Raw genomic sequence first — 70,695 nt, forward strand, 5'->3', positions numbered from 1 at the left:
AGCGCGTGAACGAGGGCGCCACCTCCACCCATGTGCCTCACTCTCTCCTCATATACTGAGCCCAACATTTGAATTTACAGGGAAATCCAAAGTGTTATGTGGGGAGGATGGGAGCTTACCTCATGAGTCAGGATAAGTATAAAATATCAATTTTACTCTAAAAATTACATATTTTCCTTATCCTGACTCATGCTCTTTTTGCTTGTAGCATCCCACGGAAAGGAGGTGGGAAATATATAATACTTTTGATTTTAATAATTAGTGATTTGAACTGTGATGATTGTAATAACCCTATGGGAACTTCATAAAGGTACTGAACTGATGAATTCCTGCTGCTAACTTATCAGCTGCCATATAAAGGTTATTACAATGTACTTATTATGATAAAGTATATATAACATTAATACAATGCTTAAGACTAATAGACTTAAGCTTGTTAATATGCTAGTATAAACTCCTTAGAGTTTGTTAGCTAAAAAACTTTAAGATATAAACATAGTACTAAGCTTAAGATATGATTAAACTTAAGCTAATTATATAATAGCAAAACTCTTTAGAGTTTGTTAGTTAATATACTTATATGATAAAGATATAATGCTGAGCTTTAGATATGAATAAGCTTTAGCTACATATATAATAGCAAAACTCTGTAGAGTTTGTTAGCTAATATATTTTTACAATATGAGTATAGTACTGTGCTTAAGATATAATTAACTTAAGCTACATATATAATAGCCAAAACTCTGTAGAGTTTATTAGCTTATAGATTAATAATGTAACCATAGTACTAAGCTTAAGATAAGATTAGACTTAAGCTAAATGTATATATAAAAAAAAAACTCCTTAGAGTTTATTAACTAATATACTTTTATGTTATAACCATAGTACTGAACTTAAGATATAATTAAACTTAAGCTATATATATAATAGCAAAACCCGTGGAGTTTTGTTAGCTAATACATTTTATAATGTAACCATACTGCTTAAGATATGATGAAACTTAAGCTAATTGTATAATAGCAAAAACCCTTTAGAGTTTGTTAGCTAAAATACTTATATGATATAAACCTAGTATTGAGTTTATGAAGGAAACCTTAAGCTACATATATAATAGCAAAACTCCAGAGAGTTTGTTAGCTAATATACTTATATGATATAAACATAGTATTGAGCTTAAGATTTGAAGGAAACTTAAGCTACATATATAATAGCAAAACTCCTCCAGAGTTTGTTAGCTAATGCAAGTTATAATGTAACCATAAAGCTTAAATTATGATGAAACTTAAGCCAAATATATAATAGCAAAAACTCTTTTAGAGTTTTGATAGCTAAAATACCTATATGATATAAACATAGTACTGGCATGCTTTAAGATATGAATAAGCTTAAGTTACATATAGCAAAAACTCTGTAGAGTTTGTTAGCTAATACATGTTATAATGTAAACCATATTGCTTAAGATATGATGAGACTTAAGCAAAACTCTTTTAAATAGCAAAAACTCTTTAGAGTTTGTTAGCTAATATACTTATATGATATAAACATAGTACTGAGCTTAAGATATGAATAAGCTTAAGCTACCTATATAATAGCCCAAACTCTGTAGAGTTTGTTAGCTTTATATATTTTTACAATCTGAGTATAGTACTATGCTTAAGATATACTTAAGTTAAGGTAAATATATAATAACCAACTCTGTAGATTTGTTAACTTATATATTGTATGATGTAATAATCATAGTACTGTGATGATAAAAAGAACTTAAGCAAATTATATATAGCATGTAGCTATTTAGTACTGTTATAAGATAAGTAGAAATCTGTAAGATTGACTTATCTTCTCCGAGGAACTGTCAACTGTTGTGCGAGGACCATGGGATCGAATTGGTGGATACCTGAGACGTCCTCGGTGATGATATCTCTCAGATAATGGTTGGCAACCACCATATCGGATCTCCAGAAAATAAACCCTCCATTATTTCAAATAACATTGTGTAGATCAATGCAGAAGTTAGCGCTCTAATATCATGAGTATTAAAAGCTCATGGAGGGTCGGATTGGGTCCATCCGTCTTGTATGCACGTAGTATGACAGTTCTGATCCAAACGGAGATATAGTACGTGAGATTTCATTCTGCGTAAGTTGATGATAGAGGAAATAATCTGTTGTATTATTCCCTTCTGTTTGGTTCGGTGGAGATAAATTTACAGTGCTCTTGCTGGCCATCGTGATAGAATCATCGTATCATGAAGTCCAAGTATGTCATCCAGGCGTATTCATAAACCTCACTTGTGAGGTGTTGGAGCACTATATTCAGATCCCCAAGTTGGAGGGTGAAACTTCCGTTTTAATTCTCCAATCAGAAAGTTTAAGTAGGTTTACTAACCATCTAGTTGTGTTAGTAGCTTGATTATGAAATTCAGCTGTAGTTCGAGACGCTGTGGATTTAGATCCACTTGTATCCCGTCGTCTCAGCTTATTCGCTGCGAAGTCCTTGACGATGTAGGTGCACAACCAGGTGTGTCTGTCCTCGTTGAAGTTTATGTAAAATTGCCTGACTGCCGTGCCCTCGTCCTAACTTGACAGGGGAGGTCTCTAACCTGAAGAAAACAGCCCGATCATGAAGGTTCAGATTAACTGGACTGTAAGGAGGCTTGCTCGTTCACTGATATATAGTTGTCACTTGTAACGTAAGTGTTGACCTGTGAACTAAGATCGACCTCTGCGTAGGTCGTTGTCCAACGCGGTCCAATCAGAACAAGGCATTTTGATTCTGTAGAATACCCGCGCTGTGATGTCACCGGTGTAGCAGGAAAAAACCTTGTATAAAATCTTGCCTTCGTTGATATTAGCATAATCGTCGGTCTTCACCGTAGCTTCCCGAAGTTACCCGAGTGACCACGTGTTTCGAGGGTTAAAGGTAAACGCGCGAAACCTCCGGCGCGAAATACCTCGCTCTGTAATATTAATGCTGGGTAGGTTATTTTCCTGGCTGTCGTGAAAGTAAGTTCAGTTTTGAATATAATTCCGACTTCCTTATATAAAGGTACAATAAACTTGCAAGTTGTCAGCTTGTAGACTGTATACATGAATGTATCGTCATAATTGTAGAATTAAAGCTGAACTTGTTGTACATATTTCTTCTCAGAAACTTTGACGATTATGAGTTATACTCGCTGTAACAAGGCTGCTGTTCAATTTCGATATTGAATTGTCTGCAGATCTGCGTAATGGTCACGCATGTAGATAATCGTATCGTAGTCCGGGATTGCATATTCTAGCAATCTATACGGAAAGGTTGATTTCTGTGAAGATCTATGCAACGTCGTTGATTAATTAATATAGCGACGTTCTGTGTTGTAAATAGCCTGTGCAATTGTCTTCGCGTAGGCTTATAGACGGCATATGGCATACAGTTGATAGACAACTTATGCGATGTCTTGAACGGACTGACGAGTAGCTATATATGACGAGTGGCTAATATATGGAGACCTTGGAGGAGAATTCCTCGGTGGACGCCGGAGATTTCGCGAAGCTCTCGAAGTATCCAATCTAGATTTCTGTGTGAGGTAGACTTGAGTTAACTTAGCCTTCGCGACCTTCGCGAAAGGTATTGAGTCAGAGCCCGATCAGTATATATATTATATATGAGCGCTTGCTTCGCGAACGACCTCTGTGTTCAACAGGAGTGAGTGAGTGAGTGTATTGTTTTACGCCGCACTCAGCAATATGTGGGGTCGGTGAAGCGCTACTCCTCCGTGACGTCCCTTGTAACTGGTGAGGCTGTAGCTCCTTCGCGGAGGTGGCCTGGGACTTCCTTAGCGAAGTGTCTAGAAACCGATCAATATATGAGCGTTAGCTTCATACAGGGTGTGGTTCTTGCTGGTTCTGCATAAGTAGAGCCGAGTAGATCATCCTATCATCTTCAGAAGTCGTGTCACGAAATCTGGTGATAAGAATCTCATTGATCGTTCTAGATCTATTAATGCCAATAACATACGCCTCTGGCGTTTGAACTGTTATGGCTTTATGGTAGGCTGTGTCCACATACTGTGGCACCGCAGCAATCGAGTCGATTGGAGGTAAGGTGATGGCGTCTGCCTCGTCTTCCTTTATCAGGTATGTCTGCGCCGAGTTGCCACTCTTGGAAGGTGAAGAGAGATCTAGGTTGTTTACCATCCAATATCGTATCTCAGCGTCTGAGAAAATGATGCCTCCATCATTTTCTATCCCAGCATCACTGATGAGAGGTTGATGCTCTTCTGATGGTGGACTGTGTATTTCTATCTCTATGTCGGGTGACGCTCGGGGAGACCTGACTGTAGACTTGTGTGCAGACTTGTGTGGTGATGTACGAGGAGATCGGCGCGGTTAACGGCGCGGAGATCGTGTTGGTGAACTGCGTCTATGGGTTGACCTTCTCGGAGACCTGTGAGGAGAATGTTGATAGCTTCGCGAAGCTCTCGTGTAGTCAGGTGTCCTTCGCAAAGGCCTTCGCGAAGGCCTTCGCGAAGCTTCCTCTGCGTCCGGTCCTGGGGAACGGCGATTTGACCTTCGCGAAGGCTTTCGTGAGGTCTGACGGTCTGAGTCCGCATCTAGGGATGAAGCCGAGGAAGGTGATGATCTATCCCGCCTTCGCGAAGGCCTTCGCGAAGGCTGTACATCTGGGTCCTTCGTGGAGGTGGTCTGCGACTTCCTTCGCGAAGGTGGCTTCGTCGTGGCTGCTACGCTGATGGGGGTGCCTCTGGGGTGTCGTCTGCGTTGGAACCTTCGCGAAGGCTCGGGCCTTGGGCTGGCTGCTTCCCAGTCTGTGGTGGCCCTCCATCATGATCATGATTTGCCGCAACAGTTCATCTGGGATGGTCTGCGACGAATTAGTCGGTGCCCTCTCTGCGATGTTAGCGGCGGGACCCTCAGGGAAGTCGTCTGACGTCAGTGTAGAGACATCAGGCTGCATGGCGATCTCTGCTGATGTCACTGTAGATGTCTCCGGTCGCTTCTTGTGGCGTACGTCGGGGATGATGATCAGCTGATCATCGTAGAGGCCCAGTTCAGCGGCTGGAACAATCTCGGTTGAGAAAGTCCTAGTAGACTTCGTTGATTTCCCCTCAGAGGTCGACGCTGCCCTGGGGGTGCGAAGTCTGCGTTGAGTGTTGGTAGCGACGGGACCCTCAGGAAGATCATAGAATATCATCGTTGGTACATCAGGCTGCATGTTGATCTGCGCTGACATCACTGTTGCCGACATCGGTCATTCTTTTGATGTACATCAGGTATGATGATCGGCTGATCATCATACAGGCCCAAATCTGCGACGGGAACAATCTCGGCTGCGCGTTGAGATGCAGTAGAAAAACTCTAGTCTTCGGCTGCGGCGATGGGATGTCTGGGGAAGCAGGACGCTTCTTGGAGGCGGCGGACTACGTCCCACGCCTCTCCACCACTCTAGCGGAACACCAGACGGGAGCGGGGTCGACCAACAGCAGTAGACTGGCGAGGGGTTCAGGTGTATCAGTCATGGCTAGACTCTGCATACGCGACCTATCTGCTGCGCGTCTCAAACGCAAAGTAATTATTTATTAAAGGCAGAAATGGATAAATTAGTACCGCAACTGCAACGTGAATAAAATGAACATGGCGCAGTACAACTAGGGCATATTAAATGCGGATCAGCAGCAGAATAAAAAACGTAATCTGCAACAGAACAGAATTTTTATCAACGTAATCCACTGAAACAAACACGGCGTCCCGTGAATAAACAGTAGAAACATGACTAAATATCAATATATAATTGTTGAAGGATACTAGCTAAACCTCTATAGATGTCTATACGAGGTAACTAACTAAATATAATCAAAGGATATAGTGTGTCGGGAGACACAGGCGCTCTCACGTCCAGCTCACTGGGCGAAGAAGGAGAGAGTGAGGCACATGGGTGGAGGTGGCGCCCTCGTTCCCGCGCTTGTGGAAGGGAGGTAACTCGTGCTGAGTACTAATTAGTGATTTTACATTGAAGGGAGCTTCAATTAGGGAGATACAAGTGTTCCACTATGTTCGCAAGAAGAAGAAGACAAGCAAAAAGAGCATGAGTCAGGATAAGGAAAAATATATGTACTTCCCCTTTAATGATGTTGACTTTCCATCTCTGCCACATGTACATAAGTTTTTGCTCAATTCCAATAATAATGAGATATGGGTTTTGATGCAAGTGACCTTGACCCTTAGCTTCAACCAATCACAGGCAAACACAGCCATGTTCTGTTTATGTTTGTCGAAATGCCTTTAATGATCTACAGTTATAACAAACTAAAATTAGTGCTCCTGTTAGGTTTGTAATAACTGTAGTTTACTGTCCACACAATTTTGCCGTACAGTTCACACACATTATCCTTCAGAGTGGTACTATCAGAAATATTGTCCAAGGCAATTTATTCAATTTTCTGAAAAGACAAGTGATAACAGCACCAACAACTGGACATCCTGGCCAGCCGGTCAGCCAACGGGTTGCTTCAACAAGTGGACTACAAAATACGACAAAATATCAGTTCTTACTCTTAAAGGCTTTATTGCAGAAAAATGTCAACAATTGTTTTGGTCCCTTAAATACAGGTGGATCTAACATTAACTCCAGCCTGATGCTATTCAACACTGACATACCTATACCATGTGTAACTGGGTTTACAGGATGTCATAATAAACAGTGGACTGCTTGAAATATCTGGAAAAAAATGAACACAGAAATGAGAAAGACTGACTGACTGAGTTTGGTTTTATGCCGCTTTTAGCAATATTCCAGCAACATCATGGCAGGGGACACCAGAAATGGGCTTCACACAATGTACCCATGTGGGGATTCGAACCTGGGTCTTCGGCATGACGAGCCAACGCTTTAACCACTAAGCTACCCCACAGCCCCGAAATGAGTAAGAAACACATTCGACTATTTTAAATTGTTGTCATGCAAAAATCCCATTGTAACTGGAAATGTAGAATTGAGCAAGGAGAACTGAGATGTCTGCACAATGACATATGAATTCTAGAACACAAATTCATTTACTCAAGCTGCAGGCATTTGCCCTTAATGTCCCGAACTATTTACTACAAAGTGTGCTCCATGGAAATAAACCCTGTTCTAGTCACTAGAAAAGCATTTCTCCTGAAGCATAAAAAGATATAGATTGAGAAATTTGTTCAAGGACATCACATGGCTGAAGCAGTAATTATCACATAACCTTTTAGGAAATAAAAACAAATAACCACTTCTTTTCAGATATTATTTGACAAAGTCGTCTTCTCTTGTTTGTTTGTTCACGGGAGCGATACCCCCTTACCCCTGAAAAAAGGTTTGACAAAAAGTGTAACCCATAGATAAGCCGACCCCTTCTACAAAATTCGGCTTATCTACGGTAATAAACGGTAATTCTAATGGTGGCGCCATCCTGCTAACCTAGCCAATATCAAATCAAGGCATTTTCAGAAGGGAGGGTAATACAGTAACATGCAAAACACAACAGTCCATATCACCTTTAGCTTTGACCGATAAGTTAGAGTAATTACATGTCAAATGTTGCGGAAGCCTACAAATTTTGAAAGTAAGTGAGTGAATGAGTGAGTTTAGTTTTACGCCGCACTCTGCAATATTCCAGCTATATGGCAGCGGAATTTGAAAGTAAGGAAAACTTATACTGTCAAGGCATCTTTCTGTATTAGGAAAATGCTGTTTTGCCGTTTTAACCCAAATCACACTTCCATCATTTACATAGCAGAGGAATGTTTTCTTCACGTTTTTTGCAATCCCTCGGACTACAGACACATCCATACTTGGCCTGCAGAGATTTTGATTACTGAATCTTACACCATCAAACAGTCCAATCTTTGTTAAAGTGGAATGCACAGAGAAGGGTTGTGTCCACATATAATCCAAGAAGTGGGTGTCACAGGTATGTGGAAGGCTGAGAAAGTCTTGTATGTACACCCACACTTCTGCGTATTAGCCTTTACAGGTCAAGAGGCCACAGCATCAAAATACAAGCCATCACCACTGTAGGGATATTTACAACTGCACCAAGGAAGTTAGACTTAAACATTAATTTCTATAAAAAAAATATATAACAGACTGGGGTCCTTAGATTGTCCGCTTCTCTAGACTTGCCTCTTTAAAGGATGAAATTACTGTACATCCATGGGCTCAGCATTCGGTACAGCCTTGGAGCAAGGCTACAAGGATAAGTATCACTGAATTACAGCCCACTTTCGGCCAATATCAACTGATTTATTTGGGGCGCCGACATGTTCAGGCACTGTCACCTTGCAAGGTTGTTTTCCCCAGTCTGTGAATTGTAAACTTGCTAAGTTGTATGCAATGCAAGTGTGTTGCACTTGCTGGATAACAAGAATATTGATTCATATTTGGGGCTGTTCTTGGCAACAGTTGTGCCCTAATGTGGGATCAGTTCCTGGTCCAGCTGTCTTTTAGAGACGACACCAGAAGTTGGGTACAGCACGAGATTCACCATATTTCGGTGACCAGACCTGCTTGCAAGGTAGCCTCCATGCTAGATCGATTCCAACTGGGACCATTATATGTGTAGACAAAGATGAACTGAGCTTGCCTTCAGAATGAATGTATGCATAACTACAATGCCTGCTGGAACACCACATTGATCAAGCCACTATGCCCTTATCATGTAAACCAGCCTGCTGGGAAACCACATTGATCAAGCCACTATGCAGATATCGTGTAAACCAACCTGCCAGGACATCACATTGGTCAAGCCACTATGCAGATATCGTGTAAACCAACCTGTGGGCATCACATTGGTCAAGCCACTATGCAGTTATCATGTAAACCAACCTGCTGGGACATCACATTGGTCAAGCCACTATGCAGATATCGTGTAAACCAACCTGTGGGCATCACATTGGTCAAGCCACTATGCAGATATCGTGTAAACCAACCTGCTGGGACATCACATTGGTCAAGCCACTATGCAGTTATCATGTAAACCAACCTGCTGGGACATCACATTGGTCAAGCCACTATGCAGATATCGTGTAAACCAACCTGTGGGCATCACATTGGTCAAGCCACTATGCAGATATCGTGTAAACCAACCTGCTGGGACATCACATTGGTCAAGCCACTATGCAGATATCGTGTAAACCAACCTGTGGGCATCACATTGGTCAAGCCACTATGCATTTATCATGTAAACCAACCTGCTGGGACATCACATTGGTCAAGCCACTATGCAGATATCGTGTAAACCAACCTGCTGGGACATCACATTGGTCAAGCCACTATGCAGATATCGTGTAAACCAACCTGCTGGGACATCACATTGATCAAGCCACTATGCAGATATCGTGAAAACCAACCTGTGGGCATCACATTGGTCAAGCCACTATGCAGATATCATGTAAACCAACCTGCTGGGACATCACATTGATCAAGCCACTATGCAGTTATCATGTAAACCAACCTGCTGGGAAACCACATTGATCAAGCCACTATGCAGTTATCATGTAAACCAACCTGTGGGACATCACATTGATCAAGCCACTATGCAGTTATCATGTAAACATGCTAAAACCAATAATAAAAACACAGATGGGTAAAATATACAGAATGGCACATCACCAACACATGACTGCATCAATCACATGTAGATAGGACTAGAGAAGGAACAGGCTTGAAGACATAGGCATAAAATCTGAGCACCATGATCTGAGCATTAACAGAAAACTGCCATTCTGTAACAGGTCATGTAATGTGGCTAAGGGGTTCATGAATATAAAGCAACATTGTTAGTCAGGGTGTGGACCTGAAGCTACATCGGAGTCACAACTATTTTAAGTCAGTGTTGATATATGAGTGCAAGGATCGCCTTGCCACTAACATCGCTTTGTGGAACTGGGTCTCTACTACAGTGTTCACCTTACAACTACCCCAGTTACAACAGTTGTAGCACTAGTTGTAGAGCTACTCGGTGAGGGGACTACTTGCCTCAATGCCAGTACAAGCCTTGGTTTCCAACACACATTTGTCATCTGAAACCTCGGATGCAGTTAAATGCTTAAGTTAACTTTAAAGCAAACCTACTGTAGTTGATAACCTAGTTGTGGTGGTGTGTGGTCCTGTGCACTGAGCTCAGGTCACGAATCAGTTGAAGCTTAGCAACGTCAAGCTCGGAGAGTCCTTGGATGGGTACCTGGTTGGGTGACTGTGTTGGGAAGCCTGACTCCTGAGAGTTTCTAGGACTTCAGTCCTGCCCCACAATGTGATACATGTGGTCTCACCTTAGGCAAGTGAGTTTGTTCAAAATTTCCTCTGTTTACCCAGCAGAAAATGGGTACCCGGTTGGATAAAGTCATGTGACTATAACCCTCTAGCGCCTTACAGGCAGCTTGGGTTATCCGGGGTTATAATAATCAGATTCTGATTACAGCATCCAGTGAGCAACTAGTCAGGTGGATCCTTGCGCTGTATAAATGAACTATTAGTATTATCATTATCATACTATGTTAAAACTCCTTCTGATACCAAGACAAAGGTGTGGACTAGTTGTAGCACCAGCTGTATCAACAAGCTGTGTTTGCCTACCTGATGATGAGTATATTGTATAGCAAAAGCTTAATGGTAGATAATAATTTGTAAAAAAAATTCTGTAATTTGTGACACTATTTAGGACAGCCTTAAGCCATTCCTTACAAGGTAAAACTTTATACATCAAACAGTTATAAATTATCTATGAAAAACGACAACATACAAGGCATGTACAACATTGTCATGCGTGACATGACACAAAATGAAAGACAAAGCATTCACAATATCATCACAAACAATCACATATCTACAGCATATAACAAAAATCACAACTACAATGACGGACAGGGATGCTATTTAGGTCAGTATTTCATTTATTCTATACTAAACAATTGCATTAAACTTAAAACTTAGACAAGGAGTTCCAGTCATTTCCCACCTACCATTTCTCCACCCAGACAATACCGGGGGTGCTTGTATGACAACTTCCCATCATAGATCCTTGATCCCTTTCTACACTGACATGAAATACTGTTTTTAACACACGAAACATGAGAACCTACAAAACGGAAGCTGTAAATGGTGAAATTGTCATCTCATTGTCAGGTTGAGAAATACTTACTTACAATACAAATACACAACAGCTGCTCATGCTTCATGTAATATAGCAAAATAGTTACCACCTGCAAGCAAGGCCACAAGTCAGGATTTGGGGAATTTAGTAGTTAAGGTATTTACGATTCCATCAATGTAAAAGGTATGTCATAAATATGTTAATACAATATGGAAAAATTTCCTTAAACTGAAGTTTTCTTGCTTTCTTTCTAAAAACACTTTAACCACTAGGCTACCCCAACGCCCCACTATGTGCTGGAACTAAGATGGGTAGGCGTAGTGTAGTCTCCAGCTGCCTCTATAACAACAGTTCTCCACAGAGGGTACCATGTAACACAGCCAGTGTGCTAAATAACCACTGGCCCGTGGCTAGTAAAAATCCAGTCGGACCATTAAATCTCCACAGTCACTGGCCTGACTGGCTAGTGAATTTTCATGTGGTCATTTTGTAAATATATCACTCTCTCTGACTTGGTAAGGTTTTATACACTATAACATCATGCAAGATTATGACCTGATAAAAATGTTCATATTAGCAGCTTAATGATGAAACCCATGTCATGCTGACAATATCTTATTTTCATCTATTTCTGTAATCTTTTGTTTGGTTTCTACATTCAAATTTCGGTCTAGTGAATCATCTTGTTTGTTAGTAACTTTCAGGCATAGCTGGCTTGACTGGGTAGCAAAATTTGGAAACTATTTCGCACACTCAACACAGCTAAGAAAAACACAGACAGAACTTTCACTTGAACAGTGACGAAATCTATCACAATTTGAAACAAACATTGGAAAAAAAAGTAACAATATTACATCAAAATGGCTATCACATCGGCAAGTGTGTAAATATAAAACAATGGCACAAAGTAGTTTACAAGGCTCACGAACACCATGATGTAGAAAACACAACTCTGCTGATACACTATGATATTAAATATACCTGCACCACACACAGAGGCTGATGTCTTAACCCTGTACACAGTACCTAGCTGCTGATGTAGTACATAAAAGACTGACTGTGAAAGTAAATATTTTTTCCCGCAAGCTGTAATCTTATCACCACCCTGGTAGGAGTGAGTGAGTGAGTGAGTTTAGTTTTACGTCGCTTTTAGCAATATTCCATAAATATCACGGCGGGGGACACCAGAAATGGGCTTCACATATTGTACCCATGTAGGGAATCGAACCCGGGTCTTCGGCGTGACGAGACCGAACGCTTTAACCACTAGGTTACCCCACCACCCCTCAACCTGGTAGGACAAGGTACTACTAAAAACACTACCTTACTTTCTGACAAAATGGCAAAAATACATTTCAACTAAATCATGTTGATATACAGCATAAAATTATCATAGTAAACAAAATTTACTGTCTATATAGGTTTATGCAAAGAGTCAAGAAAGTGACATTCTTCACATTTGTACATGTTGAAGGGAGTGAGTTAACAGTTTACTATCGACATGCAATACCATGTAATACTGTAGAATAGATTCCATGTGTAATTCAACATCACAAATTGCACTTGGTCATCCCCTGGTCAAGAAGCACCAGATGTCTCCCAAAAGTTGTACATGCCCAAACTTACACTAATTAAAACAACAAAGAGATTGTCCCTGCTGATGTATTGGTACAGCCTAAGAGAAGGGATAACAATTTGTACACATTGTTACATATCCAAAAGGGAATCTTCCCTACAACCCAAGAGAAAGCCTAGTGGTTGAAGCCTTTGCTTGTCACACTGAAGGCCAAAGTTTGATTCCTCACACGGGTACAATGTGTGAAGCCCATTTCTGGGTCCCCCACCATGTATTGGTACAGCCCAGAGAAAGACTTTTACCTGCTGATGTATTGGTACAGCCCCAGAGAAGGGATTTTCCCTACTGATGTATTGGTACAGCCCCAGAGAAAGACTTTTACCTACTGATGTATTGGTACAGCCCAGAGAAAGACTTTTACCTACTGATGTATTGGTACAGCCCAGAGAAGGAATATTACCTACTGATGTATTGGTACAGCCCAGAGAAAGACTTTTACCTACTGATGTATTGGTACAGCCCCAGAGAAGGGATTTTACCTACTGATGTATTGGTACAGCCCCAGAGAAGGGATTTCCCCTACTGATGTATGATTTTCCCTACTGATGTAATTGGTACAGCCCAGAGAAGGGATTTTACCTACTGATGTATTGGTACAGCCCAGAGAAGGAATTTTACCCACTGATGTATTGGTACAGCCCCAGAGAAGGAATTTTACCTACTGATGTAATGGTACAGCCCAGAGAAGACTTTTCCCTACTGATGTATTGGTACAGCCCAGAGAAGGAGACTATTACCTACTGATGTATTGGTACAGCCCAGAGAAAGACATTTCCCCTACTGATGTATTGGTACAGCCCAGAGAAGGGATTTCCCCTACTGATGTATTGGTACAGCCCAGAGAAGGAATTTACCTACTGATGTATTGGTACAGCCCAGAGAAAGACTTTTACCTACTGATGTATTGGTACAGCCCAGAGAAGGAATATTACCTACTGATGTATTGGTACAGCCCAGAGAAGGAATATTACCTACTGATGTATTGGTACAGCCCAGAGAAGGAATTTTACCTACTGATGTATTGGTACAGCCCCAGAGAAGGAATTTTACCTACTGATGTATTGGTACAGCCCCAGAGAAGGAATTTTACCTACTGATGTATTGGTACAGCCCCAGAGAAGGAATTTACCTACTGATGTATTGGTACAGCCCAGAGAAGGAATTTTACCTACTGATGTATTGGTACAGCCCAGAGAAGGAATTTTACCTACTGATGTAATGGTACAGCCCAGAGAAGGAATTTACCTACTGATGTATTGGTACAGCCCAGAGAAGGAATTTACCTACTGATGTATTGGTACAGCCCCAGAGAAGGAATTTCCCCTACTGATGTATTGGTACAGCCCAAGAGAAGGATTTCCCCTACTGATGTAATGGTACAGCCCCAGAGAAGGAATTTCCCCTACTGATGTATTGGTACAGCCCAGAGAAGGAATTTTCCCTACTGATGTATTGGTACAGCCCAGAGAAGGAATTTTACCTACTGATGTAATGGTACAGCCCAGAGAAGGGATTTCCCCTACTGATGTATTGGTACAGCCCCAGAGAAGGGATTTTCCCTACTGATGTATTGGTACAGCCCAGAGAAGATTTCCCCACTGATGTAATGGTACAGCCCAGAGAAGGAATTTTACCTACTGATGTATTGGTACAGCCCAGAGAAGGAATTTTACCCACTGATGTATTGGTTACAGCCCAAGAGAAGGAATTTTACCTACTGATGTATTGGTACAGCCCAGAGAAGAATTTTACCTACTGATGTAATGGTACAGCCCAGAGAAGGAATTTTACCTACTGATGTATTGGTACAGCCCAGAGAAGGAATTTTACCTACTGATGTAATGGTACAGCCCAGAGAAGGAATTTTACCTACTGATGTATTGGTACAGCCCAGAGAAGGAATTTTACCTACTGATGTATTGGTACAGCCCAGAGAAGGAATTTTACCTACTGATGTATTGGTACAGCCCAGAGAAGGAATTTTACCTACTGATGTAATGGTACAGCCCAGAGAAGGAATTTTACCTACTGATGTATTGGTACAGCCCAGAGAAGGAATTTTACCCACTGATGTAATGGTACAGCCCAGAGAAGGAATTTTACCTACTGATATAATAGAACAACCATGAAATGGGATTTTGCTGACTGATGTAATGGAACAGCCCAAGAGATGGGATTTCCCCTACTGATGTAATGGAACAGCCCAAGAGATGGGATTTTGCTGACTGATGTATTGGTACAGCCCAGAGAAGGAATTTTACCCTACTGATGTAATGGAACAGCCCAAGAGATGGGATTTTGCTGACTGATGTAATGGAACAGCCCAAGAGATGGGATTTCCCCTACTGATGTAATGGAACAGCCCAAGAGATGGGATTCAAGCAGGGAAGGTAACTTACATGAAAAGACATTCAGAGGTCGGAACAGTGTTGTGACATTGGATATGTGTCTTATATATATCTAGTAAAAACAAACCATGGTTACGATTCTAAGATTTAGAAAAATACAACAAAAACATTAATCACTGAAGTAACAAATCAATAGTGAGGGTTTTGGCATGTTGAGGTTTTGGGAGGATACCCCGAAGACAGAACACCTTATGACAATGGGTTGAGATCAGCCCCTTCACCATCTCCCGACACCTTTGGCGAACGCACACACGCACGCACGCCACGCACGCACACGCACGCGACGCACACACGCACACACACACACACACTCATATATCAAAAGCATAACATTTTATAACCAATATTATCATAAATGTAATACAATATACAATATCACATCATGGAAAAAAGCCATCAGTACTTGTAAATATGTTAAAAGTTTCTACACATGAGAGGAATATACTAGCAAGTATGTGATCTGGAACCGTGAGTTGTACTGTGGTCCTTGGCGTGCTGCCAGACTAGGTCTAGACAAGGTACATACAATGTGTGCAACCTTGTTCAGTGTGTAACACAGTCATTTATTTACTGCCATGTCAATATACAGGGTAACCTGTCGTGTCAAGTGGTGGGGATGAAACGATACAGCAATGACACAATACACATATTTACATCAAATCACAATGAACTTTTTGACCATAAATATTACAATGTTAATGTTCAACATTTCAAAGAGAATAGCTACAGTCTGTTTGAGTCAGAAACGGACCGATGAATTGCAAATTTTATCATTGTACAAAATTGCCACATAAATGTAAATAGTACACATGTTGATCATTTACTAATACCCAACAGCTTTCTTATATTTGAAAATTTTCCGGACTCCACCTAAAAAGTTCTTTAAGTAACTATCATTAAAATTTTGACACAGTTCACTATTTGTTACGAGGGAGGAGTGCAGAAAAAAGGGACAGCCAGGTGTTAGAGAAGCACGTGCACAAGTGCCCACCAAGTTTTTTATTCATTAGCCTGTGCTGTGCCGTCTCCATCCTTTCTCGCACACCTGGCTGTCCCTTTCTCTGCACTCGCATAAAATGAGGGATGGAAAATGTCATTAAAGTAAATGAGTAGTAAATAGTTAAAAAACTGTATCATCTTGAATTGATATAGTGAGTGAGTTTAGTTTTATGCCGCACTCAGCAATATGCCAGCTATATGGCGGTGGTCTGTAAATAATCGAGTCTGGACCAGACAATCCAGTGATCAACAGCATGAGCATCGATCTGCGCAATTTGGTGAATTGATATAGAAACAAAAGTATCATGTATTGTGCTGTTGCATGAAATCCCTCTGGTGTATTTGTTTCACCCCTAACCACCAGGCAATACATGAAGCGCCGAGTACCTGACCAGCCAGACTGTCATTCCTCACAAAGGTGATTCAGACGAGAAGAGTTGAAATGACGTGACCATGTTCATACGAGGTTGGTACTATTGACTGTACATAATGTGCATCTAAAATACAATGACAGAGCAAGAATATTTTTCAATTTAAAAACAATTATACAATCCATGTGGTATTTTATATGGTGTTAATCTCCTACATGTAGGCACATTGAGGATTTCCTGATAAGAAAAAGAACTGCATCCATACTGAATATTGAAAACTTCCTGCACAATAAAGAGAGTTTGTATAAATGCATGAAAACACATGTGATCAAGGTTTGCATAATACATGCATATGTGTTCTCGTGGCTAAAATTGTAAAATATCAAGCAAATATAACCTTTGCTGTGTCCAAATGTAGCAAATGCCGAAATTCTCACAGGATTTGTTTCTAACTAAAGTCAATCATATATCATATGAAGTTGGCTTTCTACTTCTCTATATCGGATATATCTGGCATGGTGAAAGCTGTCTCCAGTATTGGTACCAATGTGTCGAGACTGGCCATGGAGTATTCACGGCGTCTAAGTCCCCACGCATCAAAGTCAAGGTTATTGGTTGATACACTTCGCTGGCTGTCCCTCAAGTCACATGATCGGTTGAGACTACCTGTGCTTCGAGCAGGGCGTAGTGACGGCATGACCCGCTGTGGTAAACGTGACCTTGATGATTCTCCTCTTGGGCCTGGAGAGGGAGACAAACTTAGCCTACTTCTCGGCTGCATCATTCTGGGGCTGTAGCTTGACATTTGTTGGAGCCTTGATGATGTCGGTGGGGGTCGGGATGGGGTGGCCTGTTTAGGGGGTGGTGATTCACGTGACATCTGTTGGAGCCTTGACGATGTCGGTTGGGGTCGGGATGGGGTGGCCTGTTTAGGGGGTGGTGATTCCCGTGACATCGGTTGGAGCCTTGATGATGTCGGTGGGGGTCGGGATGGGGTGGCCTGTTTACTGGGTGGTGATTCACGTGACATCTGTTGGAGTCTTGACGATGTCGGTAGGAGTTGGGATGGGATGGCCTGTTTAGCAGGTGGTGATTCACGTGACATCTGTTGGAGCCTTGACGATGTCGGTGGGGGTCGGGATGGGGTGGCTTGTTTAGGCGGTTGGTGTTCATGTGACCTTGAACTATAATGAGCAGACTGTGGTTTGGAGTCATTGTCTCTCTTCCCAGACATTTTTGGAGGTGACCTTTGTGCTCTTGGCATACTGTCCTTGGCTGACTGTGGCCGTGAACCAGTTGATCCGAAAGGTGAGCTGGGTCGAAGTGGTGATCTCCTTGATGGATCAGATGACCTTCCTAGTGATGGTTGGGCTCGACCTGGTCTGTCTGGTGTCTTTCTTACTTGAGTTGATTTCCTAGACTGGGAGTTGTCCGAGGTTTGATCATTCCTAGCTGACCTGCTGCTGTTTGGCCTGCTTCTTGTTTTGTGACCATCTCTGTTTAACTGATCAGAAACAATGGAATGCAGTGAAAACATAGTGTAATGTCAGTGTAGGAAAGATAACCCGTCCCAACGTCCGAGACGGGTACATTTTGTGGAGGACGGGTTAAACAAATATCTAGTCCATCCTCATGTCGGGTCAATTTTAGCAAACCAATGACATATATATAATGATTATAAACTTTTTGAATATTTACTGCCGAAGGTGTTTTATCTATATTTGGAGGACAGGCTAGATTTTGGCAGGACTGGTAAAAAATTTGACCTGCCAGTCCTGTGGACAGGCTAGATTTTCTACATCTTTCCTACACTGGTAATGTACGGATCTTTGGTACATTTCAGTCAGCAAGCCAGTGTTTGTGAGATTCATAATAATGTACATGTTCTATTCAGTACAGAATACTGTGAACTTCTATAATATGTTCCAAATAATCTGTTTCGATTGGCCAAGTTATAGTTCGTGTTATGTCACCTTAAATCTGCAAAGGCCTATTTTGGGTGATTCAAATATCTTGAACTGTGTATTTGGTGGTATTTTGAGTGATTCAAATATCTTGAACTGTGTGTATTTGGTGGTATTTTGAGTGATTCAAATATCTTGAACTGTGTATTTGGTGGTATTTTGGGTGATTCAAATATCTTGAACTGTGTATTTGGTGGTATTTTGAGTGAATCAGATATCATGAACTGTGTATTTGGTGGTATTTTGAGTGATTCAAATATCTTGAACTTTGTATTTGGTGGTATTTTGAGTGATTCAAATATCTTGAACTGTGTATTTGGTGGTATTTTGAGTGATTCAAATATCTTGAACTGTGTATTTGGTGGTATTTTGAGTGATTCAGATATCATGAACTGTGTATTTGGTGGTATTTTGAGTGATTCAAATATCTTGAACTGTGTATTTGGTATTTTGAGTGATTCAAATACCTTGAACTGTGTATTTGGGGGTATTTTGGGTGATTCAAATATCTTGAACTGTGTATTTGGTGGTATTTTGGGTGATTCAAATACCTTGAACTGTGTATTTGGTGGTATTTTGGGTGATTCAAATATCCTGAACTGTGTATTTGGTGTCATTTTGAGTGATTCAAATATCTTGAACTGTGTATTTGGTGGTATTTTGAGTGATTAAAATATCTTGAACTATGTATTTGGTGAGGTATTTTGGGTGATTCAAATACCTTGAACTGTGTATTTGGTGGTATTTTGGGTGATTCAAATATCTTGAACTGTGTATTTGGTGGTATTTTGGGTGATTCAAATATCCTGAACTGTGTATTTGGTGTCATTTTGAGTGATTCAAATATCTTGAACTGTGTATTTGGTGGTATTTTGAGTGATTAAAATATCTTGAACTATGTATTTGGTGGTATTTTGGGTGATTCAAATATGTTGAACTGTGTATTTGGTGGTATTTTGGGTAATTCAAATATCTTGAACTTTGTATTTGGTGGTATTTTGGGTGATTCAAATATCTTGAACTGTGTATTTGGTGGTATTTTGAGTGATTCAAATATCTTGAACTTTGTATTTGGTGGTATTTTGAGTGATTCAAATATCTTGAACTATGTATTTGGTGGTATTTTGGGTGATTCAAATATGTTGAACTGTGTATTTGGTGGTATTTTGGGTAATTCAAATATCTTGAACTATGTATTTGGTGGTATTTTGGGTGATTCAAATATCTTGAACTGTGTATTTGGTGGTATTTTGAGTGATTCAAATATCTTGAACTTTGTATTTGGTGGTATTTTGAGTGATTCAAATATCTTGAACTGTGTATTTGGTGGTATTTTGAGTGATTCAAATATGTTGAACTGTGTATTTGGTGGTATTTTGAGTGATTCAAATATCTTGAACTGTGTATTTGGTGGTATTTTGAGTGATTAGTAATGTTGTAAGTCTACAGAATGTAACAAATTATTTTGAAACACAAATCTTGCACAACTGCTGATTGTGAGAAACCCACCTTCTTGTTAGAGAGCAGTGGTGGTTGTGTCATGGCTGTTAGATCCTGCTCTATACAAACATATGAGGCACCTATAACACAAGATTAAACATACAGTGTACCATGAGAAAACACTGCAGCATATCAGTATCATGTATAAACAACAAATTCGAATGAAAGTTTGGATACAACAAAATCTGATTCACTGCTGGCCATCCATGATCTCAAATAACTGGAAAGCAAATAATATGAAGGCTGTCCCATGCAAGAAGGAAGAAAACTTTGTCCACAAACATTAATTGCTGTTAGATGACACTGGTTGTGACTAGATCAGGCACATCATATTGCTGCCAGCTGACAGTTGGTTGTGACTAGATCAGGCACATCATATTGCTGCCAGCTGAGAGTCGGTTGTGACCTAATCAGGCACATCATATTGCTGCCAGCTGACAGTTGGTTGTGACTAGAACAGGCACATCATATTGCTGCCAGCTGACAGATGGTTGTGACTAGATCAGGCACATCATATTGCTGCCAGCTGACAGATGGTTGTGACTAGATCAGGCACATCATATTGCTGCCAGCTGACAGTTGGTTGTGACTAGATCAGGCACATCATATTGCTGCCAGCTGACAGTTGGTTGTGACAAGATCAGGCACATCATATTGCTGCCAGCTGACAGTTGGTTGTGACTAGATCAGGCACATCATATTGCTGCCAGCTGACAGTTGGTTGTGACTAGATCAGGCACATCATATTGCTGCCAGCTGAGAGTCGGTTGTGACCTAATCAGGCACATCATATTGCTGCCAGCTGACAGTTGGTTGTGACTAGAACAGGCACATCATATTGCTGCCAGCTGACAGATGGTTGTGACTAGATCAGGCACATCATATTGCTGCCAGCTGACAGTTGGTTGTGACTAGATCAGGCACATCATATTGCTGCCAGCTGACAGTTGGTTGTGACTAGATCAGGCACATCATATTTGTGCTGCTAGCTGACAGATGGTTGTGACTAGATCAGGCACATCATATTGCTGCAAGCTGACAGTTGGTTGTGACTAGATCAGGCACATCATATGCTGCTAGGTGACAGTTGGTTGTCACCAGATCAGGCACATCATATGCTGCTAACTGACAGTTGGTTGTCACCTGATCAGGCACATCATATGCTGCTAGCTGACAGTTGGTTGTCATCTGATCAGGCACATCATATGCTGTTAGCTGACAGATGGTTGTCATCTGATCAGGCACATCATATGCTGCTAGCTGACAGTTGGTTGTCATCTGATCAGGCACATCATATGCTGTTAGCTGACAGTTGGTTGTCATCTGATCAGGCACATCATATGCTGCTAGCTGACAGTTGGTTGTCACCTGATCAGGCACATCATATGCTGCTAGCTGACAGTTGGTTGTCACCAGATCAGGCACATCACATGCTGCTAGCTGACAGTTGGTTGTCATCTGATCAGGCACATCATATGCTGCTAGCTGACAGTTGGTTGTCACCTGGTCAGGCACATCATATGCTGTTAGCTGACAGTTGGTTGTGACCTAGTCAGGCACATCATATGCTGTTAGCTGACAGTTGGTTGTCACCTGATCAGGCACATCATATGCTGCTAGCTGACAGTTGGTTGTCACCTGATCAGGCACATCATATGCTGTTAGCTGACAGTTGGTTGTGACCTGGTCAGGCACATCATATGCTGTTAGCTGACAGTTGGTTGTCACCTGATCAGGCACATCATATGCTGTTAGCTGACAGTTGGTTGTGACCTAGTCAGGCACATCATATGCTGTTAGCTGACAGTTGGTTGTGACCTGGTCAGGCACATCATATGCTGTTAGCTGACAGTTGGTTGTGACCTAGTCAGGCACATCATATGCTGTTAGCTGACAGTTGGTTGTGACCTGGTCAGGCACATCATATGCTGTTAGCTGACAGTTGGTTGTGACCTAGTCAGGCACATCATATGCTGTTAGCTGATGGTTGTGACCTGGTCAGGGACATCATATGCTGTTAGCTGACAGTTGGTTGTGACCTGGTCAGGCACATCATATGCTGTTAGCTGACAGTTGGTTGTGACCTAGTCAGGCACATCATATGCTGTTAGCTGACAGTTGGTTGTGACCTGGTCAGGGACATCATATGCTGTTAGCTGACAGTTGGTTGTGACCTGGTCAGGCACATCATATGCTGTTAGCTGACAGTTGGTTGTGACCTGGTCAGGCACATCATATGCTGTTAGCTGATGGTTGTGACCTGGTCAGGCACATCATATGCTGTTAGCTGACGGTTGTGACCTGGTCAGGCACATCATATGCTGCTAGCTGAGAGTTGGTTGTGACCTGGTCAGGCACATCATATGCTGTTAGCTGATGGTTGTGACCTGGTCAGGCACATCATATGCTGTTAGCTGATGGTTGGTTGTCACCTGGTCAGGCACATCATTTGCTGATAGCTGAGATCCAGTCTCGTAAACTGCTACATGATCAAATGGTTTTCATATCAGGAAGCCACTTATCCAGCCCTCTGTTCCTCACTCACCTTTCACACAGAAAACTATCTAGTCACAACTGGAATCTTTTTGGGAATAAAAACATATGATTGCCAGAAAGTGTGCAACATACTTTTGAGAATCCTTTCCCTGATGTCAGCTGGCAGGTTCCTCCAGTCTGGGGACAGCGTCACCTGGTGGATGTAGTGCTTCATGTACGTCTCACTGTACGAGATGAGCGTACTCAGCAAGGCCTCCATGTCCTGCACACACAACAGTAGACTACAGAGGTAGCTCCACACTGGCAGCACCCACTTCATTATTACTTTGCTCTTGTATTCTCTACAAACCAGCACTATTCATAAATTCTCATTTTTTTTCATGTACACATGCATTTGTGACAAGAGTTCATACAGGGTGGGGGGCGGTGGGGTAGCCTAATGGTTAAAGCGTTGGCTCGTCATGCCAAAGACCCCGGTTCGAATCCCCACATGGGCACAATGTGTGAAGCCCATTTCTGGTGTCCCCTGCCATGATGTTGCTGGAATATTGCTAAAAGCGGCGTAAAACCAAACTCAGTCAGTCATACTGGGTGGCCTTGACCTTCAAGGTCAGCAAATTGTTTTTCACAGATTTCCTCATGTGTATATGTGGTAACTTAGGTATGGAGTCTTTAACAATTGTCATAGCCATTAAGTTGAGGGGGAAAGAATTTGCTAAAATGAAAGGTAGGCTTGAGCATATGTGCTAGTCAGTATAGGAAGAACAGACATGGGTGTTGGGACAATTGTCATTGGACTGAAGAACAGTTCACGGAATGTTAGAAACACTTTTAACGCAGATAATTACCAGATGCACGTGGTCTTAGTGGATGTTATATAATAGATGTGTTTTGGGACACATGTTCAGTTTGTTATAGATGTTTATGTTCTTGGACAATGTGTTATGCACCTGAACACACTACGCTTCGTGGTTAGGACATCTGCAAGAGATTTTCATGCATGTTTCTGTTAGATAAACATGTGATCCTACAGTAGTTGTTGGGAGTTGAGTGAGAGTGAGTGAGTGATTATGGTTTCACGCTGCTTTTAGCAATATTCCAGCAATATCACGGTGGGGGACACCAGAAATGGGCTTCACACATTGTGCCCATGTGGGGATTCGAACCCGGGTCTTCGGTGTGACGAGCCAACGCTTTAACCACTAGGCTGCCCCACCGCCCTTGTTGGGAGTTGAGTGCTTAGTTAGTTAGCTGGTTAGAATCGAATGAACATCTGTTTTTGAGATGTCAGAGATGTAGACATTTGTTAGATAATTCGGTCATAATCAGCCCCTAGTAAGATATTGCAGATTTCGTGCAGTGTCTTGCATTCATTAGCATGTATATAAATCGAAAATTGTGGGAAAATAAAAAGTTAATTAAAAATTCTGATTTTGTTTTCATTCCACTGCAAAACAGTCATGCTGCATATTTAACAGGCTAGCTATTCTCGAACATATTGGCTACGATCAAAGTTAAGAATTCTTAGGGCTACGAACGTTTAGAGAATAAGTGCCCAGTTTAGTCAGTCTTGTACTTAATTTGTGTTACGGTATGATACCACGTCTACCTGACAGGGCAACAGGATCACTATAACAACAACAGCATCATCAGTACAGTGAGTGAGTGAGTGAGTGAGTGAGTGTGTGAGTTAATATTTAACGTCACATCGGCAATATTGCAGCCATATCGTGAGGAAAACAAGCCATACAATAAAAAGTAGAAACATTTTGAAGATTAAAACCCGTCGACGATGGACAGTAAAAAGACTAGAAAATCACAGTTATAAATATAAAACTAGCGCAAAGTTAAAATATTCCAATTAAAGAAGACAATACAATATAAAATACGGGCTATAGATCGCCAACAACCGAAGGTAGATCACCATACTAAGGCCCATTCATCAGTACAGTACAGTACAGTACAGTACACAGTGATGAGGAACAGGGACGACCTGTAATCAGCAGTACACACCTCTCCCCATGGACACTCGTGCTCTATAGAGTGTTGGTGAAAGCGGAGCAGGGCGCAGTAGGCTTCACACGCTTTCGGTGGCGGCAAGGCATCAATCACGTTGCTGAAAATGTCCTCCAACACACTCACGCTCCAGGCAGCATTCTGACGCAAGAAAATGTTTTATTTAACACAATCAACATTTTTTAAAATGCATATGATTATTTTCTTTGAAACTTAAGGGAGCTACCATATGGAACCAATGTCTAGGTATGCAGCGGGGAGGTGGGGTAGCCTAGTGGTTAAAGCGTTCACTAGTCACACCGAAGACCCGGTGAGTGAGTGAGTGAGTTAAGTTTTACGCCGCACTCAGCAATATTCCAGCTATATGGCGGCGGTAAATAATCGAGTCTGGACCAGACAGTTCAGTAATCAACAGCATGAGCATCGATTTGCGTAATTGTGAACCGATGATATGTGTCAACCACGCCAGCGAGCCTGATCACCTGATCCCGTTAGTCACCTCTTACAACAAGATCGCCTCCGTGGTGTAGTGGTTAGAGCGTCCGCCCGGAGAGCGGAAGGTCGCAGGTTCGATCCCCGGCCGCGTGTTACCAAAAGACGTTAAAATATGGTACTTGTTGGTCCCTGCCTGGCGCTCGGCATTAATGGGTACAACAAGTACTGGTCGGCTCGGAGTCAGTATAATGTGTCTGAGTGGGGTATTCATGCTTCAATGTGGCATGGTATTTCAGTGGGTTAGCACTATAAAACCAGCTTCAGTCTGGGCTAGTACAAGCAGCCGCATATACACATAAACACACATGGAAGTCGTCATATGAGCGAATTATTCTCAAGCATGACATTAAACCCAATTTCACGTCACCTCTTACGACAAGCATGGGTTACTGAAGGTTCATTCTAACCCTGCACCTTCACGGGTGCTGAAGATCCAGGTTTGATTTCCCACATGGGTACAATGTGTGAAGCCCATTTCTGGAGTTCCTTGACGTGATATTGCTGGAATTTTGCTAAAAGCAGCGTAAAACCATACTCACTCACTAGGTATGCAGCAATGAGATGATGAACATGTGTACCTGGTCATAATGTCAGCTCACTCCTGGACGGTATCACACTAAACAGTCATACCAGGGACACTCTACAACAGGGATAGGTCACTCGCTTGCTTTCTTTACCATTTGTACTAATTAGCGTGTGCCTCATCATGCTCCAACGCACACAGTGACTTGGTTCGTTCCCAGCACAACTTCGGCTGCGTTTAACAGTACTTCAGCCATTTTTTTGTATCAGTCAGAATTTTATAACGTATGAATGAATGAATGAATGAATGAATGAATGAATGAATGAATGAATGAATGAATGAATGAATAAGAGCAATGGCATGGACATTGACAGAATGTTAACTGACACTGTCACACACCTCAAAAACAGAAACTATCACAAAGTGTTGTAAACATCTTTCCAGTTTTGTCAAATACTAACATCAACAAGAAAGAAAGAAGTTTTAGAGTGAGTGAGTGAGTTAATAATTAACGTCACATCGGCAACATTTCAGCCATATTGTGACGAGAACATGTTTGACATTGAAATGGAATATGTGTATATTACAAAAAAACAGTCATCAAGGGACAGTAACACAACTAGCATATCACAATTACAGTTAAAACTAGTGTGGAAAGTTAAAAGTAATAGAACTATGTAGATAATACAATATAAAAACAGGCTATAGATCGCCAACAACTGAAGGTAGATCACCATACTAGGGATAAAGAAGTTTTAGAACCATAACACTCAAGCATCACAAGCATCAATGGCGGATCAGAACAGATCGGCGATATGTCATATTTTTCACTCACATCAAATACACCCTAACAATTTTCTCTAAAATTATAAAACTATCACTATTACTTGCAAACACCTTTCAGCTAAAGGTATATTTCCCTTCTAAAAATTACACGAATAAATGAAAGAAGTGTTAAGCGATATAATTTAGTCTTTCTTCGCTGTGTACTGAGAATTGAAGCCAGTGAGCTACAACATGCCGACTTGAAACTTTACTACAAATCTACTGTACTAATACTGACACTATAGTACTGTCGGAAATAGAAAAAAACTGTTTTTAGGCTGTTACTCTATATCCCTAAAATTTACACAATTGCAAATAGCATATGTCGAAATAGTTTCGGCATAAAAGTTATTATATTTTACGTCAGCTATCGTTTATAATGAATCTATGTCTAATTTCAAATTGGGCATTTAAAAAGTGTCCCTTGTAATACAATATCGTCGCACATTAATTTGCATAAAGCCATGGTCTGTTCCAAATAAGTCTTTTGGGACTTTGGGCATTGCTCATTTCTGCACTAATTTCCCCTCAGTAAAGTCCCTTTTCTCCGTTTCCTATCTCTCTACCACTGAGACTGTAGTTAGGCTGAACTTAGATTAACAGATATTTCACACTTTCACATATCAACTATATAAATCGTAGAGATAAATGAGAAAATACAGTTCTATTTCCTAAAATGAATCGACAGTACTATTATAACAATTATTTGACTTAAAATGAATTGACAGAATAGGTAACTTATCTTCTATATGTAGGTTTTCAGTTGTCACAACACTCAGCGTATGTAATCAGCTGTTGAACATAAACCGGTCTCAATCTTAAAAACTAAGTTTCCACCATATTGGCTTCTCTCCGGGCAGAAGCTCTAATCACTACATCACAGAAGCGGTCCACATGTGACATAATTTGAAATAAATATTTTATCCATCATCTGGGATAGGTACCTTCCCGGAAGACAGGAACCTCTGAGATCGCACCACTGTCACAAAGTGTTGACTTGTGAAGTCAATGGCACAGTCCATCAGTTTCGAGGTGAGCTCCAGCACAGGTTCTGCCCACTTCACTCTGGGCAGCTTGCTGGTGAGTTTGTGGCACTCGAGGATTGTGTCTATCACAGTTTGATCTGACTGCAAGAAAAATGTCAGGAGCTAAGTATTTTGCATACATCTACACATGATAATGTATCGTAAACACACACATACATCTACACATGATAATGTATCGTAAACACACACATACATCTACACATGATAATGTATCGTAAACACACACATACATCTACACATGATAATGTATCGTAAACATACACATTCATCTACACATGATAATGTATCGTAAACACACACATTCATCTACACATGATAATGTATCGTAAACACACGCGGTTCTATCATGATGTGAGTACACCTACCTGCTGTTCTATCATGATGTGAGTACACCTACCAGCTGTTCTATCATGAAGTCACTACACCTACCAGCTGTTCTAACATGAAGTCGCTACACCTACCAGCTGTTCTATCATGAAGTCACTACACCTACCTGCTGTTCTATCATGAAGTCACTACACCTACCAGCTGTTCTAACATGAAGTCACTACACCTACCAGCTGTTCTATCATGAAGTGAGTACACCTACCAGCTGTTCTATCATGAAGTCACTAAACCTACCTGCTGTTCTATCATGAAGTCACTACACCTACCAGCTGTTCTATCATGAAGTGAGTACACCTACCAGCTGTTCTATCATGAAGTCACTACACCTACCAGCTGTTCTATAATGTCACTACCCTTACCAGCTGTTCTATCATGGAGTGAGTACACCTACCAGCTGCTCTATCATGAAGTGAGTACACCTACCAGCTGTTCTATCATGAAGTGAGTACACCTACCAGCTGTTCTATCATGAAGTGAGTACACCTACCAGCTGTTCTATCATGAAGTGAGTACACCTACCAGCTGTTCTATCATGAAGTCACTGCACATCTCCAGTACTGGATCAGGCATTCCCGCAAACTGCTTGGTAGCTACAATCTTGGTGAAGAACTTGTTCATCCACTTGAAGGTGCGATCTTTCACTTCCTCCAGTCTGTAGGTGACAGACAAAGTCAGGGCGTGGGCTGCCGTGGCTGCACAAGCTGGACATGGCTGAAGGAACAAGCCAGTCAACTCTCAACATGCTAACTCAGAGAAACCCTTCTGTCCTGTCCTAAGTCAATGTTACACTATAGGAGGTAGGAATGCTATGAGGAAAGTTACGAGATCTTAGGCTTGCGAGAGCTTTGTGAAACGGGGTCCTGGACCTATCGCTATAGGATCAAATAAGAATCCAACCTGAGAAGTCCTTTCAAAATCATCGTGAAATAAAAACATATACCATTCTTCTTGTGTGTATTCATTATGCATGGTGAAATTCCGGGCTGAAGAACATGTACAACAATGAGATTCTCAATTTAAACTTCCTTTAAACTCATGACTATACCCTATGGCATCGGTATGTATAAAATTGACATTTATTACAAATGATTTAATTCCAGTGATGCCTGCAAAAACAAAATACAGCCAAGTATCAAGTCTCAATGTTTGGTGACAAAGACAAATCCACTGTGTTAGTGGTGTTCCGATTAATTGAAATAATCAAACATTGGTCGCAGTGACCAAACGACCAAGCAATCGATCACATTTTCTCATAATGGAACATAAATGATTTTGGTACTACTGTTTTAGTCTTTGAAATACTTCACAATGGAACATATCTTGGAAGTTGTCAGGGCCTGAAAACGTGTTTAATCTCACTTCACTAACTGAAAAGTCATGACTGAATATTTCTCCAGGAAGTTTATGTTCATGATATATTAGTCATCACTTTAAAGTAATAAGTTGCATCATGTTATACGTATCTACAATAACAACCTGAATAGGAAAATCTGAAAAATGACGCTAACCAATTGTTTTCGATGATTGTTCCTTGGTAATGAAGCAATCATCAGTTGTGACATTTCAACCAATTCCCAACACTACACTGTGTAATATCAGTAACAACTGTCAAACAAGGCAAAAAACTTAAGCATCTACATTTTTTCCAAGAAACACTTCAGCTTGCATATTTCATTTAGTTAGTCTCTCAAGCCCATCGATATAATTGCGGGATCGATCGATTGACTGATTGTTCTATCAATCGCTCCAGCACTAATGATTATTATCATTATTGATGGAAGCAGGCGTGTTAAGTTTCAGCATCATCCATTCTGGTGAGACTCAGTGGACAAAGGACAACAATGATGTCTGACAGCAGAGAGGAAATACAACAAGCCACACACATCATTTAGGACAACAAACTTGCTTGGTGTGCCCCGGCAATAGGGGTGAAACGGTGCGCTCTTACCACGGTACGGTAAGTATTGTGGTACAAAGCCTTTCAATTTGGTTCGTTTCAGTTCGGTATACGACATATGATCATATTCCAGAAAAATGACAAAAATGCAAAGATAATGATAAAATGAGTCGACTTCTAGACAGTTTAGAAAAGGTTTAAAAAGGTTAATAAAATGACGGTACAAAAAACGAAAATACAGAATTTTTGAATTGCATTACGGTATACCGAATCAAAAGCAAAATACAGCGGTTCTACTAATACCGCGGTATACCGTTTCGCCCCTAACCAACAAAGGTGGGTTCTTTGTATTTCACAGGCTGACCTGCTGTTTCTAAACCTGACTGGTACAAACACAACACCCACCTTATGGTAGAAGTGACAGCTGTCCTTCTTCACATGGTAGCACACAACATCCTTGAGTCCGTCCAGGCCGTACATGTCAGCCACCTGGATGAGTTCTGTCAGCTCACACGGCTCAATGATGTCAATGACACCTCCATATAAGTACAGGAGGGCCTGCTCCACAGCAAGGGGCGACACACTGGAGCACAAACACACGAGCTGATCACACAGGAAATATTTAAAATAATTACACTGAGCATTTTGAACATCCCACATTTCTGTTCAAGAAATCTCAAGATATATGACATCAGAAAAACAGGACACAAATTCAACCAATCTCAAATTTACAGACATTTAGAGTTAGTGAGTGATCTGGTTTTATGCCGCTTTTAGCAATATTCCAGCAACATCACGGCGGTGGACACCAGAAATAGGCTTCACACATTGTACCCATCTGGGGAATCGAACCTGGGTCTTCAGCGTGACGAGTGAACGCTTTAACCACTAGGCTACCCCACTGCCCGAGAAATTTACAGAAAGTATTCTGGAAAAGTATATGTGGAAAAATCTATTAGCCTTTATTCCTCCATGCCACATACAGTAACAGAAATACATATACAGCTTACCCCTCAAGAATCACTTTATTGGCACCACTCTCTGACCATAGTCCCCCGAACATGGCGTCGAAGTACCTGCTCCCGGGCAGCCAGCAAGTATCTACAGCAATACATAACAGATCACTCTCAGTCTACCTGCATACTGCATGCCGAATAATGTACCTGATATAAATGTCTTATTTATCTCTTTACAAAACTACTTAACTAAAGATGAAATTAGAAAATTATAATACTTCTTACACATGTTTTGTGAGTTAACTCCACTGTTATGAACCGTGAAGGTCCGGGTTAGCATTGGTCTTCAGTAACCCATGCTTGTCATATGACTATGAGGCCACTAACGGGATCGGGTGGCCAGGCACGCTGACTTGGTAGACACATGTCATCGGTTCCCAATTGCATAGATCGCTGTTCATGCTGTTGATCCCTGGATTGTCTGGTCCAGACTCGATTATTTACAGACCTGCCATATAGCTTGCATATTGCTAAGTGTGGCGTAAAACTAAACTCACTCACTCCAATGTTATGCGTTAAACCATCAAGCAGCATGACTAATAACTGGAGCATGTAGTCAGTACTCTGTGAAAACTGATTGCTCCTGATACTATACTCTTTACTGGATAGACACACCAGTTGATGCTTACTGGTGTAAGCAAAGTCGGGGAATCTACTGAAACTTGTTTCCAAATTTAAACCTATTTTTTTTTGTTCATTAAATTTTCATAATCATAACTTTGCATTCAAATTAACACAAATACACTGGTCAATCTACACTGACCCTCTTGCAAACAATCATTCAAAAAGTAAAAGGCCAAGCAGAACATTTGGCCCCTTGTCTAGGTCCCCTCCAAACTTCACTGTCTCTCATCACCTTGTCCATTCTTGCTTGTGTGTCATACTATTTCAGGACACTCATGAGATAATTACCCGTGAAGATCCGGGTTAGAATTAATCTTCAGTAACCCATGCTTGTTGTCAGAGGTGATTTAGGGGAGCGGATGGTCAATCTCGCGTAGATCGATGCTCATACTGTTGATCACTGGATTATCTGGTCCAGACTCGACTATTTACAGACCACCGCCATATAGCTGGAATATTGCTGAGTGTGGCGTTAAACAACAAAACAACCAAACCATGAGATAATTTGTGCATTATCCTCACTTCGATTCAGAAATACAAGAATTGTGACACTTGTATAAATTTTCAGAATGACAGACATACTCGAATAGTAACATCAAGATATCATACTAGTGTATCCTTACTTGTGTGCCTTGAACTCCTGGCCCGCCACAACCAGTGTGGTGTCACAGCTGATCTCCTGTAGAAACATCCTGAGTAGGTCCGTCCCCAGCTTACTGCATGTCTCATGAGGCAGGGTCTGATTGTGGGGCATCTCCGACAGCTGGTCACTAGGGGACTCATCTAACACTGGAGAATCAGTCTCAGCTGCCATTCCATTGGCTGAGTCCTCCAGCTTGGAGTTCTCATGTTCCAGGTCAGTGTCAGCTGCCATTCCATTGGTTGAGTCCTCCAGCTTGGAGTTCTCATGTTCCAGGTCAGTGTCAGCTGCCATTCCATTGGTTGAGTCCTCCAGCTTGCTGTTCTCATGTTCCAGGTCATTGTCAGCTGCTGGTACTCCACATTTAGAGTCACTGTCACTGAGGTTAGCACTGTCGCTGGAACTGACAGTTGGCAAAGCTTGCTTCAAAGGCACTTCAGCTGGGAGGATCTCCTCATCCAGAATGGTAGCCTGAATAAAATGTAATTTTCTGACTAAAATTGATATTTTATACTTATCCTGAGTCATGTTAATTATGCTTGTCTCCTTCCTCTTGCGAATGATAGTGGAACACTTGAAATCCCTTGAAGTTACCTTTTCAAAAAAGCGGACGTAAAATCACTCACCAAAGAGTAGCATCCCTTTCCTCCCTTTGGCGCCGAAATGGTCACATGATCGGCCATATTTCTCACTCTCTCCGTATGTGAGCCTGACACCCGGATTTACAGGGAAATCCAAAGTGCCATAAGAGGGGAGGTTGGGAGGGCTAACATCATGAGTCAGGATAAGTATAAAATATCAATTTTAGTCAGAAATTACATATTTTTGCTTATCCTGACTCATGCAATTATGCTTGCAGAATCCGTCCGGAACGGTGGTGGGTCAAGCCACGTTCTGGATTCACTGGTTGTAGATTTACGTCCTGTATTACCCCCCTTGGGAACTTATGACGGCACTGTTGAAGATTCTTCTCTCTCTCTGATGAGTCTGGGGGGACCACAACTTGTCAGATTTCTTCTGAAACGTCTCCTGACATTTTTGTGTGGATTTAGATATACGAATATTCCATTAATTATCTATTGCAACTCCATCTCTTGATGCGCACATCAAGTGGAGATGCATCCCTTCTTCATGTACGAGTATGTCCTATACAAGTACAGGGTCTATTACTCATGCTAGTCTGTCCTAGACGTGTGCATGGATTTTAACCAGTTTCACAAGTCACGTGATAAAAAGGGTGAGATTTTCTCAGCGCCTTTGTGGGACCGTTAGTTGTTGTGCTACAGCAAGTGGCCCAATTTGGTGAATGCCTGAGACGTCTTCGGTGGCAATGTCTCTGAGGTAGTGGTTGGCAAACACCGTGTTCGATCTCTAAAAGCAGCCCTCCATTATAGTTGTAATCGAGCAGTTTCTATGCAGAGCAAGTGTTGACGCCAGGGCTCTGACTCCAAGTGGATTGGAGGCTCGTGGAGGCTCAAGTCCAGCTGCTTTATAGGCCCTTAGTATAACGGCTCTCATCCAGATTGATATCGTTGTCTGAGAGACTTCCGTGGATGTCTCAGTGGATAAGGGGATGAATAGGCGCTTGAATTTTCGTCTCCTTATTTTGTCCTTTGTAGGTAGACTTTTAGTGCTCTGACAGGGCATAAGGATAGATCCTGTGTATCCTGTGGCCCAAGGACTGTAGAGAGTGCTGGCATGTGGAACTGTCTGTCAGGCTGACCAGGCAGTTGGTTCTTGGCAATAAAATCCCATCTCAGTCCTAGATGTACGTTGTCATGATGTGATGATTCAAATCATCTTCGTTCGAAGTCCAGAGAATGTATTTCTGACATCCGTGCTGCTGTTGCTAGGGCGATCAGAAACAGAGTTTTCTGAGTCGGTAGTTCAAAGGATGTCCATTCTAGAGGCTTGTAGGCATCACTGGTGAGATGTTGTAGAACTATGTTGAGATCCCAGGCAGGAGCCTTGAATTTCATTTGTTGGTCTTCCAACTTGAACAAGCGTAGTAGTGCCAGTATCTCTGGTACTTTGGTCAGCTTGACCCCCGTCTTCATGGTGATAACTGTGCTGAGAGCAGCCAGGTATGTTGAGAGTGTTGAACCTTTTAAGTGTCTCATCTGTCGCAGATGACACAGGTATTCCGCCATTTGAGGATGGGTTGCTTTTACTGCTATGACATTCTTTGCTCCTGGAATGTGGCCTGCCTTCATGTAGATGTTCAGGTCGTCGACGATGCTGAACAGGAGAAAGCTGAGTTGTAGCAGCCTTATTGATGTTGTTGATTCTTGTTGATGTAGAATGCCACTGTGGAGTTGTCCGTGTGGACCATGAGTCTTGCGTTCTTTAGAGCGCTGGACCAGTGTTGTAAAGCGTTGATCACTGCTTTCATCACTAACAAGTTGATGTGCAGACTCTGATCCTGACTCGACCACTTCCCTGCTGCCACTTCATTGTCGAGGTGGGCCCCCCATCCTTGTAGCGATGCATCTACGTAGAGATGAGTGTTGCAAACCGGCTCTGGCAAAAAGGTTCCTCGACATTCGGCAAACATTCGACTTTCGAGTCCACCATAAGAGGTATGGTTTCAGGCTGTCCGGTAGTATCAGCGGATCCAGACTGTCGAGATGGGCATTCACAAATATTTGTAGTGGGCGCAGCTGTAGTCTCCCTCTGCGAATCATGTCTTGAGCTGAGGTGAGTAGACCAAGCATGCTTTGCCAAGCACGTAGTGTCAACGGAGAGAGCATTGCTTGAGATATCATACGTTGTATCTTGATTCAACGATCCTCTGGGACGACTGTGTGATTCTGTGGTGTGATGAGCCATATTCCCAGCAATTGAAGATCCTGTTTTGGTTCCAACTCCGACTAAGAGATTACTAGCCATCTACTGCAATCATGACCTACATTGTACGTATGTGGATGGAGGAGCCCTTGCCATGTCCGACATGGAAGCGGAGAGATGATCGATTCTGGAATCATGGCTTGAAGCTTGTCTCATCAATCTTCCGGTAATATGTAATTAAGATGTTGTCATCAGAATCCGAACATTGTGCAGCGATGATGCATAATACGTCGTCTCTAGGTCAGCAAAAATCTATGATGTACTGGGACTGCCATCGATGTGAAGTCTATTTATAGTCGATCGGCTGCCGCGAGCAGAAACCGTCTCGCACTTGTCGCTGCAAGTCCCCAGAAAACCAATATTAAATCTGCTGACAGGTAAAGTTCTCTATGACCCGTCAAGATAGTCGAACCACGCTGTACCCTGCTAACTGGACTGTAAATGGAGCCTTTCCCACGTTGAAAAAGTTGTTTACAACTGTAGACGACTTCCTGGCACGTGACTGTGACGTCACCGGTGTTGCAGGAAAATGATCCTTGTAGAATCTTGTGCAGTCGTTGACTTCTTCGTCAACATTCGGGCCTGTGCCAGAGTTACACGAGTGAACACGTGTCTTGATGGCTAAGAGGAAGCGCGTGAAAACTTCGCCGCGTCGTATCGATGTAAGCAGACTGTTCCCTGTCTGTTGTGACTGTATTCTTCAACTTTATAATCTTTACTGCAGTCATCATCTTATACAGATGTTCTGTAAAGTTGACCGTAACCGATGTCTCGCTGAGGAAATGCGACAATACTGTTAACTGTCCCCTTTGATATCTTGTAAGCCCAAGTGATGAAATTTCATCTTCAGTGTTTGATCAGATGTTATCTGACATCGTTCCTTCAGGTGTGTCTCTTCCTTCAGCGACTCGTTGATCCAACATAGCCAAAATCTAGTTGTAGTGTCCAGTTGTGATATCTTCTTGTCTTGAATATCTATTAAGGGATTCACTGATGATCTTGTAATCTCAAACCCTGATGTAACATGAAGGGCTCCGTATGATGAAGGGGAAATCTGCTATCATTGAACGGCAGGACATGCTGACTCTGATTAAAATCCTCCCAGTGAGTGCCTGCGCGCAGGTTGATGAAGGTCCAAGTTGGAAGATCCGTATCTGTGCAGTCTGTAGAATCCTGGAGAATGACTGGATCTACTTCTGTGTTAGAATCCTTCTTGCTGAAACAGCGTGGAGGCTCCATCGTTGACTGCTACCGCTAAGCTGGTGTTCGTTGAATCCTCCAGGCTTTTAACTGCTGATACTTCTGACGGTAAAGATCTTCGCGAATGTAACCGTTCGTGCAGGCCTTCATCCGAGAGAGCTTATATAGCTAATATTCCTTCGCGCAGGTCGACTGTCATCGGAGGGGTCTGCTATGCTGAGCTGACGTTAGTAGAGTTCTCCAGACTTCTAACTTCAGATAGTGAAGTTAGACATTTCCGTATCTGAAGATCCATAATGATGTGAGTCTCTGTATGTAGATCTGCATGTAGAGCTGCGTGCAGGTAAACGGTCCTGGTGTGACCGTGTATTCCTCCTGGAGTCTTGAGATATATTTCTAAGCCTTCACGAAGGCTGACTGACGTAATCTCCCCTCTCTCTATGGGATGATCTGTATGAAGAGCTTCGTGCAGGCGTGCGATCCCGATGCGATCTTGAATCCTTCCTGGAGGTTGAGATATTTCTCTAGGCCTTCGCGAAGGTGGATTCCTGGACGTAGCTTCACCTCTGTAGGAGTGCCTTCGCACAGGTTCTCAGTGGGCGTCAGAGTCTGAAGGAGATGATGACCTATATCTGCGACGTCTGTAGGGTTCGGGAGAACGCCTCGATTCCTTCCTGCGTGGAGACTTCTTAGCAGCACTCATTGGGGCGTCTACTTCAGATGGGGAAGATCGTCGTGTCCGTGAGCCTTCGCGCAGGCTTCCTTCTTCATCAAGATGTAGTTGGGAGACTGTAGAGCCTTCACACAGGCTAGTAGACATTGTAGCGGTCTTCATAGCAGCCTTCTCTTGAGCGAAGCGACGTTCCATCATCGACATCATCTGGTCTGTAAACTGTTGCATGAACAGTCCCGGGTTGAAGTTCTTCGTTGTCTGAAGAGACTGCTGCAGGGATGATGCATCTGATACTGAAGAGACGTCATCTAAGGCTCGCTGCCCTCGTGAAGAGTTGACGCTGCTGCTATCTCTGGTACCCGATGTCTGCGTTGATAGAAGGTCTTCTGTCAATGTCTGCGCTGATACTAATGGCGATGTAGCTGTAGAAGCAGGCTTCGTCTTCTTACTGACGATGGTGACTTCAGCTATGAGGATGGGTGGATCATCATAAACATCTGCTTCTTCCGGATGAACAATCTCAGCTGAGAAAGACCTCGTCTTCTGTGTAGAGCTGATCTTAGACTTCGCTGAAGTCTTCATGGTAGTAGCCTTCTTCTTCTGCGAAGATGATGATTTAGCCTTCTTCATCTGCGATGAGGTCAGCTCAGTAGACAATGATCTCTTATGGCCTCCGGTGTTCACCCCTGGTACATCGACCTGCTCCTGAGAAACTTTCAGCAATTAACTAGAATTATTAATATCTGCAGCAGTAGTTAACACACGGTTATCAGCGCAATCACTCGATTTAGACATGACTTGTGAATACCTACGTACCCAGTCCTTAGCACGTCTATGGATGGAAAAAAGGTAATTAGTAAATTCAACAGAGGTTAAATTTACACAAAACCTACAGCGAGAGCTGAAAGATCATGAAACAGTGCAATTAGGACATAATAAATGAGGGTCAGCAGCAGATACTTGGTACTCACAACGAATATAAGTTTAATGAAATGTAAACATGAAGAAAACACATGTCAAACAACGGAAATATAAATCAAATTTCCAACCGTAAAGTAAAATATATTCCTAAAAACTGTATACAACAATAATTTTGATGTAAGGTCCAAAATTATAAAAGGATATGTGCCGGATAGGGTCCCAGGTGCTCTCACAACCGCACTCAAGGGCAAAGAAGGAGAGAGTGACAAATATGGCCGATCATGTGACCATTTGGGCGCCAAAGGGAGGAAAGGGACGCTACTCTTGGGTGAGTGATTTTACGTCCGCTTTTTTTAAAAGGGAACTTAAAGGGATTTCAAGTGTTCCACTATCATTCGCAAGAGGAAGGAGACAAGCATAATTAGCATGAGTCAGGATAAGTAAAAATAACAGTGGTTATATTCAGACCTTTGACCTTACTGGAGAATAATTCAGTTAATTAATGAATACCTGACAACAATTGTTTCAATTATGTTGTACTTTCTCCAAAGATAATTGATAACATCTTGAGATGACCTTGAACAGTGTCATCATAACAAACTTCTCTCGGACATATTTCAATCAATGAACCTGTGATAACGTTATAAAGTACTCCACATAGTAACTCAATAGAATCTGTATACGGCAATAGGAAGATAAATATTCTAAATATATATGTGAACCAAGCCAAGCCGAAGACCCGAGTTCGAAAATTTTAAAGTTTGACAGCAAATATCTCAACAACTAATTGTTTCAACACTTCCAAATCTCTTGTACAGATGCACAATCGAATTCCCAACAATTTTGCCTGGATGGGTCAAGTCGCTAAAAAGTACCGTTTGGCAGTTATTTTTGTTTTCAGTTTTTGGCCATGTTTTTCAGCAGTTTTCTGAGTAGTTCGCTCCCAAAATGTGCAAATTCTGTACAAAAAGTGCCAGTATGGTAGATAAAGGCTTGGTGAAGGCCAAGAACAACTGAGATACAGCTTTTTAAAGAGGGAACTGTTTCTTCTCCCGAACTTCTTAAAAAGAAACATGACTCCAGCGACCCCGACTGTATTTGGAAGATCCGCTCACCTGTCAAAAACGTGTTCTGGCTCCGTTTTGACGATGATTTCTAGCCCTCAGATACAATAGATAGAACTAAAGCCAAGGAGCCCTCATCGTTGCCTGCAACTATATTTCTCAAATGTTTCTATTTTCAACCATTCCAACCATTTCTATTGTGAACCAGACACAGTATGAACATGATTTTACCTGTTTGTGTTTACTGCCTGACAATGTGAGCTGCTCCTCCAGGATATCCCCCACATCACCATTGTGACCCTCCTCTAGAATCACCTCCTTGATGCTCACTGGCTCCACGTCCCCATTCTCTGGCAACAGGACAAACACTGATCAGCTGGAAGACCTTACTGATCCATTCTCCTACTCTGAGTTTCATTCAGCCACCATTTGTCACATCTTGCAGAGTCCAATCAAGATACTGTACATCTGTACTGTGTATGTTTTCTCGCAGTCTAAGTAAACTTAAGCTCAGTATTATTCGTTACACTGCTATACTGAGAGTCACAAAACCTAGTAGAAGGTCGCGTCAGCTAACCTTTGAGTGACCTATGACCGTCCAATCAAACGAGAGACACCCGAACAGATTTTACCAATCAGACGACGACTATCAACAAACGAAAATCCGCATAAAACACAGATATTTGACATGCAGTATATACGCTTAGGGGTTTCTAATAACATGGTTACTATTTGATTATATTTTCGTAAGATGACATCCTTGAATACTGACAAACACGCTATTTTCAGTGACTGTTTACTCATTGCGTGTATCACTCGGAAGCGATCGAGTGGAAAATAGCATTCGGAATCTTCGAGATTTTTAGGTAAAGGTGCAAACGGTATGTGAGAATGTTAACTTTCGCAATTTGGTAAGCTGTGTTCTGATTAGTCAGTCCAAAAGGTTAGCTGACGCGACCTTCTACAAGGTATTGTTAGACTCAGTATAGCAGTGTAACGAATACTAGTAATACTGAGCCTAAGTTTACCTAGACTGGTTTTCTCCATCTGCTTCGAGTCACACAGTATGCACATCTAAATAAACATCTATGATAGAATGGTTAACTTTCACTTTCAAAACATCCTAAAACGTAGCTCCTGAAAGGCATTTACTGATTTAGAAGTTGGACGAACATGAATACATGACATGTTTTATGGACAACTTCTTTTTATTCTTTATACGACGTTTCAGAGCTAATTCTTGCTCCTTCATCAACGTGTAACACAATTTCCATTGTATAGTTATCATTTGTTTCTCTGGTTGTACTGCTCCACGTATTGTTATCAAAGACCTGCTGAGATCAAGCAATACACCTGGACAAAAAACGTTGATGTATAGATATTTATTACCTACGAGGGCGAACATATCAGGGTAAATATGTTTCATACGATGCCCTAGGGCAAAATATCACTTTGTCATGGTGACGTGACGTCATGAACAAGGCTATGACGTCACATTTCTTCTGTGACGTTGAGTTCTACTTGCAACGACGGTGGGTAGCCAGCCTGTGTTTGAAAGTAGATTTGGGTTTAATTTCCTCAATTTGACGACTTCGGTAATAAACAGAATATTATATTCAAGCCCATATCGTACTATGTTTACGACACTCGTGCCTAAATATCGGTATATCCCTCGCTCTTGCAGGGGACATTTAGGCACTCCAACATTTAGGCACTCGTGTCGTAAACATAGTATGACATGGGCTATCATATAATATCCTCTATGTATTGTCATACACCTCACTGTTGCCGTTGTGGTAGAATATAGATCTATAAAACTATGCAAACAATATACAGGAGCAGACAAAATAGGTCAGCTTGTTCTGATAACAGAAGACTGGTCGTTTACGCTAAGAGGGACACAATGTTGGAGTGTGTTACTGAATGGGCATTATCAAGGGGAGGAAACTATTCAGATAAATCTACACAATTACCTCCCTTGAACTTCCAAGCTTTCATAAATGTAATGCTGCAATACAAACAACCCTAAGTGACTCATTTTGGGACCCAAAACAGACAAAAGACCTTTTCTGTTTTAAGAAACATTTCTTTTGCCCTGCCCATGATTATCAAAAGATCAATACCTACAATAGTGTAAATTACAAAATCTATAGAAATAACAGAAACCTGAAAACACTTTTTAGGCCACACCAATTTTATTTCTTGTTTTGCAGATCCGCAGGTCATATTTTTTCAAGAATAAGAAAAAAAATATTTTCATATATGTTTTATATACAGAACCGTTACCTAAATTTGTGGATAACCTTGATTCATGGATCGCGAAAATTATCATGCTATCTCGTAAATTAAGTCTCGTATGACGTCACGAAGCAGTACTTTTGATGTACATAGAATGCCACTCCTCGCTGACAAAAAAGTTCCAAATCTCTGCATTAGACGCAAGCACACTAAATCTAATTGTCCAGCACTGAGATAAATAGCCCCAGATCACTAATACTACCATTACCAAATTATATTTTTACAAAATGTCAAGTAAAAAAGACACCGTTAGCTCAAACTTTCTCACTTCTCGTTGCCTATTTTTCTTGGTGTCAATACCTACTGCAGTGGGATGTCGTACATAGTGGTATAAAGTAACCGACTAAGTAATCCACGAAACAAGGTGGCATCCCATTTTGTGGGCACACGAATTGGTGTTGATTGCAAATGGCATCCGTAAACAAACATTTCATTCACGAGGGGAATATTAGGCATTTTCAATTAGCTGAATCAATGAATAACATAATCAGTAAGTATACAAAATGAAATCATGCAATTAAAATCTGAATTTGGCCGCACTTCCCTTATAACCACGGATCAAGGTTACGCGAGTGTATATATATTTTAAATTTTAACCCGACCATCGGGCAGGTGATTTTGAGAATCTGGCAGTCCGTGTTGAAAATAACCCATACCGGCGGTGGCGGGCGGGAGGTCAGGTAGGTATTTCTAACGCTGCTATCAACACGTACAATTGAGGGCGGTAAACAACAGGACCACTTTACCAGTATGTAAAAGTCAGACTTGTGAGATGGCTACGCAACTTGTCCTGTCAGAATGCCAAGAGAAGCTATACGAAAACATATGCAACTATTCCCAAGTCAGTTCTCAACACATCTTTCCCTTGAGAACCATTCTACTCCACAAGACGGACCCTACTAGAAGAGTAAGATGGTACATAAGTTGTCCATTCTCACCTATCCCGTTGTTGTGTTGAGTGTCGCCATTTAGCTGGAGTAGGTCGTCCCTGTAGTTGTGCATGTATAGCACATTCTCCACGTAGTACACCTCCCTGTAACACCAGACAGTGACCTTAGTGTCACCAGGACTACATATCTCAGGAAGAGTGAGTGAGTGAGTGAGTGAGTGAGTGAGTGAGTGAGTGAGTGAGTGAGTGAGTGAGTGAGTGAGTGAGTGAGTGAGTGAGTGAGTGAGTGAGTGAGTGAGTGAGTGAGTGAGTGAGTGAGAATTTACGCTGCTGTTAGCAACATTCCGGCAATATCACGACGGAAAACACCAGAAATGGGCTTCACACATTGTACCCAAGTGGGGAATCAAACCCGGGTCTTCAGCGTGAAGAGCGGACGCTTTAACCACCAGGCTACCTCACCGCCCCCTCTCAGGTACAGAGTGATTATGTATGTGTGCATCACAATATTCCACAGTACTGGAACAGTACTAAATAGCCAACTGGAATGAAATGTTATTGAAATTTATGAAATAAATACCATTATAAACTGATGTGCAGATAGAACCCATGAGAGCTGATCAGCCTCATCACCTTAGTTGTAATCTCACAATACTCATACCTGAATGCAAAACATTCAAAAGACGAAACATGCAACTTTATGCTATACTCTTATTATCACAAACATGCAAGTACAAAAAGCAGCAATTTTCATCTGATTGGATATCACTGACATATTTGTGTTATGTGAGACATACTCTCAAACCCTATGGTTCTCGCACCAAATAACAGCATATAAGTAGAAACTATTGAATTTTTTGAGTGATAACTAAGTTATAAATTGATATGGAAAACACAAGAAGAAGAAAATATGTGCACTTATGATAATATACTGAGGGAAAACAAAGAAGGGATCACATGAAGGCACAAGTGTTCCCTTGTTTTTTCCCAGGTTTCTTCACAAGCTATATGATACAATGAGTTGAGTTGGGCTTTACGTCACATTGGCACTATTCCAGCCATATAGTGACGAGAACAAGTCTGCATTATTATATGATACAAAGCTTGTGAAGAAACCTGGACAAAAATAAGGGAACACTTGTGCCTTCATGTGATCCCTTATTTGTTTCCCTCAGTATATTTACCTGGCATAATGTCAATTGTTATGAACATATTTTTACTGCAGTATAAACAGAGGTAACTTGCATTGCCATGTATGTATGGGCAGTGGTAAGGGAGATAACTCTAAAACTCTAGGGAGTGTAGTTCTATGCCGCTTTTAGCAATATTCCAGCAATATCACGGAAGTGGACACCAGGAATGGACTTCACACATGGTACTCATGTGGGGAATCTAACCTGGGTTTTCAGCGTGATGAGTGATTGTGTTAACCACTAGGCTACCCCCATTGCTCCTATACAGCAATAAAATAAATATGTGTTTTGACGGTAGCAGCAACTTGCATGTGTCTTTTGGGAAGGATGGATGATGTATTCAGTTAGGTTGTACTGGTATTTTATTTCAACAAGATTTATGACCATCCGGGTCCAACTAACATTTCACCTGTCAAATACCAGTAATTACAGGTAGACAGAAACCCAGATGAGCAGATAGTGAACTTTCACCTGACCAGTACTGCTGGCCTTCACGGCGGTGGGGTGGCCTAGTGGGTAAAATATTCGCTCATCACACTGACCACCAGGGTTTGATTCCCCACATGGGCACAATATGTGAAGCCCATTACCGGTGTCCCCTGTCGTGATATCGCTGAAATATTGTTAAAAGCAGCGTAAAACCAAACTCACTCACACACACTCCCTTCACCTACCTGACCAGGGTATCCAGGTCGGTGTTACTCAGGTTGTTCAACGACACTATAGTTTCTGCATCATTTTGCAGTTCTGGGAAAATCGAGCCAACCCTGAAATAAAGATGGTGGTAACACTACTTACTCAACAGATATCTCCCCAACGACTCATGAACATCTCTACCTTACAATCCAGCCCATCCTATACACCGACCTCAACAAACTGGTGATCTCACAGGCCACACAACACGCTGCTCCCAGTAATGGATTGGTCCCATAGAGATACTGTTGCCAATAACTTATACTCTGACCAACTCACAAATAAAAACACTGTCTTAACTGCACTCAAAATAGAGAAGTTAGTGAAAGTTATGCAGTTTATCAGCTTATCATTTCTCGTAAAAACTTAGCATTTTCTTAAAATGAATGTTATCAGGTGAGTAAAATTGTGGTTTCTTACCTGACATAACTTTTGTCATTCTGATGTGATCTTGACCTAGTTTTTCATAACCTTTAGTTTAGCTCAGTATTCATTCAGTGTGAACACTCATTGCATTTGGATGTAAATAAGTAAAATTTTATTCAAAATGCTTCACTTTGGTGACATGATCTTGGCATTTTTTCGATGACCTTGTACTAAAACAAAAGTTAATCAGTGGTGGTGGTGTGTGGCCCGGTGTATAGACCTCAGGTTACAGTCAGGTGAAGTTAAGTAACGTTGGACGCAGACAGTCCTTGGATGGGTGGACCACCTCCATGGTGTAGTGGTTAGAGCGTCCGCCCGGAGTGCAGAAGGTCGCGGGTTCGATCCCCGACCGCGTCATACGAAAAGACGTTAAAATATGGTACTTGTTGGTCCCTGCCTGGCGCTCGGCATTAGTGGGTACAACAAGGACTGGTCGGCTCGGAGTCAGTATAATGTGTCTGAGTGGGGTATTCATGATTAACTGCGGCATGGTATCTCAGTGGGCTAGCATTATAAAACCAGCTTCAGGCTGGGCTAGTACAAGCAGCCGCACATACACATACACACGCATGCACGTCGTCATATGAGCGAAACATTCTCAAGCACGACGTTAAACCCAATTTCACCTCACCTCACCTTGGATGGGTGAACGTGTTTGGCAGCTTGACTCCTCAGAGTTTCTAGGACTTCAGTCCTGCCCCACAATGAAGCACATGTGATACATGTGGTCTCACCTTCGGCAAGTGAGTTTGTTCAAAATTGCATCTATTCACCTAGCAGAAAATGGGTACCCGGTAGGATATGTCACGTAACCACTAACCTTCTAGCCTCACCGGCAGCTTGGGTTATCCGGGATAATAATAATCAGATTGTTTGGGCGCTTCGAGCATGCATTGTGCATGGAGAATGCGCATGATAAATGGTCTATTAATTATTTAATTACTGATGTAAAGATGTACTGTATTTTCCATATACTGCACAGTAATCCTACAGGTTGTCTAACTGCCAGACACTTTCATAGTGGGTATGATGTTACCATGGCTAAAACCCACCTTGTTAGGAAGATTCCCTTATGTGCTTGGATGTGCTTGCTGCCATTGGTCACTGTCAGGTCTGTGTGGATCTCTTCACTTAACATGCTGAAAGTACATCTGTAGTAATATACATGATAATATATCTACAGTTACAGGATCACGTGTCTCCTGTTCAGTAATCAGTAGTAATATACATATACATACAACAATTACAGCATCAAGCACCTGGAACTTGGTTAAATTCAAGCGATTTTCATATCTGTGCAAATCCTGGAGTTATTCAAGTATTGACTTACATGATTGAGGGCTGTGTACAAGTGACTACCTGAGAGTGGGTCACTCATTCGAGCGTGACTGCCTGATCACAGACAGGGATGTTCTGCATGTCACACAAAAAAGTGTCTAAAAACTGTTATTTATGAAAATAATTTAACAAAATTTGCTTAAAGTAAAATGAATTAAATATTACATCATGTTGGCACCTCCATTGTTCATCCATGCACGATCATCATGAAAATTTACCATAAAACATCGTCCCGCAGTTGTTGTGCTAATTTGGCCTTGACACGATCTTTTTTCTTTGATACATTTATCTAGAAATGCAGCACTCTGATACCCAGTGACCGTCCTTGAAGCCTGTTCCTTGGGGCGGGCCATGGTGAAGCTGATTGTGGGAGAGCTGATTTCTTCTCATAGGTTGTCCTCATCACCCCTACAAATAAGAAGACATGGTCATCAATATTCCCTGCTACACTGTTCTGTTCCTATTTGGTTCCTATGTTTCAACTCCATCAAGGCATTCATGTCCTGAAAACACATACCAAATTTGCTTTCCCTATCTATAACGGTTTCTGAGAAAATATGTCCCCATTGGGGATACCGTGCACTAAGTCAAGAAACGCATGACAAAGGCCATAACTTTGTAACAAACTGTAACACGGTTTTCGTTTTTTCAACTCCATCAAGGCATTCATGTCCTGAAAACACATACTAAATTTGGTTTCCCTATCTGTAATGGTTTTTGAGAAAATCTGTCCCCTGCATCTCAGACAGACGGACGGAGATCAAATCCATATCACCCTCCCACTTCGTGGCGTGGGATAGTAACAGAAGAGTCTAAAGTTATGTCAAAATGCCAACACAACCATAACACAATGAAGGTCATTAAATCTGACCACACGGTCCATTTAGTTGTGTCTTACAACCTGAGTATGCTGCTGGTGATCAGTTTGAACCTGGAATCTACACTGGGTTCAATGTGAAAATATTAGAACATATAATGCATTTTCCTTGTGAAGTTGAAATGTGGAGGCGTAACAGAATTCATTAGGAATTTCAAACTCAAAAGTATTATCAGATGCAACCATGGCAAATAAATTGCTATAGTTTCTAATAGCAAATATTCGCATGTTACATTAACATGATAAAAACCATAGCTACAATTTGTAAAGATTACTGACTAACTACACAGCTGGGCTAGCTTTATAGAAAAGCTACTTGCACAATATATATACTGGAAAAAATAAGTTAGGGATATTTGATATTTTATCAGTGTGTCAATGAATAAATAGATCATTATTCATAATTTCAAAATTTACATATATCCCTAACTATTTTTGTCCAGTATATTAATAATCCCTGGCATATGGCTGGGAGGCTCTGAGCATGGTTAAACACTGGACTGGATTTCCCCACCACATCTAGCTATTTTTAACTAAAATGGAAAAATAAATAATGTCGACCAACATAATCATTAGGTTGTATAAAATTATATATAATTTCCAATGATGGAGATCATGTATACACGATATTAAATTGTTGTATATATTTAATGTTATATTCCTAATTCTCACGACTCTGTAACATGTGCGTGTGTAGGACAGGTTTCTGAGGTTTGTTGACGCAATAATTGATACCTACGCAGTCCTGGCGCCTCTAGTGCGTATTACGATGCACTTAGTAAAGCCAGCAAGCGCACCTTGCACATGCCGTGCACAACATGCTATGTGATACAACAGTACAGAACCATATACTGTAATCCATTCCGGATACGCCCTAACCCTAAACTGAATGAATCAATTTTATAAACGCCTTACCTTTCTTTCCAAACAAGTCACCAGATTTTCCTCGCATTTATTTTGTTTTCAGTCATGACGGAATATAATCGATGGGAGGCAACTCTTGGTGTATGTATACTGCAGACCACAACATAAAACAGATTTCATTTTCCAGCGTGAGGCTGCCAGCACTTTTGGTACGCGCGACACGGGGTCGATGGGGAACTAGTAGACTAATGCTTAGTCTCTGAATACCCTATTTATAATTTTGATAGTAACAAACAAGCCCATTTAAATTGAAAAGGAGCCCCATGGAGACCAGAGATCCCTGAACCTGAGGAAATCTAGACTTGCTTGATTTAGGGCTTTGGCACTGCAGAGAGGCTTAGCAGTAGGGAAAATAATGTGGTTCAGGGACTGTGAGACAGACTAGGGAACTAGTCAAATGGGCCGAAGGACAAAAGGGCCGAAAAGTGCCAAGTCAAAAGGGCCGATGGAAAAAGTCAAAAGGGCCGAGGTGAAAGTCAAATGGGCCGTGACAAAAAGTCAAAAGGGCCTTATTCCTAGGCATATTGACCGAACAGAAAAAAAGTTTAGAAATGCTTTTACGAGGCTAACGTATTGTGTTTTAAATGTAGAACTAAATAAAATTTGGAATCGCACCATAGCGTGATATTCGTTTAAGTAACATGGAAATAAATAAGATTATTCCAAAGTCAGAAAACCCTCTTACCGATGTACACATCGGTAGTAATGATGTTAACGATATACTCTTGTCTGTAGGCATTACTTAGGCACCTGCTCCGGGCGGTAGAAGCAATAAAGTTCTGAAAATGACCTCAATCCAAATAACAGACCCTCTAACAAACTTGTTCAACTTATCATTTTCCCAACATCTGGATAGAAGCGTTAGTTATTCCAGCCTTATAGAGTCTCCCTGGTTATTCACATTCGCTAGAAAGGTAGTTTGCGTGAATGCTCTAATTAGGCCTCACTCTTACTAGTTCTTCAGCCAACTTCTTGGAAAAATGTATTTTCTAAGTTGTATTCAATTATTTTAAAGATAACATCTTACTTTCAGACTTACACTCGTGATTTATGCTAGGAGATTCCACAACAATCAGCTTACGTTCTAGTGCGATTTTACAGCAAAAGACATGGATTAGGATAAAGAAATAAGAGTTATATTTTTGGATGTGAGTATAAGTGTCGATAAAGTTTAGTACAACGGATTAATTCATGAACTTTAGCGTTGTGGCATCGACGGCAATTTATCAAAATGATTTAAAAGCTATCTAAACAATAGAACACAAACAGTAGTAATGTTTCAGCTCGTTAGGGTATCCCAGGGTTCATTCCTGGATCCCTTATTGTTAATAATATACGTTGATTATACAACGCATGGAATAAACAGTAAGAAGTCAATATAAGATATATGAAGTAACAAACGTCCAGCCCCTATATAAGTAAAAGACGATATAATAAAAACAACAGCAACTTTGTTCTATTAAACGACCAACAAGTTCACGCCTGAATACCTTAGTGATTGTATTCCACCTACAGTGACCGATACCAATCAGTATAACCTTAGAAACCAATCTACCACCCAAACTTTACACTGCAGATCAAACCATTATGAAATTTATTTACCTGATAATATCAAAACTATGGAACGGATCTCAAAACAAATGTATTTGTTCCGACTGTTTTTCCAGCTCTTATAAAGAACGATTAAGATGGAAACCAAACCTTGTATATATGTTTCAATATAAAATACAAATTCGTAAATTATACCCCCTTAATTGTACATTCCAGACTACGACATGGCTATAGCGTCTTTAAAATAGACTTGGTGTTTTCCAATATAAACTTCCATTATTCAACACAATTCATATCAAACAAAACTATACAAAACGTCCTTTAAACAAACTTACGATACATGCTTTTTCCACTGAAAAAAATCGCAACACACGATTTGTAAAATTGATATGACACACATGCTCGTGTAATCATCCAATCATCTCTCTAAATGGAAAATGATTTATGGCGAAAAACCCTACCTCTGCTACAATCTGCATTCGTCGCTGAATGCACATTTTTGCTCCACCATCTAATACTTGTTCTCCTTAACACTGTTTTGGCATCCTATGCGGGCAAAGAGTATAAAGTGTCTGTAGGACATGTTAAACTTTTTATTTATAATTTAAAAAAACCCCAAAACCCATAGAAACCAACATTTGTTAAACTGGTGTTTTAGTCATTCGCAAGTTCCGAAGAGTTATTTTAGTCATTCGCAAGTTCCGAAGAGTTATTTTAGTCATTCGCAAGTTCCGAAGAGTTATTTTAGTCATTCGCAAGTTCCGAAGAGTTATTTTAGTCATTCGCAAGTTCCGAAGAGTTATTTTAGTCATTCGCAAGAACCGAAGAGTATTCCCATCACTTAACTGTGCATAGTCCGGTTCTTACAAGGTGTTTACAGTAACATGTTCTCCGTTTGTCTAGCATCAGCTATGTCATATCACTGGAAATAGTTGTATCAAATAGAACAGACAATAGGACTTTTAAAACAACCCATCGTTTGTGCAACTGAACCAATATTGATAAGGGTACGTTTATTTTATCAATATAAGACGTCCATGTTTACCCTATAATTCCGCAGTCATCACCTTACTGCTCAGTGTATATGACTAAGTACGTATAATCAAATCTTTGAATTGCATTTAAAAGTGGAATGCATAAGGAAAGATTTATGGATGTCAACTAATTTATTGTGAATAACACGCCGCCATCAGGCGATGAAGGAGAAAGCATACACTCCGAAACATCGTGTTATTCACAATAAAGAAGTTGACATCTATAAATCTTGCTTTTCTTACGTATAATCAGTCTGGAGTAAGTAACTGACATGATGTTCGCATTGTTTTAAACTCTCGTGCCATTTAATGATCAGTACCATTATGTGTTTGTGACCCGTGGCTTGATATTGCCGGTGATTGGAAAAAAAGTAACAGGAACAAAAGAAACGGAAAAAAGTAACAGATGTTGCTAGGAAAAGAAGTAACAGGAAAAAAAGAAACACTTTTTCAGTGTTTTTTTATTTATTTATTAACAAAGTATAACAAAACAATTACAAGCACATTTTTACATCCATAAGCAATGTTCTCAGTTCTCAGTTCTAACTAAATGTTCTTATTGAGTCTAATGTTCTAACGTTCTGACCAACCCTACCAGACAGGAATTCGGAGATGGACAGGCTGCCGGCTGCTTAGTGTGAACACAAGGTCTTGAATCTACGCTGGAGTGACTCCATATTCTTCTGATACCATTCTTCTACCTCCTTGTTTTGGGCATAATCCCAAGGGCAGCTTGTTGTTTCATAGTTTTTGTGAGACTTTGGTCTTTTTGGAACCATTGTATGGTCTTCCACACGGAAGGATGCTGTTAGCCTACCAGGTTATGATGAATAGTTTACTTAACAAAGTTATTTATACTATCAAGTAAGCTGAATAGGTGATAAGTTGCTCATTAAAAACAAGTAACAACAACAACAACTTAAATAAGATGATCAAAGCTCAAAGCTAATTAAGTGTTTATAAGTATTTATATAAAAATTGTTACTTTTGTCCCGTTACTTTTTATCCTGTTCGTTTTTTTCCTGTTACTTTTTTCCTACATTCGATATTGCCATACGCAGAGCTGGTACTCTCTCACAAGAGCATGCAGGGTGCTGAACACCTAGTCTTCATGGTTCCTGTTTACTGGGACCAATCTAGATATTCAAAATATAGGTGTTGCATTTGTTGTGAGGAGTTCGCTTAGTGTTATATCTCCGAGATATTTAAAACCAGTGCTGATTGTCGGTAAAATATTTTACTGATTAATTGAAATACAACTAACCACAGAGTATATATACTTGGAAGCAACAGAGCATTCAGATTAATATTAATTTACATAGGCGGCGTGTCGTTGTCTCCGAAGTGACGTCACTGACGTCTACGGGACGTTAGCGTTGACGGGTTTGCCTCTAATCTACAGAGATACTTGTCTTCCTTGGGGCCTGATCTAGACCCCGTGATGTCCGCACCCAGAGCCATCTGTTGAAAGTAATCTTGAACCGATTACGTAGACAGGCACGTTTATATTTTGACGTAACATTGTTGAACTGGAATGCTCCGACCACCCACGTGGCCATGTTCTCGGACCTAGGGGCAGGTGATCGGCACCTGGGTCCAAACATATTTAGTTTGCGGAAGTATTGCGTTTTAAACCCAATGTGTCCTAGTATTATATGTATATGATCTCTGGAAGTGAACATCGACCTTTTTGGCTGTTTATGACAATAGCCAATATGCTCTTAGCGTGCCATGTCTGCGCTCCGGCTTATGCACATCGTGGTGACACGCTCGCATTTTACAAACAAAATTGCTCATGTCATTTTATTTATACACATTTCCCAGTTCTATAATCTGATAATGGATCTCAAGGGTTGTATGACAACAGCGATTAGGTTTTTAATGTCCTGTTCTGCCAGCCAGATATCCTGTCTGATGCAAGGGAATTTAATTATATAGAACCCCTGTTTGATGTATCGCATCACTGACAGGATGTAATCGTGGTGGTGCGCTTATACCATATAACTCAAAATATATTTTGACCATGCAGGTCACACTGTTACCTCACATTTACATAAAAACGTTTACATGAATGAGTTTATTTGAGATGTATACAGAGCATGTCATACATTTCAAGTGGCCTGGGTAGAGACAAAGTGGAACATCCATCTGGTTATTGGCCTACGGTAGGGTAAAGTGGGACATCCATCTGGACGGCTTGGGTAGGGTAAAGTGGGACATCCAATCTGGACGGCCTGGGTAGGGTAAAGTGGGACATCCATCTGGACGGCCTGGGTAGGGTAAAGTGGGACATCCATCTGGACGGCCTGGGTAGGGTAAAGTGGGACATCCATCTGGACGGCCTGGGTAGGGTAAAGTGGGACATCCATCTGGACGGCCTGGGTAGGGGTAAACTGGGACATCCATCTGGACGGCCTGGGTAGGGTAAAGTGGGACATCCATCTGGATGGCCTGGGTAGGGTAAAGTGGGACATCCATCTGGATGGCCTGGGTAGGGTAAAGTGGGACATCCATCTGGACGGCCTGGGTAGGGTAAAGTGGGACATCCATCTGGATGGCCTGGGTAGGGTAAAGTAGGACATCCATCTGGATGGCCTGGGTAGGGTAAAGTGGGACATCCATCTGGACGGCCTGGGTAGGGTAAAGTGGGACATCCATCTGGACGGCCTGGGTAGGGTAAAGTGGGACATCCATCTGGACGGCCTGGGTAGGGTAAAGTGGGACATCCATCTGGATGGCCTGGGTAGGGTAAAGTGGGACATCCATCTGGACGGCCTTGGTAGGAGTAAAGGGGACATCCATCTGGATCGCCTGGGTAGGGTAAAGTGGGACATCCATCTGGACGGCCTTGGTAGGGTAAAGTGGGACATCCATCTGGATCGCCTGGGTAGGGTAAAAGTAGGACATCCATCTGGATGGCCTGGGTAGGGTAAAGTGGGACATCCATCTGGACGGCCTGGGTAGGGGTAAACTAGGACATCCATCTGGATCGCCTGGGTAGGGGTAAAGTAGGACATCCATCTGGATGGCCTGGGTAGGGTAAAAGTAGGACATCCATCTGAACGGCCTGGGTAGGGTAAACTAGGACATCCATCTGTACGGCCTGGGTAGGGTAAAGTGGGACATCCATCTGGACGGCCTGGGTAGGGTAAAGTGGGACATCCATCTGGATGGCCTGGGTAGGGTAAAGTGGGACATCCATCTGGACGGCCTGGGTAGGGTAAAGTGGGACATCCATCTGGACGGCCTGAGATGCATATTTATTTTTCAGATGATTCTCTGGCGATGCTGTCACGACTCACGATGAAAGCAAGGAATTCCACAGCTATTAAAAGCGTGCCAAGATTGTTGGACCGAATCTGTAATTTGAGGTTGATTTTGTTGATGGCCATGTACTGCTGGTTGGTATAGTAATGGGAAGTTATTCACCAAGTCTGCCCAGAGTTGGTCATTTGTGGAGAAACTTTCTGAGAAACCATTGCATCATGTGCAAAAGAACAGTAATCCAACTGACCCCTTCGCCTGGATGAAGTCGGGTGGTCTTAAATGTAAAACTGCACAAAAGCTTTTTTGTTTGCTGGCCAGGACCAGTCACTTCCCACTCGCAATCGCCAAAATGTGATTCTTAAATTATCAATATGAAATGTCGACTTTGCAATGAATTTACAGAGACTGTCCAACACCATGTCAGTGTATGCCCTTCCTTGGCACAAACAGTATATCATAAAAAAGACATGATGGCATGGTTCGTTGCTTTTACTACCGTCTTCGCCATGCCTGTGGCTTTGACTCCGAGTTCCATCCATGATACGACCCCGAACATGCCCAGATCGTCATGGAAATTGATGCTTTTAAACTTCTTTGGAATACACCCATATACAGCCTCAGAAGAATTCCTGCCAACATACATCTTGTCCTTTTTGATACATTGCTCGTCTTCTTTCAATGTGGGGGCGGTGGGGTAGCCTAGTGGTTAAAGCGTTTGCTCATCAGACTAAAGACACGGGTTCGATTCCCCACATGGGTACAATGTGTGAAACCCATTTCTGGTCTCCCTCGCTGTGATATTGCTGGAATATTGCTAAAAGCGGCATAAAGCCATACTCACTCACTCACTCTTTCAATGTGAGATGTAATGTGAGATGGGATGGAAGCAAGAGTTCTCAGACAACCAGGCCTGTCAAGGTCACCTGAAAATGTTTTCTCCTTCCCACAAGAATTCTTCAGTTGTGAGTTTTACTTTTTCATGTATAAGTGTTTGTGTCACCAAGCATCTTCCCATGAAGATCCAGGTTAGAATTGATCTTCAGTAACTCATGCTTGTCGTAACAGATAACTAACGGGATCGGGTGGTCAGGCTCGCTGACTTGGTTGACACATTGTATTCCAATTGCGTAGATCGATGTTCATGGTGTTGATCACTGGATTGTCTGGTCCAGACTCGATTATTTGCAGACTGCTGCCATATAGCTGGAATATTGCTGAGTACCGCATAAAACTTCATAACCAATCCAGGGAAAACAACATGTTTACCATAGAAAGTGAGTACATTTATTCAGATATACATTTTCAGTTACAAGTGAAAACACATCTGATTCACCGAACGCCTCCTCCCAGATGACCTTCAGCTGTAAACTCTTTCACTACAACCGTTCAGAAGCAGGATCTTGTACATAAGTTAAATCTAAAACCACGATAAATGTAACAAACATTACAGATTCTGCTGGAGAACCTGCTCCTCTGTGACAGAACATTCCATTTCCAAATGTTATACATTTCATATGTAGAGAATACTACACGAGGTCTCATTACATACGAATTACACGAAACGAGTGTCCTTCCAATGGTATCTGACCGATCGAAGGTCACGAGTTTCGTATAATTCGTATGTAATGAGACCGAGTGTGGTATTTTATTTATTACCCACGTCTTACATGCATTAAATTGACCAAATGTAGTTGGATTTGAAATCTTATTTTAGCAGCTTCCAAGACTCAAAACAAAAGGTTTTTTCGCACATGGGCAGTGTATGAATTAATTTGAAAGGTCACTGACAAGGAGGGTCAGTTAAGTAAAGACGTTGCTAGCCCGTATCATACTCCACTGGCCCTGCAAAATATCAGTATCAAAATGCACATCGGTCAAAGTTGGTGTGATGTTTGGTAACTGAAGATGTTTGGTAAGTTATTATTGCCCCGTGGAAACAATATACATCAAACAAACACAATAACTAAGATTTCTTTATTCCTTCAATATTAGATCCTAAGATTTTCAGCTAGCCAGTCGGGATGGCTTTAAAATATATTACTGGCCCGATTCATTATCAGCTAGCATCTGGCCAGCGGGCCAGTATTTCGAACGCTGCACATGGGTGGAGGGTATCAGTATGTGTCACAACGTATCAATTTGTCACAACTGGCCCTGCAAACTATCAGTATCAAAATGCACATCGGTCAGAGTTGGTGTATGTTTGTTGAAGATGTTTGTTCGTATTATCAGGAACCAATATACATCACAAACACAATAACTAAGATTTCTTTATTCCTTCAAATTAATCCTAAGATTTTCAGCTAGCCAGTCGGGATGGCTTTTATATTACTCCTGATTCATTATTTTTGCATTGGCCATCTGCTTGCTCTCTTTCTCTTGCGAACGATAGTGGAAACACTTGAATCCCTTTTTGAAAGGGGGAAAGGGGAAAGGGGAAAGACCACAGCTTGTCAGATTTGTTCAAAACATCTCGTGACTACAGGTGTGGTTCTTTTCTGTAGCTCCATCTTTTGATGCTGGCACCAAGTGCAGCATTGATCCTTCCTCCATGTACGAATAAGTCCTTACGAGTACTGGATCTAATCACTCATGCTAGCCAGTTCTAGACGTGCGCATGGACTTAAGCTCTTACTCTTACGAGTGTGGGCTTTCTCAAGTCACGTGATAAAGGGTGAGACTTATCTCAGCGCCTTTGTGGAACAATTATTGTGCTACAACAAGCGGACCAAACTGGTGAATGCCTAGGACGTCCTCGTTGGCGATGTCTCTGAGGTAGTGGTTGGCAAACGCGGTGTCCAACTTCCAAAAGCAGCCCTCCATGATAGTAGCGATGGAGCAGTTTCCATGTAGAGCGAGTGTAGACGCCAAGGCTCTAACTTCATGTGGATTGGAAGCTCGTGGAGGCTCTAGTCCGGCTGCTTTGTAGGCTCTTAGGATGACGGCTCTCATCCAGATTGATATTGTCGTACGTGAGACTTCAGTCTGCGTCTCCGTAGATATAGGGATGAAAAGGCGCTTGAATTTTCATCTCCTGGTCTTTGACCTTTGTAGATATACTTTCAATGCTCTGACCGGGCATAAGGATAGGTCTTGTTTATCCTGTGGGCCCATGACTGTAGATAATGCTGGGATGTGGAACTGTCTATCAGGTTTACCAGGCAGTTGATTCTTCGCTATGAAGTCCCATCTCAGTCCTAAGTGTACTGTGTCACGATGACTTGATTCGAAGCGTGATCGTTCAAAGTCCAGAGCATGTATTTCTGACATCAGTGCCGCTGTTGCCAAGGCGATGATGAATAGTGTCTTATGAGTTAGCAACTCGAAGGATGTCCTGTCTAAAGGTTCGTAGGCGTCGCTGGTGAGATGCTGCAAGACTACGTTGAGATCCCAAGCAGGAGCCTTGAATTTACGCTGTTGATCTTCCAACTTGAAGGAGCGTAGTAGTGCCAGCATCTCTGGGACTTTATTTAGCTTGATTCCCGTTTTCATGGTGATAACCGTGCTAAGGGCTGCCAAGTAGGTGGACAGCATTGAGCCTTTCAGATGTCTCGTCTGAGGTAGATGACATAGATATTCCGCCACTTGAGGATGAGTAGCTTTCATCGCTGTGAAGCCTTTCCTCGTTGCATATAGCTCACATTTCCGCCATTTGTCATCATATAATGTGCGAGTGGACCTGCGTAGAGCTAGTGTGACCAAAATCAGTTGTAGGCTCTTTGTCTGGCTGATTTTCTGTAGCACTTGTGGTAGTAAAGTTGGGGGTGGAAACGCATAGGCGTTGAGTCCCTCCCAAGAGATTAAGCAGGGCGTCTGTTGCCCAGGCCTGTGGATTGGGAATCGGTGAGACGAATGTTGGTAGTTGTTTGTTGAACTTGGTCGCAAACAAGTCTATCGTCGGTGACGTTATTCCCTGTATGATGCATCGTAACGCCTCTGGATGTAACATCCATTCAGTCGGGGTTGGTCGAGATAGAGCGTCTGCTATGACATTCTTGGCTCCTGGAATGTGACATGCTTTTATGTGGATGTTCAGGTCGTCGACCATGTTGAACAGATGGAAGCAGAGTTCGAGCAGATTGCGAGATCTTGTTGAGCCTTGTCTGTTTATGTAGAACGCTACTGTTGAGTTGTCCGTGTACTGTGGGTTGGACCAGTGGGTTAAGGCGTTGATTACTGCTTTCATCTCTAGCATGTTCCTTTCTTGACTCGACCATTTGCCTGCTGCCACTTCATTGTTGAGGTGTGCGCCCCATCCTTGTAGCGATGCATCTGCATAGAGGTGCTTGTTGCAAACCGGCTCTCGTAACTAGGTTCCTCCGCAAACATTCGACTTCCGAGTCCACCATAGTAGGTATGGTTTCAAATCGTCCGTCGGCCCGAAGGGTTGGAGGTTGTTGAGATGTGCGTTCACAAACATCTGCAGTGGTCGTAGTTCTAGTCGGCCTCTGCGAGTCATGTCTTGAGCTGAGGTGAGGAGATCTAGTAGACTTTGCCATTCTCGTAGTGGTAATGGAAAGAGTGTCGCTTGAGATATCATCTGTTGTAGATCCAACGATCTTGAGGGACAACTATGCGATTCATGGATGTGATGAGCCGTATTCCTAGGAATTGGAGATCCTGTTGGGGTTCCAAGTCCGATTTGAGGAAGTTTACCAGCCATCCAAGTTGAGTGAAGAGTCTGATCGTGAAGTCTAGTTGTAGTCTGAGTTGACTGGGATCTAGATGGGCCTGTATACCGTCGTCCAGGTAAAAAGCACTGCGTAGACCTTGACGATGTAGGTATGCGACTATGGGCTTCGTCACTCGAGTAAACAACCACGGGGCCGATGATATTCCAAAAGGTAGAACCCTCCATTGGAAGTGCCGTCCTTTGAAGAGGAATCAGAGGTATTTCCTTGATTCTGTATGTATGGGGATGTGTAGGTACGCATCCTGTAGATCTATACTGCCGAGGTAGTCTAGTGGACGGATGAGTCGTCGCAGCTGAGGTAGATGTATCATCTTGAACTGTGGCAGACTGTGTAGAAATTCTTTGTTGCATTCTTTCATGTTGTACATCAGTCGGAACTTTTCCCTGGAGTTTTTCTTTGGTACCAGGAATATTGGGGAGTAAAACCCTCGCGTGACGTCCTCCTGTTTTATCTCCTCGACTGCCTGTTTCTCTAGTAGAGACGTGATGGCGTCGTTCAGTTGGTTTATCTGGTTGGAGGCGTAGTTGGAGACCAGGGGCTTGTCCGTGAGTGGTCGTGTGTCTTTGAGGTGAATCTTGTATCCGTCGCGCAGTAGATGGGTTACATAGTTGTCTTGAAGAATTCCCCAATTTTCCCAGTAGCGTTGAAGACGTTCACCCACTGTTGAAGGTTGTACGGGAACGGCTGGGGGTGGAAGACTCCAGTTGTTCCGAAACCGTCCATCAGCGTTTAAATCCTCCTGTACTTCTGGGTGCTCGGCCTCTTCCGGGATTGCCTCTTGTAGATCTGGATAGGCGAAGAAAAGAGCCTCTATTCACTCTGGAGGAGGCGTACTTCTTTTCCTTGCCCTTCTGTACGCCGGCAAACTTCAATTTGTTGGAATAACGCTGAGACGTCTGACGGATCACGCTGGCGAGAGTATCGATGGACTTGATCATCATGACCTCCCTTGATTCCTGTGCGACTTCTTTGGCTACGCCCTCAATTTCGCCATCAAAGATGGATGGTGCTGACCATGAAGCTTTCATTCCAAGAGCAGGATGATAGAAGTCCTTGTCTCCTGAGGAGCATTATCCCTGCTGACGTGGATGCCAAATGTTCTGACATGAGACCTGTGTGAGTACCTGCATGGAGATTTACTCGATGATCTGCGTGCAGACCTGCGTGGAGACCTGTATGGTGACCTGCGCGAAGACCTGTGTGGAGACCTGTGCGAAGACCTGCGTGAAGACCCGTGGTAGGTGATCTTTGTAATACGTTGAGATCTGTAGGGCGACCTTCCTCTGTGAGTAGCCCTGCGTGGAGACCTGTGTGGAGACCTTCCGAAGACCTGCGTGCAGGCGAATGGCTGACACCGGATTCTTGGGATGTAGTCTTGCGTCTTCGTGAAGGCGAGTGCCTGCGCGCAGGGTCCTGATGGTCCACATCTGAAGGCGTCGACGAGATGGTAGATGTTCTCCTCTGCCGTCTGCGTGCAGGTGCGTCCTCCTTCTGCGTGGCTGTCGATGTTGTAGGTGCCGTGGAAGGTCGTCTGGATCCTTTGTGAAGGTTCCTCCTTCATGCAGGTGTCCCTCAGTGGAGTCGCGTCGTAGCCTTCCGGTCCGCCGAGCAGGGTTGTCTTTGATGATGCGTTGCTGCAGCCTTCTCCTGCGCAAAGCGCTGTTCCATCTGTTGCATAATCTGCTGAGTAAACTGTTGCATAAAGGCTCCCGGGTCGAAGGTCTGCGCTGATAGTGTCTGCGTTGGCGTCACATCAGGGATGCCTGTTTTCGCACTGACATAGGACCCTCAGTCCGTGTCGCGTAGATGGAGTTACCCGGCGTCGTGGTAGCAGATGATCTTTGGTATGAGGATCGGGGTCATCAAAAGTCTACTTCGTCCACAGGAGCGATGTTAGCGGTGAAGGATCTCTGTAGCGTCGCCTTCGATGAAGTCTTGGTCGCTGATCTCTTCTTCTGCGAAGATGACGACCTGGTCTCTTCTTAGAGCCGGCGGTGTCAACTGCAGCGACCTGCCCCGGGACATCCATTGGCAAAACGATAGAATGATGAACTTCAGTAACAGTGGTTAATGAACGGTTATTAGAGCTATTACACGATTTAGACATGACTTGAGAATGCCTCCTATGCCAATCCTTTGCACGTCTATACACAGAAAACAATCAAATTGAATTTGTGATAAATGCTGACATAAATGACAGCGAGAGCTGGAAGAACATATGACATTACAATTAGGACATAATGAATGTGGATCAACCGCAGACAAACGTAACTTGCATTGTATACAAGTTTTCATGAAATGACAACACGATGTAAACAACGTGAAAAATCTGCAAATTTAGATTAAAATTTCAAACCATATTGCTGGTGTAGATATTCCTAAAACCGTATACAGGAGAATTTGCGGTATAGGCCTAAATGAAAAGGATATTAAATGCCGATCGGGACTCAGGTGCTCTCACAAAGCGCCCACATGGAAGAAGGAGGAGAGAGTGACAAGACAGGCGGGTCATGTGACCAAAAGCCTGGGAAAAATACAGGCAAGGGAGGCAACTCATGGTGAGTGATTTTAGGTCTGCTTTTATGAAGGGAGCTTCAAAAAGGGATTCAAGTGTTTCCACTATCGTTCGCAAGAGAAGAGAGCAAGCAAAAAAGCATGAGTCAGGATAAGGAAAAATATTCAGTCTGTCTTGCTGACAATAGCTTATAACCACATTCACTCACTCATACACACATGCTTAACAACAAACAAATGCACACATGTACTTGTGTTTATATACATTTATTGATAACTGAAAATTCTTCATAATCATGATAACAGGTGCTCTAACCAGTAGACCACTGAGATAATGAGGAAAGTAAAAAAAAACCCCGAATATAATACCCTAAAGCATACAAAATGTGCCTGGCAGAATTTGAACTTGTTTAATTGAAATAAGTCATGTAATTTGTAATGTAAAATGATGTAATGTGTTTTAATATCTAATCCCACAATGATGCATCTAAAGCCCAGATTACAAACATCGGCATGTGCTTGGAGCGGTGTGTGTGTTTGTGTGTGTTTTGTGTTTGTGTGTGTTTGTGTTTGTGTGTGTTTTTGTGTGTGTGTGTTTAGCTGGGATGTGTGTGTGTGTGTGTGTGTGTGTGTGTGTGTGTGTGTGTGTGTGTGTGTGTGTGTGTGTGTGTGTGTGTGTGTGTGTGTGTGTGTGTTGTGTTTTGGGGAGGAGATCCTTGCTAACAAGGACATTAACAAGACCATGATCACGTTACCATGGTTCATGGTTACTGTAATCTGTAGGCACATCGAGATCACACTGTTGTGAAGACAAACATCTTGCGGGAGGCGTACCTATGTTACAGTAGGTCTGCACAAGGAGTCACCACAAGTCAGCCATTATGCATGACAGTACACTCACTAAACACAAGGCACTCTTACATCCCACTACAAAGAAAATCATTATTTGCACACATATGTGAACTTATGAAACACTAAATAAAATATACAACAGTATCATAATGTACATCTTAAAACAATATGAACTGACAAATTGTGATAATTAATAGTGATTAAAGTGAAAGCATAACAGAAAAAACATTGGAAACAAACAAGTCTGAAATCCGAATACATTAGTACCGGTGGTTACCATACAACCCAGCCATTATATGGACTTCCTGATTTCCTGCCCAAACACACTTCTCAGCATACATCAACATAACACAAAACTTGCTCAACTTTCTGTTGTATCAACTGATTACTAAAAGTGAACAAAAACCCAATATACAATCATGCCAGCCTGAAAACAAACATCATGGTAAAACAAATAGCTCTAGCCATGTCTGCTAACCTCTGTAACTGAAGTGCAAAAGACTTGAGTATAAGACTGCTAAGTATATCGGTGTACCTGTAATTATGCCTGTGCAGGTAAGCCTGTTCAAGTATGCCTCTGTAAGTATTCCTGTGTACATAACCCTTCTGTAAGTGTGCCTGCTTGTGAGTATGCCTGTGTAAATATGCCTGAGCTGGTATGCTTGTGTAATTATTAGTGCTAGAGCGATTGATCAATCAGTTAGCGTTTATGTTTGTGTATTTATGCCAGTGCATGTAAATTTGTGTTGGTATGTTAAGTATATGGTTGTGCATCTATGCCTAAGTGCATGTATGCTTGTGTTGGTATGCCTGTGTAAGTATGGTTGTGCATCTATGCCAGTGCATGTAAGCTTGTGTTGGTATGCCTGTGTAAGTATGGTTGTGCATCTATGCCAGTGCATGTAAGCTTGTATGTGTGCATGCCCATGTAAGCTTGTGTAAGTATGGTTGTGCATCTATGCCAGTGCATGTAAGCTTGTTTTGGTATGCCTGTGTAAGTATGGTTGTGCATCTATGCCAGTGCATGTAAGCTTGTGTTGTTGGTATGCCTGTGTAAGTATGGTTGTGCATCTATGCCAGTGCATGTAAGCTTGTGTTGGTATGCCTGTGTAAAGTATGGTTGTGCATCTATGCCAGTGCATGTAAAGCTGTGTGTGTTGGTATGCCTGTGTAAGTATACCTGATGAAGCAAGCCTTATAGCACATAGTTAACTCCAGACTCTAACTTATAGCACACAAACACTAACATTCCCTCATAATAATGTTCACTTGTGAGCAGCAATAATCTTTAGGAAATTGTACAGCAGTCTGTGGAAGAATGATGGGTTGTTGATGTAGGCTGGGCGGTGACCGGCTTCAGGGATGACAAATTGCTTGCTGTTGGGAAGTTTGATCAGGTCTTTTAGGCTCACGTGTTCCTAAATTTGTATCATTTTCACCATAAACTATCATGGTTGGAATCTGAAATCAAGCACAGGAAACATTTTTTAATATTAAAACCATTTCTGTATATGACGTCCTCAGACTTCTAATACACTGTAATAAAAGTTGTTGTTTTTTGCACCGATATGGGATTCTCAGACATGTTTCCTGGCCATAGGTCATCTGCACATTCTCGATAGCTAGAACAAATAGGTTCAGTCATTCTTCTGTATCAGCGGTATTCATTATTCTAACAACAGTTAATCTTCTGTTATGAGAGTGTGTTTTGTCATTTGTAATATCACATTGATTAAGTGATAATTATTATGGGTCACAATGTTTAAAAGTTTTGAGTGTGGGTTTTTGGCTCCTCATCTCGCATCATATATGTTCAAAGTGGTAATAGTATTTGTAGTGGCACGCCTCTTTTGATAGCTACCATTTGCTGGTTTTATTTTGTTTTGACTTCCGGTCTTGTCATCGCCTTTGTGTTTTCCACTTGGTTCCATGGCGCTTCTGAGAGAATAATGAGGGAGCCTTAGCTTTTGCTAGAATGCTCGGAGAACTGTAAGAGCTATATAAAGGCTGGTTGTTGAGCAGTGTGACATGGGAATTATTACATGACTGGATTTATACACATCTGTCTGCCATCGCCAAGTTGATCAACATTTCAAGATTGACTGTGCTTGTCTATTAAGTTGCTGTCATTGTAAACAACCTTCAATCAGTATATCTGTTCTCACTGTAATGTCAAGACTCTGGTGAGTAAATATTTAATATTTGTGACTCCAATATTTTAGATTTGTGAGTCAATTGCATTGTACTAGAAATCTGTATTGTCATCTCATTGTAGCTTGCCTCACTGTTTGCTCAACATATTATTGAATATTTTAGACTTGTCTGTGTTCTATTTTTTGCTGGTTCAAAGGGACTTTTAAACCTTATGTCACGCAAATTATTAACCGTAACACTTCATATTCATTCATTATCATCTTACCTAATCTTTCTTGTATTCCATGTTCCTTCCATTCCTATATGTTCCATTCCCTCAGGATCTTCCATTATCCTTCCACTCTTCTTCTATTCCTTCTTTCATTCCATTATCCGGCCTCCTTCCTTCCTCAGGCTAATGAGATCCAAACAGGGCTCCACTCGTGTCCATTCCACTAAGACCATCCAGGCCTCTCACCCTCCATTCCACCATCCATCCATGTCTTCCACTTATTCCATCGTCCATTTCCATTCCGGTCCATTCCTTATCCATTCCTTTCAATACCACATCTTTACCCTGTCCATTCCTTGTGCTGTCCCCTTCCACCACCACCTGTTTTATCCTGGCCTGACCTCCAGTGTTTTCCTTCCTTCCTGTCCATCCACTTATTTTCCTTCCTTGTCCACCTTCATCCCTGACCTCCCTGTCCACCTTCCTTCCATGTCCATCCTTGACCTCCATTCTTCCACCTTGTCCCTCCCTTCCTTCCTTCCTTCCATTCCTTCCTCCTACCTGGGTTTGTCCTGGTGGACCCCTTTTTCCTGTCCCATTTATTTCCTGGTCTGTGTCCATTCCATCTGTGGTTGTGCCTTCCTCCTGGTCTGTCTACATTCCTCCTGTTGGCCCTCCGGTCCATCTATTTTGTCCATCCACGTCTGTGTGCGTTGTGTCCTGGGGTCCTTCTTCCCGGTCCTGGCCTCCTGTGCCACCTGGTGTCTGGTGGTTTGTGCCTGGTGTGACCTCTGTGTGGGCCTCCTGGGGTTTGTGGCCCTGTGCCTGGTGTCTGGTTGGTTGTGTGCGTCTGTGGCCTCCTGCCTGGTGTCTACAGACCTGGGTTTTGTCTGGGCAGTCCTCCGCCTGGTCGTCTGGGTTGGGACCTCCTGTGTGGCCTCCACAGTGTCTGTGGGCCTCCTGTCTGGGTTGATCCTGGGGTTGTGTGTGCCTCCACTTGTGGTCCTGCCTGGGTTGTGTGCGTCTGGGTTTTGTGGGGCCACAGTGTCTGTGGTCTCCTCTGGTGTCTGGGTCCAGCCTCCACTTCCTGTGCCTCCTGTGTCCTTCTTCCTCCGCCTGGGCTCCTTGGCCTCCCTTCCATTCTATTGAACCTCCTTCTTCCTCCTTCCATCCAGTCCTTCCTTTCCTCCTGTCCATCTATTTTCCTTCCTGGGTGTTCCTGGGGTCCTTCCACATGCGTCTCCTGTCCATTCCTCCTTGTTGTCCTTGACCTCCTCCTGGTCGTCTGTGACCTCCATGTTCCTCCTGTCTGGTCCTTGTGTCTGGTCCAGGCCTTCCTGCCTGTGTCTATTTTCCTGTTCGTCCACCTGGGTGTGTGTGTCTCCATATTTTCCTGGGTTGCGTCCTGGTTGGCCATGTGTCTGTGGGCCTCCTCCATTTCCTGGGTCCGTCTGTGGTCTCCTCTGGTGTCTCCACCTTGGTGTCCTCCTTCCTCCTGCCTTGTGGCCTCCATGTGTGTGGCCTCTGTGGGATCCTCCTGTTCTTCCTGGTGTGTGGGCCTCCTGGTGTCCCTGTTTCCTGGTCATTGTGCTTCCTCCTGGGGTTGTTGTCTGGCCTCCTTCTTCCTCCACCTGGTGTCTGTGGCCTCCACTGTGTGTGGATTGGCCTCCTGTGCCTTCTTCCTGGTCACGTCCTGGTTGGGTTGTGTCCTTCCTGGTCCTCCTCTGATTACGTCTGGGTCCTCCTGTGCCCTGCTTCCTCCACCACCCCATTCCTTCCCTGCCTCCCTCCACCTATTCCCTTCCTCCATTCTTCCTCCACCACCTGTCCCTTCAACCTCCCTGTCCATCCATCCCCAGCCTCCTGCCTAATTCCACCTACCTGGCCATCCTTCACTCCTCCTGTACCCCTACTTCCTCCACCTGTCCATCTACCTTCAACCTCCCCTATCCACCTTCCTCCACCACCACTGTGTCTACATGCCTCCCTGTCCCATCTACATCCCCTCCTAGCCACTGATTCCACCACCTGGCCATCTACAGCCCCTCCCTTTCTTCCTCCACTACACAATTACATCTACAGCCCAGCCTCCCCATCTACATCCTGGCCTCCCTGTACCACTGATTCCTCCACCACATTACATCCAGCCTCCCTGTACCCCTGCCTACCTGTGTCTACCTCCTGTGTCCATCCACTCCTTTTCCTCACCACCTGTGCATCCTTCAGCCTCCACTTTTCTTCCTCCACCTTCCATTTGGCCTCACTGGGGCCTCCCTGTGCATCCTCCACCACCTGTGTCTACAGAACCTGTTCCTTATTTTTCCTTCCACTCACTGGGGTTGTCCTGGCCTCCTGTGTGTGATTCCACAGTGTCTACAGCTCTGGGTTGTGGCCTCCACCTGGGGTTGTCCTTTTTCCTCCTGTGTCTTGTCTACGTCTTCCTTCTGCCTGGGTTCTACAGGTTTGGCCTCCTGTGCGTCTCACCTACCTGTTGTCCTACAGCCTGACCCCAGCTGCTTCCTCCTGCCTGATGTCCTGGACTTGGGACTCCACTGTGCCCTGCTTCCTCCTGCCTGCCTGATTACGTCTACAGCCCTGACCTCCTCCATTACACCTGTCCCTGACCTCCCTGTGCCCTGCATACCGGTTTACATCTACAGGCCCAGGACCCCCTGTGCCATGGCTTCCCTGCTGCCTGCCTGGGTATGTCTACGACTGACCCTGTACCACTGCTTCCTCCTGCCCTCCCACCTGGTCACATCTGACCCTGATTATCCCCTGATGCATCTACATCCCTGACCTTCCCTGTGCCACTGGCTTCCTCCTGCCTTATGGGTGTATCTGACCCTGACCTCCTGTGCACTGTGCTACCCTGCTGCCTCACTGATGCATCTGACCCCTGACCTCCCCTGTGCCACTGCTTCCTGCTGCCTATCTGGGTACGTGTACAGCCCTGACCTCCCTGTGTCATGGCTCCCTCACTGCCCTGCCTGGTGGAGATCAACAGCTAGCACTCCTCTATGGCTAACTGGACCCAGCTAGACACCGGAACAGAGTGTCCCGATATCCAACCAGTTTTTTGAGTGGGGCTTTGTCCATGGAACAAGGACGCAGTCAAGGATTTGTTGCACTTCCCTTTGGATCCTGCTTGCCTTGTAGAGCGTATTTTTCAGCTGACTGAAGAAAGAGCAATAGCCCATCCTAGGTATAATCAAAGTTGTTAGTTGGGAAACAGATTCTGTGAGAGACAAAGGTTCAGCATAGCAGACAGGGATAGGAAACAAATCCACTGCCCTCAGTTTAGACTTGTGTCACTACACATATACTACAAAGTTATAAAGGAAATGTTGACAGTTTATAGGACATGCTCCAAACTGTACACATTTCACTCTAGTTTTTCACTTGGTGGAGGCAGCTTGGAGTGATTGGATGGTCCAGATTAATAGGAATAGTGGGAAATGAAAAGGGAATTATTTTCTGCTAATAGAATTGTAATATTGATCCATATTTGTGCAGTTATCTTGTCTTGTATGGTTAGCTTTGATCCTTGTATGCCGTATGTGATACAGTATGTTCCATGCTCACATGTGGGCTCTGTCTCTTTGTGTTGTCTGTCATTGCAGCCCTCCAGCTGTACTTCTACTCATGTCAGGATGATCTTTGTGTGAAAGCAATGCACTACATGGGCAGCTAAGCTGTGTGATTATTGGAACATTGTACCTCATGAGGGAGAGGGCCCAATAACTGCAGAGCAGTGACACTTTGGGTATATATGAATGTTATTACTTCATTTTGTATGAGATATATATACACTGAGATGCATTTCACAGTTGGAAACTCTTCATGTGATGTGCAAAAGCATAATCTTCGATGGAGCCAACCAATTATATTTCTTGTTTTACTGATCCACCGATTAGGTATTTTTTTTTCAAGAATAAGAGAGAAGAAAAAAGTTTCCAGCTCAAAAAGTAAAATCCGAGATTTTTGGGGGTAGAGATTAATGAGGGGTGAGTGGTTTTAAATGGTCCAAAAATGTAGGCTACACAAAAGCAGTTTTTTTTTCAGATTGTGTTTTTGCCTTCATATACACTTCATAAATTGTAAACGTAAATACTTTTTAGTATTTATTTATTTTTTTTATGTTTATTTTTTTTTCTCTCCTGCCTTTAGGTTTTCACAGGTACAAAATCCGTAAAACAAGAGAAATAAAGTGGATCTGGCCTTAGTGAGTACAATTAAATACATTCTCGAGGCCAGAAAACGTGACACCACACATGACATGATGAGATTGTTGTGTTGACTGGGACAAGGTCTTCATTTTACAAACGTGGTGCTCTGCCCAAGTTACCTATCTTTATGTTTACCAACTGTAGGTCTTAGGATGTGCACAAACTAATTATCACCACAATATAGCCATGTTTCAGTGGCAGTCACGTGTTGAAACTCTCTCTATTTGAGAGCTGTTACACTGATCAATGTGGTCACTTACAGCGGCATACTGTTATCAGTTACCTGAATTTCTACAGGAGTAGTGAAGTAGGAAGTAGTGATTGCGCAGTGAATCAAGCTATAAGAGCTGGCATGGGTATGAGCAATTCCAATCAAGGTCCTTAATCCAATACATCATCAGCATTGTTTTAATTTGTTGCACAACCACAAAAAAATCAAAGGCATTATAGAGATAGAGATTGACAAGTGTAAATGCTTGGCCATGTAGGAAAATGATTGTCACGGTCTAATCCTTCACCCTGTCTAGAAAACTGGTGTAACAGGCCAAACTTTCCATGGGGAGAGGGCCAAATTTTCCCACCCTTGAATCAACTTTGGGGGCTGCTTGTTTCAAACCCTTGTTCTTATGTCAAGGGAGATTCTGGCCCTAGCTGGGCTATTTCTTTAACGCCGAATTTCATGTTTATGTTCGTCTTGAACAAAATCGGAAACAAAAACCAAGAGACGTAGCTATTCACGTAGAGATACATTGCTAAGATGTTCATGTTGATGTCAAGTTCATTAACAATTTACAAGGTCATCTTCACCTTATACAGTTCACATTTTTTTCAATATCCTTATATAGGGTGGGATTAAAATAAAAGCATAAAAGCAAGAGATGTTATATCATTGCTATTGTTTTATATTATCATTTATATATTTTTATATTTCAATAATTTACTTATCTCCACTTACTCCCAAATTGACTTATCTCCGAAATCATTGCTATATTCAAAACTTAAAGCTAAATATGCAGTTTTTACTTGGATGTCCATATCCATTCCAATATTCCCTCACTCCTTGTAGCTTTAAATATGGCATCCACGTCAGCGACATCAGCTTAACAGTTGGAAGCAGGCGTAAACAACACATCAACAACAACACAACACAATATCTACATCAAATGCTGTATCATCTATCAATTTCCACTATATTGTCTTATTCTATATTCATAATGCAAGGTTTGATAAAGGTATACTTGGCCCATGGACATCACAAGATCATATTTCATTCACCAAAAGGAAACTGATTATGGATTAGTAAAACAAGTTATGTGAATACATTTTATACGTAAATACAACAAATATTAGATAATAAACAACATGATAAGAGGCAAGCAACCTGTGTATATTACATCTTATTTTACCCATCAAATGTGCGAATTTAATGTTTACAAATCTTATGGTGACATGATTTGGACAGATGAAGAACTAATACAATGTGTGTCTTCATAGGAATGGTGGCAGGAGCAGGATGGATTTAGGAGATATGCCGTTCATACATGTGCCAAAATTATGTCAAAACTGCTGTCAGTTTATAAGGTAGGGTGGAAGAAGTAGCCTGGCTAGGCAGAATCTCACCCATCACGATTATAAGGCAAGGGGTGGGGAAGAGTGGCCTAGCTAGGCCAGAATCTAACCCTTTGATATAAGAGCGGGGTGGGAAGAGAAGTACCCAGGTAGGCCAGAATCTGCCCAACACGATTATAAGAGCAGGGTGGGAAGAAGTAGCCACCAGCTGGGCCAAGTCTCACCCTTTTAATGTGAGGCAAGGGTGGGGGAAGAGTAGCCTAGACTCAGAATCTCACTGCTGCGATGTAAGAGCAAGGGGTGGGGAGGAAGAGGCCTAGGTGGGCCAGAATCTCACCCTTGCTTACAATAGCAGGAGCAAGGGTGGGGAGAAGTCCAACCTAGCTAGGCCCAGAATCTCACCCTTTTGATATAAAAGGCAAGGGTGGGAAGAGTAGCCTAGCTGGGCCGGGTCAACCCTTTTTGATATAAGAGCAAGGGTGGGAAGAGCCAGCCTAAGGTAGGCCAGAATCTCACCCTTTTTGATATAAAAGAGCAGAGACAGGGAAGAAGTAGCCTAGCTAGACCAGAATCCTCACCCAACACACGATATAAAGGCAAGGGGTGGGGAAGAAGTAGCCTAGCTAGGCCAGAATCTCCCAACACGATATAAGGCAAAGAAGTTGGGAAGAAATTAGCCCTAGCTAGGCCAGAAACAATGTCAGATAGGGTCATAGTGCAGCCCAGATTACACACTTTATGATGCAGTATCTCCAAGACAAACGGAGGCTGTGCTGATGGATTGTATGAAGTTAACGTGTAAATGGGAGAGAGTGCCAGGAGACTGATTTTTCAGCACACCATAACAGAGAAAATACAATAAAATGTCTCCGTTATGCATGACGATTATGGAACATGGACAAAACAAACTATTCCGTCCAGAGCTGAAAGAAGATGTAGATAAAATGCATACACGGTCGGATTCCTCATCCAGCGACGGCCATAGACTAGCAGCAGGAGTGACGTTACCAGGATCATATCTTCCCGTGCTGAAAACTAACCAAAACAACACATTTAAATACATTAAATACATGACGTGACTTCGGCGACTACAGCCAAAATGGTTAGGGGCCATTCGATGACACGATAGTGTAAGCGGATTATATGGTATGGAGCCAATGGAATCTTTCGGGACAAGTATAGCCACAAGAATAATAATGGCATTTAATCGCTTTGGTATACAATCCATCCATACAAAGCCATTATGGGTCGACCATTGGAATGAAAAGGACAGAAAAATATGCCCAAACTATGTCCTATAAATATAAAACATGTC

General features: G+C 42.3%; 3 protein-coding genes and 2 long non-coding RNA genes across 9 annotated transcripts; all 5 read right to left on the bottom strand.

Moving 5' to 3' along the window:
- Positions 1-6,544: 6,544 nt before the first annotated feature.
- On the bottom strand, positions 6,545-10,360 carry LOC124272845. The gene is made up of 2 exons (XR_006897445.1): positions 8,854-10,360; positions 6,545-8,749 (listed from the first exon to the last, which is right to left on the bottom strand). It is a non-coding gene; the product is annotated as an uncharacterized LOC124272845 (long non-coding RNA).
- Positions 10,361-10,369: 9 nt separating this feature from the next.
- LOC124272844 lies at positions 10,370-15,958 on the bottom strand. Of its 5 annotated transcripts, XR_006897441.1 has the most exons (4): positions 13,846-15,958; positions 13,526-13,609; positions 11,520-13,070; positions 10,371-11,452 (listed from the first exon to the last, which is right to left on the bottom strand). It is a non-coding gene; the product is annotated as an uncharacterized LOC124272844 (long non-coding RNA). The 5 variants fall into 5 exon arrangements; XR_006897444.1 differs by having other exon boundaries at positions 10,370-13,070; positions 13,526-13,648; positions 14,039-15,958; XR_006897442.1 differs by having other exon boundaries at positions 10,371-13,070; positions 13,963-15,958.
- Positions 15,959-16,123: 165 nt separating this feature from the next.
- Positions 16,124-47,374, bottom strand: LOC124272846. The gene is given in 16 exon segments (XM_046708066.1): positions 16,124-18,037; positions 20,007-20,077; positions 22,626-22,755; positions 24,507-24,650; positions 27,297-27,479; positions 28,305-28,496; positions 30,088-30,265; positions 30,693-30,763; positions 30,765-30,783; positions 31,946-32,433; positions 38,899-39,017; positions 41,904-41,998; positions 43,722-43,814; positions 45,219-45,305; positions 45,723-45,912; positions 47,297-47,374. Coding segments are annotated over 14 exon segments (2,886 nt in total). The 5' UTR covers position 45,305; positions 45,723-45,912; positions 47,297-47,374; the 3' UTR covers positions 16,124-17,020.
- A 4,676-nt stretch (positions 47,375-52,050) lies between these two features.
- LOC124272842 (protein FAM186A-like) lies at positions 52,051-52,944 on the bottom strand. Its single transcript, XM_046708064.1, has one exon. The coding sequence runs from the start codon at positions 52,942-52,944 to the stop codon at positions 52,051-52,053; it is 894 nt and encodes a 297-aa protein (XP_046564020.1).
- An 11,237-nt stretch (positions 52,945-64,181) lies between these two features.
- On the bottom strand, positions 64,182-65,354 carry LOC124272843 (voltage-dependent P/Q-type calcium channel subunit alpha-1A-like). The gene is made up of 2 exons (XM_046708065.1): positions 64,734-65,354; positions 64,182-64,649 (listed from the first exon to the last, which is right to left on the bottom strand). Exons 1-2 carry the CDS (start codon positions 65,352-65,354, stop codon positions 64,182-64,184), a joined length of 1,089 nt encoding a protein of 362 aa, XP_046564021.1.
- Positions 65,355-70,695: the final 5,341 nt, after the last annotated feature.

This window comes from Haliotis rubra, unplaced genomic scaffold (assembly GCF_003918875.1).
Source record: "Haliotis rubra isolate DU_JTF1 unplaced genomic scaffold, ASM391887v1 Scf1735, whole genome shotgun sequence".
Lineage (NCBI taxonomy): Eukaryota > Metazoa > Mollusca > Gastropoda > Lepetellida > Haliotidae > Haliotis > Haliotis rubra.

Excerpts from the sequence above, each read along its gene's own strand:
- LOC124272842 (XM_046708064.1), bottom strand. The coding sequence starts at position 52,944 with ATGTCCTACTTTTACCCTACCCAGGCCATCCAGATGGATGTCCTACTT.
- LOC124272843 (XM_046708065.1), bottom strand. The coding sequence starts at position 65,354 with ATGGGGTGGTGGAGGAAGCAGGGCACAGGAGGACCCAGACGTAATCAG. Across the intron at positions 64,650-64,733 it reads ATGGAAGGAGGAAGAAGGAG|ACACCAGAGGAGACCACAGA; the intron begins GTTCAATAGAAT and ends GGCTGGACCCAG.